Source organism: Bufo bufo, chromosome 1 (assembly GCF_905171765.1).
Source record: "Bufo bufo chromosome 1, aBufBuf1.1, whole genome shotgun sequence".
NCBI classification, from domain to species: domain Eukaryota; kingdom Metazoa; phylum Chordata; class Amphibia; order Anura; family Bufonidae; genus Bufo; species Bufo bufo.
In genome coordinates this window covers 780,962,931-781,035,019 of record NC_053389.1, presented here as the reverse complement: position 1 = coordinate 781,035,019, position 72,089 = coordinate 780,962,931, and the positions used below count along the sequence as shown (strand labels likewise).

Sequence of the window (72,089 nt, the reverse complement as noted above, 5' to 3'; positions counted from 1 at the left end):
GTTGGGTCCGTGTGTCCGTTTTTTGCTTTCCGTGTTGCATCTGCGTTTCACTGACACTGAACAGCTGAAAAATAATTTTCAAAGCATCGCTTCTTAATGATCCGTGAAATACGGATGCAACACGGATGGCATCCGTGTTGCATCCGTGTTTTTCACTGACCCATAGACTATAATGGGCGTTAGGGATCCGGGAACACGGACCAAGATAGGACATGCATCCGTGCTGAAAACACGGACCCAGGGACCGTGCTAAAACACTGATGTGTGAATACACACATTCAAATGAATGGGGACGTGTGCTGTCCGCGGAGAACACGTACAGCACACGTCCGTGAAACACTGACATGTGAATGAGGCTTAACTGGAAACCAAATTCACCTGCAAAATGAGGGAGCATTATTAGCATGTGGATCAATATTCATAAGGTTTTTATTCATTCAAAGAAAGTGATACTTACTGGTAACTTGAACGAGGTGAACAGCGTTGTTGCCATCATCTATCAATCATTGATAATTAACTCCAAAACAGGGAAACTGAACAAGTAAAGTTGAATGGTCATCCTATGAAAAGAAGAGGTACAATTAATACTGGATTATATACACTCACCCAAAGAATTATTAGGAACACCATACTAATACGGTGTTGGACCCCCTTTTGCCTTCAGAACTGCCTTAATTCTACGTGGCATTGATTCAACAAGGTGCTGATAGCATTCTTTAGAAATGTTGGCCCATATTGATAGGATAGCATCTTGCAGTTGATGGAGATTTGAGGGATGCACATCCAGGGCACGAAGCTCCCGTTCCACCACATCCCAAAGATGCTCTATTGGGTTGAGATCTGGTGACTGTGGGGCCATTTTAGTACAGTGAACTCATTGTTATGTTCAAGAAACCAATTTGAAATGATTCGAGCTTTGTGACATGGTGCATTATCCTGCTGGAAGTAGCCATCAGAGGATGGATACATCTTCTCATTCTGTTTACGCCAAATTCGGACTCTACCATTTGAATGTCTCAACAGAAATCGAGACTCATCAGACCAGGCAACATTTTTCCAGTCTTCAACAGTCCAATTTTGGTGAGCTCGTGCAAATTGTAGCCTCTTTTTCCTATTTGTAGTGGAGATGAGTGGTACCCGGTGGGGTCTTCTGCTGTTGTAGCCCATCCGTGTTGTGGCTTCACAAATGCTTTGCTGCATACCTCGGTTGTAACGAGTGGTTATTTCAGTCAACGTTGCTCTTCTATCAGCTTGAATCAGTCGGCCCATTCTCCTCTGACCTCTAGCATCCACAAGGCATTTTTGCCCACAGGACTGCCGCATACTGGATGTTTTTCCCTTTTCACACCACTCTTTGTAAACCCTAGAAATGGTTGTGCGTGAAAATCCCAGTAACTGAGCAGATTGTGAAATACTCAGACCGGCCCGTCTGGCACCAACAACCATGCCACGCTCAAAATTGCTTAAATCACCTTTCTTTCCCATTCTGACTTTCAGTTTGGAGTTCAGGAGATTGTCTTGACCAGGACCACCCCCCTAAATGCATTGAAGCAACTGCCATGTGACTGGTTGACTAGATAATTGCATTAATGAGAAATAGAACAGGTGTTCCTAATAATTCTTTAGGTGAGTGTATATATATTAGGCTACTTTCACACTTGCAGCAGAGTGATCCGGCAAGCAGTTCCGTCGCCGGATCCGGCAAAACGTATGCCAACTGATGGCATTTGTAAGACTGATGAGGATCCTGATCAGTCTTAAAAATGCCGGATCAGTCAGAAAAATGCATTGAAATGCCGGATCCGTCTTTCCGGTGTCAACTGGCAAAACGGATCCGGCATTTATTATTTTGACCTTTTTTTCGGTCTGCGCATGCGCAGACCGGAAGGTCGGATCCGGCACTCCGGTATTTTGAATGCCGGATCCGGCACTAATACATTCCTATGAAAAAAAATGCCGGATCAGGCAAGTCTTCCGTTTTTTTGGCTGTAAATAAAACCTTAGGCTACTTTCACACTGGCGTTTCTGGGTCCGCTTGTGAGATCCGTATCAGGGCTCTCACAAGCCGCCCAAAACGGATCAGTTTAGCCCCAATTCATTCTGAATGGATAAGGATCCGTTCAGAATGCATCAGTTTGCCTCCGTTCAGCCTCCATTCCACTCTGGAGGCGGACACCAAAACGCTGCTTGCAGAGCCAAACGGATCCGTCCTGACTTACAATGTAAGTCAATGGGGAAGGATCCGTTTTCACTGACACAATATGGTGCAATTGAAAACGGATCCGCCTCCCATTGACTTTTAGTGTAAGTCAAAACGGATCCGTTTGCATTACCATGAACAAAAAAAATAATGTATTTATTTATTTTTTATTTATTTATTTTTGTTCGTGGTAATGCAAACGGATCAGTTCTGAACGGATACAAGCGTTTGCATTATAGATACGGATCCGTCTGTGCAGATACCAGACGGATCCGCACCTAACGCTGGTGTGAAAGTAGCCTTAGCATGCTGCGGTTTTATCTTTTGCCTGATCAGTCAAAAAGACTGAACTGAAGACATCCTGAACGGATTAGGCCTCTTTCACACTTGCGTTGTCCGGATCCGGCGTGTACTCCACTTGCCGGAATTACACGTTGGATCCGGAAAAACGCAAGTGAACTGAAAGCATTTGAAGACGGATCCGTCTTCAAAATGCGTTCAGTGTTACTATGGCACCCAGGACGCTATTAAAGTCCTGGTTGCCATAGTAGTAGTGGGAGCGGGGGAGCAGTATACTTACCGTCCGTGCGGCTCCCGGGGCGCTCCAGAATGACGTCAGAACGCCCCATGCGCATGGATGACGTGATCCATGCGATCACGTCATCCATGCACCTGGGGCGCCCTGACGTCACTCTGAAGCGCCCCGGGAGCCGCACGGACGGTAAGTATACTGCTCCCCCTTTACCATGGCAAACAGGACTTTAGCGTCCTGGCATCTATGGTAACCATTCAGAAAAAGCTAAACGTCGGATCCGGCAATGCGCCGAAACGACGTTTAGCTTAAGGCCGGATCCGGATCAATGCCTTTCAATGGGCATTCATTCCGGATCCGGCCTTGCGGCAAGTCTTCAGGATTTTTGGCCGGAGCAAAAAGCGCAGTATGCTGCGGTATTTTCTCCGGCCAAAAAACTCTCTCCATTCAGAATGCATTAGGATAAAACTGATCAGTTCTTTTCCGGTATTGAGCCCCTAGGACTGAACTCAGCGCCGGAAAAGAAAAACGCAAGTGTGAAAGTAGCCTTAGACAATCCAAACTTTGTAAGGCTACTTTCACACTAGCGTTGTTTAAATCCGGCGTTCAATTCCGACACCGGAACTGTCCGCCGGATCCGGAAAAACGTGTGAAAACGGATTACATTTGAATCCTGATCAGGATTTTGATCACAATGAAAAAATGTATTGGAAGAAACGGATCCGCCATTTATGGACTTTAACTTTTTTTTCACATTTTTCGGGTTTAACATGCCAAAGCCGGATCCGGTTTGACTGAACACACGGCGACGGATCCGGCGTTAATGCTAGTCAATGGGAAAAAGGCCGGCGTTCAGTCAAAGTGTTCAGGATTTTTGGCCGGAGGTAAAAATACAACATGCTACGGTTTTCTGAAAAGCCTGATCAGTCAAAAAGACTGAACTGAAGACATCCTGATGCATCCTGAAGGACTGACTCTCCATTCAGAATGCATGGGGATAAAACTGATCAGTTCTTTTCCGGATTTGAGCCCCTAGGACGGAACTCAGCGCCGGAAAAGAAAAACTCAAGTGTGAAAGTAGCCTTAGGCCTCTTTCACACTTGCGTTGTCCGGATCCGGCGTGTACTCCACTTGCCGGAATTACACGCCGGATCCGGAAAAACGCAAGTGTACTGAAAGCATTTGAAGACGGAACCGTCTTCCAAATGCGTTCAGTGTTACTATGGCAGCCAGGACGCTATTAAAGTCCTGGTTGCCATAGTAGTAGCGGGGAGCGGGGGAGCGGTATACTTACAGTCCGTGCGGCTCCCGGGGCGCTCCAGAATGACGTCAGAGCGCCCCATGCGCATGGATGACGTGATCCATGCGCTTGGGGCGCCCCCTGACGTCACTCTGGAGTGCCCGGGGAGCCGCACGGACGGTAAGTACACTGCTCCCCCGCTCCCCACTACACTTTACCATGGCTGCCAGGACTTTAGCGTCCCGGCAGCCATGGTAACCACTCTGAAAAAGCTAAATGTCGGCTCCGGCAATGCGCCGAAACGACGTTTAGCTTAAGGCCGGATCCGGATCAATGCCTTTCAATGGGCATTAATTCCGGATCCGGCCTTGCGGCAAGTGTTCCGGATTTTTGGCCGGAGCAAAAAGCGCAGCATGCTGCGGTATTTTCTCCGGCCAAAAAACGTTCCGTTCCGGAACTGAAGACATCCTGATGCATCCTGAACGGATTACTCTCCATTCAGAATGCATGGGGATAATCCTGATCAGGATTCTTCCGGCATAGAGCCCCGACGACGGAACTCTATGCCGGAAGACAAGAACGCAGGTGTGAAAGAGCCCTTAGACAATCCAAACTTTGTAAGCATCTGCCATGGCTTTCATTACACACAGAACCAACCATGTATGTGTATCTATGAGAGTGTTTTATAAATGCTATATTGCTTTAAGAAATATTCTTACTGTAGTCATCTGTGTGAAATACACATCTATGTTCAGGGTTTTATCCTGTGGATTGGAGCTAAGCAGATGCTGTACAAATGTATCACTCTGAACCATGCAACAGATTAACGAACCAGAACCATGTAACCGAATGTGGAATTCAACAAGAACTGAAAACGAGCTAGTATGAACTAGGGCTGCACGATATGGGAATTTTGTGCGATTGCGATTAGGGCCCTAAAAATTGCGATAACGATATGCAATGCGATATTTTAACGGAATTGTGCTAGAGGTCTATTTGCTTGGATTTTCCCATATGACACGGCTGGGTATGACATAGTTATAGGGGATCTGTGGATGGCACTGTTATGGGGGATCTGTGGATGATGCACTGTTGTGGGGGATCTGTGGATGACGCTGTGTTGTGGGGGATCTGTGGATGACGCTGTGTTGTGGGGGATCTGTGGATGACGCTGTGTTGTGGGGGATCTGTGGATGACGCTGTGTTATGGGGGATCTGTGGATGACGCTGTGTTGTGGGGGATCTGTGGAGGACGCTGTTATGGGGTGGATCTGTGGAGGTCTGTGGAGGACACTGTTATGGGGGATCTGTGGAGGACGCTGTTATGTGGGGGATCTGTGGAGGACACTGTTATGGGGGATCTGTGGAGGACGCTGTTATAGGGGATGTGTGCTATGACACATAGGGCTATGAGGGGGGCCAGCATAAGATGCTATATGTGTGTCTTATGCTGGCCCCCCTCATGGCCCTATGTGTCCCCTCATGTGTCCTAAACTGTGCACATAACTGGCTCTGTTTGTAAAGTATTTTACTAGTGTGTGAAACAATCTCTCTCCTATTGATAACATGGCCGCCTCTGTACTCACTGTCACTATGAATGCACTGCAGCGAGCGGGAGCGAGCTGGCCGGCCGGCGCGTGACTGACATCACTTAGTAACGCTCCTCCCACTTCAGGAAGCAGGAGCGTTACTAAGTGACGTCAGTCACGTGCCGGCCGGTCCGCTCGCTCCCGCTCGTCGCTACAGTGCATTCATCGTGACAGTGAGTACAGAGGCGGCCATGTTATCAATAGGAGAGAGATTGTTTCACACACTAGTAAAATACTTTACACACAAAGCCAGTTATGTGCGCGGGGCCCCTTCATATATAATCGTGGCATTTTCGGGTCGGCCAAATCGCCATATCGCATTTGCCGATTATCGCGATTCGATTATTTTTTCGATTTATCGTGCAGCCCTAGTATGAACCATTTAACTAGTTGAAACTGAAAACTTCCAAACCAAAAGAAAACTGGTAAATCTGAACTGGGAAACTTTATACTAAAATGTTTGTCTCCGGGCTTTTGCCTCAGAAAACTTGTCAATCATGCTCTGAATATCAAGTTTCTTGGCCCTCTCATTTTCAACACTTAGTAGGGCTAGAAGACTTAGTCTCTGTTGAGACATTGTGCTCCTGAGATCATTTTTGATTAATTTCAACTTTGAAAAAGATCTCTCTGCTGAGGCTACTGTAACTGGTAGTGTAAGAAAGAGAAGAAGAGCTATGCAGACGTGCGGTAGAGTGGAAGATAATCCAGAGTTGGCAACCATCAGAAGTATGGCTAGATCTCTAACAGATGAAGATTTTTTGATATCTTCTAGAAGTGCAGACCGAAAACTTAACAGCTGGCCAGGAAAATCATTAGATAAATCATCCTGGTAGACGTCTTGCAATGTTGTTGCTTCTTTAAGGACTGCATCATCTGATTCTATTGAAAGTGTTGCAGGCTGAAGAATTTAGAATCTTTGTAGAACAGTATTCATGCCAATCAGGGGCGTAGCGTGGGGGGCCAGGGGCGCCGTTGCCCCGGGCGCCAAATTGTAGGGGGCGTCAGGCAGAAGGCAGTATAATGAGGGTGATGGATGCCTATGGCTCCCATCCCCTCCGTTCCGCCTGGCCTGAAGCTTTAAGAAGCAGTAGAGCGGCGCAAGAGTCTAGGAGATAGCAATTATATCACCGTGACCTCCTGCGCCGGGTCTCGCGAGATGACACGATGACGCGGCGCAGGAGGGCACGGTGATGTGTTCCTGACTGCCTGCGCTGGAACGCCCAAGCAAAGACTACAAGAGGTGATGAAGAGAGGTGAGTATTTTTATTTTTTTATGTAAGTACTGGGGGCACTATGGAGGTGGGCAGAAGAGATACAAAGGAGGCCAGTATATTTAGAAAGAATGGGCACCATTTTATATTATACAGAGCGAGGGGCCATGTGTCACCGCCAGTTCTGTGAGAAGGTCTGGCAGACGTTCTTCTCTACCTCTTGCATGATGTTCTTTGTTTTGGTTTCACTTTGTCAGCTCCTTTCCTTCTGCCAGGTGTCACTTATTTAGACTAATTGTCTTCCTTTATATTCCCTCCCATACTACCTCACTTTGCGGTTTACACTACTTCCTCTATGAAGTGTTCACTGCTGGAGGCTGCTGCTGCTGTTTGCTCATATAAGTCTTTTTCTTTATTGTGTTTCCTTGCTGGCTTGATTCTAGATGACCCTGACTCCGTCCGTATTTAGTGCAGGGAACCAGTGGTCGTGTCCCCTCACTATTATAGGGTTTTCAGGTGTCACACAGTCTTGGGTACGTGGGCAGGTATGTGGACATGCAATCGTCTACCATTGAGACCCTTGCATGTGCATAGCAGTCAGGGAGAGCTCTTAGGGATTTTAAAGGGCTCACCTATATGCTCCTTAGTTTGGGATCAAGCCAGTCGGTCGTTTATTTAATAGTTCCAGCTATCTGAAACTTCATCCGTGACATTATAAACCGCCTTAACCGTCTTAAGCATGGATCCGGTTTCAGCCTTGATTGACTGCATGCAAGGTCTTTCGCTGGAGGTAGCAGATCTCCGTAAAACTGTGTCTCAGTTTCAGGTGACCGGTTCTGCTGGCGTTCATGGAGTTTGTTCCGAGCCTAAGAACTCGCTTCCGGATACGTTCCCCGGGGGGTAGTGAGAATTTTGTTCGCTTTAGAGAGGCTTGCAAACTCCATTTTCGCCTACTTCCCCATTCCTCTGGTGATGAGGAGCAGAGGGTGGGGATCATCATCTCGCTGCTCAGGGATAACACTCAGTCTTGGCCCCTTTCGCTGCCGGTGGGGGCACGGCCCCTCCGTTCGGTGGATGAATTTTTTGTAGCCCTGGGGCAGATATATGATGACCCGGATGGTATTGCTCTGGCTGAATCTAAACTGCGTCTTTTATACCAGGGTAAACAGTCCGCAGAGATATATTGTTCTGAATTTCGGAGATGGGCAGCTGATACCGGTTGGAATGATGCTGCACTCCGAAGTCAATTTTGCCATGGTCTTTCGGAAACATTGAAAGATGCATTTGCTTTTCAAGAGAGACCAGCGTCGTTAGAGTCAGCCATGTCTCAAGCTGTTCGTATTGACAGGCGTCTTAGAGAGAGAGAGAGGAGACTACTCTTTCCTGTCATATTCAGCCCAAGGACAGTGGGGCTGTTTCATTCAGTGCCTAGGGGTCTCAGTCTCTCTCAATCCCCTCTGAGGAGGAGGCCATGCAGCTGGGTTTGCTTGCCTCTGATAGTAGAGGATTCAGCTCTCAGAGGAGGGTTTGTTTCTGTTGTGGGGGTATAAATCATTTGGCTAATGTTTGCCCCTCATGGAGTTTTCTGAGGGTAATAAAAAAAAAAACTCTAAAAACTTTCCATTTGCTACTATTGGCAAGGTTGATGCGGAAATTGATGGTTTGCCGTTTGCTTGTAGTTCCCGTTTTCTCCTACCTGCCAGGGTGGCGCTAGACAGCAAGAACATTGTTTGTGAGATTTTTGTAGATAGTGGAGCAGCTGTCAATCTCATTGATAATCAATTTGCAACAACGCATGGTTTCCAGGTATGCACTTTGGAAAAGGATATACCTGTTTTTGCTATCGATTCCGCTCCACTTTCTCAAAGATCGTTAAAGGGCATAGTTCACAATATCCGTTTGACTGTGGGTGATGCTCATGTTGAGGATATGTCATGTTTCGTCTTAAGCGGATTACCTACTCCTCTAGTGTTGGGGCTACCCTGGCTCACTAAACATAACCCCACCATTGATTGGCAAGCAAGGAAAATAAATGGTTGGAGTGACTTTTGCAGAGAGAATTGCCTCACGGCGTCTCTTTCAGAGGTTTCTACCAAGACTGTACCATCTTTTCTCTCTGAATTTTCGGATGTGTTTTCCGAGAGTGGTGTCCAGGAGCTGCCCCCTCACCGGGAGTACGATTGCCCTATTAATCTCATCCCAGGCGCCAAGCTGCCAAAATCACGTCTATACAATCTCTCCCAACCTGAGAGAGTCGCTATGCGTACTTATATCTCTGAGAGCCTGAGAAAGGGACACATCCGACCCTCGAAGTCACCTATTGCCGCAGTTTGTTTTTTTTTGTGAAGAAAAAAGATGGTTCTTTAAGACCATGTCTGGATTTCAGGGAGTTGAACCGTATCACGATTCGTGACCCGTATCCGCTTCCTCTGATCCCAGACCTGTTTAACCAGATTGTTGGGGCTAAGGTTTTTTCTAAGTTGGATTTAAGAGGGGCATACAACCTGGTCAGGGTCAGGGAAGGGGACGAATGGAAGACGGCCTTCAATACCCCTGAGGGTCATTTCGAGAATTTGGTTATGCCTTTTGGTTTGATGAATGCTCCGGCCGTCTTCCAACATTTTGTGAATAGCATTTTTTATCATTTAATGGGGAAATTTGTACTGGTGTATCTAGATGACATTTTTATTTTTTCTTCTGATTTCAAGACTTATCGGGACCACCTACGTCAGGTCTTGCTCATTCTGCGGGAGAATAAATTGTACGCTAAACTGGAAAAATGTGTGTTTGCGGTTCCGGAGATTCAATTTCTTGGTTTTCTTCTCTCCGCTTCTGGTTTGCGGATGGACCCTGAGAAGGTCCGCACTGTGCTTGATTGGGAGCTTCCTGAGAATCAGAAGGCGCTGATGCGGTTTTTGGGTTTTGCCAATTATTACAGAAAGTTCATATTGAATTATTCCTCTGTTGTTAAGCCACTCACTGATATGACTAAAAAGGGGGTAGATTTTTCCTCCTGGTCGGTAGATGCGCTTAAAGCCTTTTCTAGTATTAAAGAGAGTTTTGCTTCCGCTCCCATTTTGGTACAACCTGATGTCTCTCTACTTTTTATTGTTGAGGTTGATGCTTCTGAGGTGGGTGTGGGTGCGGTCTTATCTCAGGGTCCCTCTCCTGCCAAATGGCGACCGTATGCCTTATCTGTAAAAGGGGCGTGTCCACAGGTTGGGAGGGGGGGGGCGCAATACATGGCTTGCCCCGGGTGCTGGCAACCCACGATACGCCACTGATGCCAATAAACCGATTATGTAGCTGACTTATGGCAATATCCAAACACCGGTAAAAGACTGCGGTTTTGAATCTTTCCTCTGGGACTTGTAGCCTTTCATCCAAACACAGCTCATCAAAGTGTCGCTTCACTTTCCTCACGCTTTTATTTTCAAATTTTGCTTGAATGCCCCATTTGTCCGCTAGAGAAACCGCTGTCCTTTTTGCCTCTTCATAATTATTTCGGAAGCTGCTGAGAACTTGAGCAGCTTTGTGTAGCAGTTTGGTTGCATTAGAGAGATCCATGTCTTTTGACTGCAGCATTTTAGAAACTGAATTAATATTTTCAAAAATTTTAGCTTGCAGGACAATTATTAAAGGGGTTCTGCACTTTGTTTAAACTGATGATCTATCCTCTGGATAGATCATCAGCATCTAATCAGCGGGGGTCCGACACCCGGGACCCCTGCCGATCAGCTGTTTGAGAAGGCAGTGGCGCTCCAGCAGCGCCGCGGCCTTCTCACTGTTTAACGCCGGCCCAGTGACGTCACGACTAGTATCAACCATTCAAGTGAACAGAGCTTAGCCCCGCCCAGGCCAGTTGATACTAGTCGTGACGTCACTGGGCCTGCGATAAACAGTGAGAAGGCCGCGGTGCTGCTGGAGCGCTGCTGCCTTCTCAAACAGCTGATCGGCGGGGGTCCCGGGTGTCGGACCCCCGGCGATCAGATGCTGATGATCTATCCAGAGGATAGATCATCAGTTTAAACAAACTGTAGAACCTCTTTAAAATAAAATGGAAGGATTCCAGTTTTGCCTTCAATGCACTAGCCTCATCTCACTCTTTTGGCTTGGTGGAAATGATAATGATTTTGGACAAAGCCTGTAAAATATCTGAAAACCTAAACCGTAGTGCTCGCACTGAGTCATGACGAGAGGACTATCTTGTTGGGCAAAGCTGTTTTAAAGTTAGGGAGAATTCAGAGTTAAAGGATGCTAAAAATGCCCATCTCTTCATACTTTCACCAAAGTAAGTGTACAAAGACTGAACGGTGTAAAAAAAAATTAGACATTTCAGTTATATTTGAAACTGCATCCTGCAAAACTAAATTGAGGTTATGGGCAGCACAATGTATGTAAGAGCATTATTTTTCTTTCTTGAGAATGCGAGTCTGAACACCGGTGTAAATGCCACTCATGGTGGCAGCTCCATCACAGCCCTGGCCCCGGCATTTTGATAAATCCAGACCTTTCTTTTCTATGGATTCTATAATAGTTTTTTTTCAAGGCCAGCCGCTGATTGATCTTCAACACATTGGAAACCTAGAAATGCTTCCTCTATTTTAATACCAGTTGTCCTAAGGTTTTCATCTCGCTCAACAATGACATATCTAAACACTTGGCTTAATTGATCAATGTTCCCAATGTCTTGGGTTGTATCCATAATTATAGAATAAAACTGTGATTTCTGGATTTCAGAAACAATCTCCTCCTTCACTTTGTTTGCAAGAAGACTTACCGGTATCTCTTCATTCTGTATTTGTGGACTGAGATATTTAACTGTTCCTTGGGGCCTCTGCAAAAGTTCCTTTAGTACAGTATCATACTCTGCAAGTAATTCAATTATGGTGCGAAAACTGCCATTGTTTACCTCCCCTACTTTTTGAAGTCACTGAAAAACTGGTCGTGGTTTACGTTCCACTTCAACCTAATCACTGGAAAAAGGAAACGCTGTGTGAAAAAGCTAAAAAGCAATTTTTATATAATATATATATATATATATTGCTTTTTAGCTTTTTCACACAGCCTCCCCTATTTTTTCCCTGTGACCACGAAAAGCAAGGTTGGCCATAGCCATTATTAATGCAACATTAACAATTCTATGTAAAGCTTGTCTCCAAAATGTAGTTTCTCTTCTTATTTGTCTTTCATTTTTCTCATCTATGGTTTTATGACGTCTCCATTGGTCATAAAGTATACAGGCTTCTATGTGGGATTGACTAGTATTATATATCTGAATTTTCGCTGACAACCTTTGCCACTTTGGATACCTTTTGCCCATGCTGGTTCAAATCCCTGTTTCTTGCGATCTCCAAACAACCAGCAAGGCTCACAATAGGCTGCATTAGGTTTTGATGAATAACATAGCCAAGTAACAGGTATTTTAAGGCCTGTTTTAGTGACTCTCTCATAGAAACTTGCTGAGAAACACCTTTGATCTTTTTCATCTCGAGGAAATGGCCCTTTAGGTCTACATGGACCATTACTTATAATAAATCTTTTCAGATTTCCATCTTGAATGGTAATAGGGTAATGGCCTCTGTCTGTTACATGCTCCTCTGCTAGACATCGTTCTACAAGGCTGACTTTCTATCTGTTCCTCTGCTAGACATAGTTCTACAAGGCTGACTATCTATCTGTTCCTCTGCTAGACATCGTTCTACTAGGCTGACTATCTATCTGTTCCTCTGCTAGACATCGTTCTATAAGGCTGACTTTCTATCTGTTCCTCTGTTAGACATCGTTCTATAAGGCTGACTTTCTATCTGTTCCTCTGCTAGACATCGTTCTATAAGGCTGACTTTCTATCTGTTCCTCTGCTAGACATCGTTCTATAAGGCTGACTTTCTATCTGTTCCTCTGTTAGACATTGTTCTATAAGGCTGACTATCTATCTGTTCCTCTGTTAGACATCGTTCTATAAGGCTGACTATCTATCTGTTCCTCTGCTAGACATCGTTCTACAAGGCTGACTTTCTATCTGTTCCTCTGCTAGACATCGTTCTATAAGGCTGACTTTCTATCTGTTCCTCTGCTAGACATCGTTCTATAAGGCTGACTTTCTATCTGTTCCTCTGTTAGACATTGTTCTATAAGGCTGACTTTCTATCTGTTCCTCTGCTAGACATCGTTCTATAAGGCTGACTTTCTATCTGTTCCTCTGTTAGACATCGTTCTATAAGGCTGACTTTCTATCTGTTCCTCTGCTAGACATCGTTCTACAAGGCTGACTTCCTATCTGTTCCTCTGCTAGACATTGTTCTACAAGGCTGACTATCTATCTGTTCCTCTGCTAGACATCGTTCTACAAGGCTGACTTTCTATCTGTTCCTCTGCTAGACATCGTTCTACTAGGCTGACTATCTATCTGTTCCTCTGCTAGACATCGTTCTATAAGGCTGACTTTCTATCTGTTCCTCTGTTCGACATCGTTCTATAAGGCTGACTTTCTATCTGTTCCTCTGCTAGACATCGTTCTACAAGGCTGACTTCCTATCTGTTCCTCTGCTAGACATTGTTCTACAAGGCTGACTATCTATCTGTTCCTCTGCTAGACATCGTTCTACAAGGCTGACTATCTATCTGTTCCTCTGTTAGACATCGTTCTATAAGGCTGACTATATATCTGTTGCTCTGCTAGACATCGTTCTACAAGGCTGACTATCTATCTGTTCCTCTGTTAGACATCGTTCTATAAGGCTGACTTTCTATCTGTTCCTCTGCTAGACATCGTTCTACAAGGCTGACTTTCTATCTGTTCCTCTGCTAGACATCGTTCTACAAGGCTGACTATCTATCTGTTCCTCTGTTAGACATCGTTCTATAAGGCTGACTTTCTATCTGCTCCTCTGTTGCACTTCTGCTCCAGCCTTTATCTAGACTTGATACCCTCTCATGCCATGATGTCTGCACACTACTGCCAGGACTTACTTTTTGTGTTGATGAAGTTTCTTCATTCGTACTGAGAGGGGCAGAGGATGTACTTGCTTCTCCAGGTATTTTAAAGAAACTACTTATTTTAGGAAGCTTGGCAGATTTCTCCTCTTCCTCCCTTTTCTTTTTGCGTTTATGAGCACCACTCATATGGTGAGACATGATGCAGATATAGATATAATAGTTCTGTCAAAAAATCACACACCATTTTATACTATACCACATCTCTGGTACAATGATACCTATACAATCTATAATAAAGCGTCATATGTACAATTGTACTACATAAAGAGACTGATATCACATTTAAAATAACATGCCTACCCATCAATATAGACACAGGCATGGAGAGGGAGAGTCAGCTCTGCAGCCAAGGGAGGGCTATATACTATCATACCCATCAATATAGACACAGGCACAGAGCGGAAGTGTTAGCTCCGCAGCCAAGGGAGGGCTATATACTATCATACCCATCAATATAGACACAGGCATGGAGGGGGAGAGTCAGCTCTGCAGCCAAGGGAGGGCTATATACTATCATACCCATCAATATAGACACAGACACAGAGAGAGAGAGTGTTAGCTCCGTAGCCAAGGGAGGGCTATATAGTATCATACCCATCAATATAGACACAGGCATGGAGAGGGAGAGTCAGCTCTGCAGCCAAGGGAGGGCTATATACTATCATACCCATCAATATAGACACAGACACAGAGAGGGAGAGTGTTAGCTCCGTAGCCAAGGCAGGGCTATATAGTATCATACCCAATCGAGATGGTTTGGGGTGAGCTGGACCGCAGAGTGAAGGCAAAAGGGCCAACTAGTGCTAAGCATCTCTGGGAACTCCTTCAAGACTGTTGGAAGACCATTTCAGGGGACTACCTCTTGAAGCTCATCAAGAGAATGCCAAGAGTGTGCAAAGCAGTAACCAAAGCAAAAGGTGGCTACTTTGAAGAACCTAGAATATGACATATTTTCTGTTGTTTCACACTTGTTTGTTATGTATATAATTCCACATGTGTTAATTCATAGTTTTGATGCCTTCATAGTCATGAAAATAAAGAAAACTCTTTGAATGAGAAGGTTTGTCCAAACTTTTGGTCTGTACTGTATAAAGGACAGGTTATTGGGAACATTTGTTCCTATTCCTAATCTGCCTGACTACCGGGCGTTCCAGACGAGGCTTAACTTGCCAAGTCCTTGACAAATGCTTTGTAAAGATGATGTAAATTGCTTCCTGCTGTAATCTGAGCGGACCAGTCGGGTCCTGACCATACCATTTGTTTTTAGTTTGTAAACTATTCAAATGTCGATTTCCTGGCGTTCCAGGAGCAGACACAGATTGTTCCTGAATATTGTTTCCTATTTGGACACCTTCTTCATAATTAAGATTCCCATGGATTAATGAGGTTTGTGTCACGAAACAAATTCTACATTTTTGAAACCAGCCCCTGGATCTGAATACTTTTATAATTGCATGTAATTAAAAAAAATATAGCATATCCCCTGAGCTATTCAATAAAATGCATCTGTATAGCGCCACCTGCTGTTTGTTCTTTTCCTTATTTTTTGTCCATCTCACTGAGGTGGTCACACGCGCTTAGTTAAAATCTTCAACTGCCGCCAGCCATATGTTCTGTTAGAAGCTGTGGCGGTTATAGGGAAAGAGCTGCAGCAGAAAGGACACGTCCACTGAGCTTCCAGGCTGAAGATAATCTAGCAGAGCATTCGGAGCAGTGAATGTGGAGATCTCTGGATCTGTGTGAGGTGCGGGGCTGGTTCTAGCTTTGTTAGAAAGGCGTATGATGTCTGATTTTTATATTGTACATCAGTCATGGCATAGCCCCTTTAAGGGGAACCTGTCAGCACCTCATTCCTCCCTTATACAGCTTTACAGACATGCCTTCATGAATTTTTATGCAATCTACCCTTGAGTAGTCATCTTAACGGTCCCTTCGTGTGGAGGGTCACGCTCTCTTTGCTGTAATCCCACCGGTTGAATTTACTTTCCAAGGATGGTCAGATACCAGCAGAGGTGCCCCTGAGATCTCGCACACATGCGCAGCTCCACCGCTCTGTCACTCAGTAACACTTATGGCACATGTGCAGTACACCCCCATAGTAGGCGTGGTTTCAGCGAGGAGAAGACCCCTCCCAGATGAATACCCCGGGGTAATTTGCATATTGCTTATAAGTTCACAAAACGTTGTATAAAGTTGTCTCTGTAAAGATGCAAAAGGGAGGAATAACATGCGACGTGTTCTCTCCCAAAGGATTTTTGTAAATAAAAAGTAAAAGGGGTTTTTCAAGAGTTTAAAATTCTTTCCTGGTGTCCCCTGACTTGTGTGTCATGCTCCGCCTCCTCGGTCCCAGCAGTGAAGCCATTTTTCGCTCACGGTAGCGTTCATTTCTTCTGTATGAAGAAGAAACACACATGTATACGACGAGAAGAAGCGTAATACTCAACCAAAAATGGCTTTTATTAAAGCTAACATGGCGGCATTTCATATACAAGTGACAGCGCAGCTCGGGGGGGGGGGCGGCTGACTCAGGAACCACAAGCACAGCAGCCAATCAGATGGCATCTTTAATTTGCAAACGGAAAAGCTGGAATCTGATTGGATGATAGAAGTACCAATGATAATTTTTCTCTCTAATAGTTTTTACACGATCGACCTCGTCTTAAAGTGGTTTTCTACAACCTCGATATTTCTATGGGGGGGTGGAGAAGGTGTCGACATCTTGTGACCGAGGTCATACAACGGGTTACTTTACCATGACTGTGGCCCTCGTGCCTAATTCTATACGTTCCACTATTTCTCATGGGGGACGTTAAATAACACGACGATACAAGGTGATGTAACAATAAAAAAAAATGATATAGCATTGAATGACAAAATATATGTTTATATACAGTATATATCTACATTTATGTATATCATTAATCCATAAGATTGCTCCTCCTCCTGGACGCCCATCACTTTTAATACTTTAAGGATAAAACGGAAGATTCTTAAAGGGAACCTGTCACCGGGATTTTGAGTATAGAGCTGAGGACATGGGTTGCTAGATGGCCGCTAGCACGTCCGCAATACCCAGTCCCCATAGCTCTCTGTGCTTTTATTGTGTAAAAAAAACGATTTGATATATATGCAAATTAACATAAAAGAGTCATATCTTACTTGTGTGACCAGAGAAGAGTCATATTTTAAGCTCTGGCTCATTTCAGGTTAATTTGCATATGTATCAAATCGGTTTTTATACACAATAAAAGCACACAGAGCTATGGGGACTGGGTATTGCGGACGTGCTAGCGGCCATCTAGCAACCCATGTCCTCAGCTCTATACCCAAAATCCTGTTGACAGGTTGCCTTTAAAGGGCTTATCCACCATTAGCAAAAAAAAAAGAGTCTAATTTCCCACAAAAACAGCGTCACTTTTGTCTACAGGTCTTGTCTGGTATTACACCTGAAAGGAGATGAGCTGCAATATTGGACACGACCCGTAGACAAGAGTGGCGCTGTTTATGGTCGTAAAAGGAGATGTCAAGCCTTTACTATGTTGATGGGCTTGGGTCCGACACCGCTGCTATTTACTAAGCCATTACTTAGTAAAGGGTGGACAACCCCTTTAAAGTAGACTCTTTTTGTCTAATCTTGTACAACCCCTTTAACATGGATAAGCTGCTCATGCACTCAGCCACCTCAACATACATTGCGGCCCGGCCACTTTAGATCCTAACCCAAGTCCCCGGGCAACAGAACCAGCCGCGGAGCCACCATGCTGCCTTCACTATGCTGATAGTGGACTCCTGGCATGTCTATGGCCACCAATCATTGCTGACTAACATCGTAGATTTCATTGGCTACCATGGGCAGCAAGGTTGCTTTTAGTTACTTTGTACTACTATTTATACAAGGCACGGCCTCCATTATCATTATTAGTGAGTGGATGTTACTTTGACCTGAATAGATTTATACAAAAATACTAAAAATGGAGCACACATATTCAAGAGGTCATTCTAAGTATATCTAACCTACGATGCTGGGATACTACAGCCTATATTAGGAAAATGACCCTAAATTATGGTGTATATTGTTAAACATTTAAGGAGTTGTCCAGGTGCTATTTATTTATTTAAAAGGGTCAGTATGGCTTAATAAAAAGTAATATCACCTAATTAATCCCCCTCCACTCCCGTTCCGATGCTGCCAATGTTTTTCCACTGGTGTCTACTTCCTGGTCCCTCTCAACATGGAAATGTGACTGCTGAGGCAGGTCACCGCTGTGGCCAATGACTAGCTGAGGCAGGTCACCGCTGTGGCCAATGACTGGCTGAGGCAGGTCACCGCTGTGGCCAATGACTAGCTGAGGCAGGTCACCGCTGTGGCCAATGACTGGCTGAGGCAGGTCACCGCTGTGGCCAATGACTGGCTGAGGCAGGTCACCGCTGTGGCCAATGACTGGCTGAGGCAGGTCACCGCTGTGGTCAATGACTGGCTGAGGCAGGTCACCGCTGTGGCCAATGACTAGCTGAGGCAGGTCACCGCTGTGGCCAATGACTAGCTGAGGCAGGTCACCGCTGTGGCCAATGACTGCTGAGGCAGGTCACCGCTGTGGCCAATGACTGGCTGAGGCAGGTCACCGCTGTGGCCAATGACTGGCTGAGGCAGGTCACCGCTGTGGCCAATGACTGGCTGAGGCAGGTCACCGCTGTGGCCAATGACTGGCTGAGGCAGGTCACCGCTGTGGCCAATGACTGGCTGAGGCAGGTCACCGCTGTGGCCAATGACTGGCTGAGGCAGGTCACCGCTGTGGTCAATGACTGGCTGAGGCAGGTCACCGCTGTGGCCAATGACTAGCTGAGGCAGGTCACCGCTGTGGCCAATGACTAGCTGAGGCAGGTCACCGCTGTGGCCAATGACTGGCGTCACCGCTGTGGCCAATGACTGGCTGAGGCAGGTCACCGCTGTGGTCAATGACTAGCTGAGGCAGGTCACCGCTGTGGCCAATGACTGGCGTCACCGCTGTGGCCAATGACTAGCTGAGGCAGGTCACCGCTGTGGCCAATGACTAGCTGAGGCTGGTCACCGCTGTGGTCAATGACTGGCTGAGGCAGGTCACCGCTGTGGTCAATGACTGGCTGAGGCAGGTCACCGCTGTGGCCAATGACTAGCTGAGGCAGGTCACCGCTGTGGCCAATGACTAGCTGAGGCAGGTCACCGCTGTGGCCAATGACTGGCGTCACCGCTGTGGTCAATGACTGGCTGAGGCAGGTCACCGCTGTGGCCAATGACTGGCTGAGGCAGGTCACCGCTGTGGCCAATGACTGGCTGAGGCAGGTCACCGCTGTGGCCAATGACTGGCTGAGGCAGGTCACCGCTGTGGCCAATGACTGGCTGAGGCAGGTCACCGCTGTGGTCAATGACTGGCTGAGGCAGGTCACCGCTGTGGTCAATGACTGGCTGAGGCAGGTCACCGCTGTGGCCAATGACTGGCTGAGGCAGGTCACCGCTGTGGTCAATGACTGGCTGAGGCAGGTCACCGCTGTGGTCAATGACTGGCTGAGGCAGGTCACCGCTGTGGCCAGTGATTTGCAGACATTTTCTGTGTTAATAGGGTATAGGAATTAGAGACTGTTGGGAGACCTTGGAAGCATCATAATGAGAGCAACAAGGGATCAGACTGGCGAATGTTAGTTATTAGATTTTATATATATTTTTACAAGCGGACAACCCCTTTAAGAGGATTACTGTCACTGTAGAGTTGACCATTTTCCGCTTCTGTCAGGAATGTTCCACGACAGATACTACAACATCCATGGGGATTTGGTCATTTTAGCTCCAAAGCTGGAAAACTGGTTTGATGTGACCATACAAATGAGCACCAAGATAAAACGTGGATAGACCACCCAGATCAGTTCCCTTAGGGTGTGTAACCTTTATGACGAGTCTCACTACCCTGATTTCTTCAGTCAACCATCTAACTCCACAAGTGATCACCCAAATGTTGCCGTGCCCCTAATGTTTGCATCTAGGGCTCAGAGGAAGGCTCTTTATAAAGAGTCCACCTCCATGATTATTCCATCGACACAAGTGTTGGGCGATTTTGAAACACAGTCATACTCCATATCATTCATTCTTTTGAACAGTAACTTTTGGTGGTCATATTATATTCACTAGCTTCTTTTCCATCCAGTTTATGCTATCCTTCAAACATGTTCTAATGTACAGTACAGACCAAAAGTTTGGACACACCTTCTCATTCAAAGAGTTTTCTTTATTTTCTTGACTATGAAAATTGAAGATTCACACTGAAGGCATCAAAACTATGAATTAACACATGTGGAATTATATACATAACAAACAAGTGTGAAACAACTGAAAATATGTCATATTCTAGGTTCTTCAAAGTAGCCACCTTTTGCTTTGATTACTGCTTTGCACACTCTTGGCATTCTCTTGATGAGCTTCAAGAGGTAGTCCCCTGAAATGGTTTTCACTTCACAGGTGTGCCCTGTCAGGTTTAATAAGTAGGATTGCTTGCCTTATAAATGGGGTTGGGACCATCAGTTGCGTTGAGGAGAAGTCAGGTGGATACACAGCTGATAGTCCTACTGAATAGACTGTTAGAATTTGTATTATGGCAAGAAAAAAGCAGCTAAGTAAAGAAAAACGAGTGGCCATCATTACTTTAAGAAATGAAGGTCAGTCAGTCAGCCGAAAAATTGGGAAAACTTTGAAAGTAAGGGCTATTTGACCATAGGAGAGTGATGGGGTGCTGCACCAGATGACTTGGCCTCCACAGTCTCCGGACCTGAACCCAATCGAGATGGTTTGGGGTGAGCTGGACCGCAGAGTGAAAGCAAAAGGGCCAACAAGTGCTAAGCATCTCTGGGAACTCCTTCAAGACTGTTGGAAGACCATTTCAGGTGACTACCTCTTGAAGCTCATCAAGAGAATGCCAAGAGTGTGCAAAGCAGTAATCAAAGCAAAAGGTGGCTACTTTGAAGAACCTAGAATATGACATATTTTCAGTTGTTTCACACTTGTTTGTTATGTATATAATTCCACATGTGTTAATTCATAGTTTTGATGCCTTCATAGTCATGAAAATAAAGAAAACTCTTTGAATGAGAAGGTGTGTCCAAACTTTTGGTCTGTACTGTATTTCCTATGAAATAATCTTCTTTCTCCTTTTAAAACTTCCTTTAAAAAAATAAATTGTACATATGTCCTTAAAGCTATGTAGTCATCTCCATATGTTCTCCAGCTTCATACCATCCCCACCACAGAAGACAGTATAATCGCATGCATTTTGTTCCTGGCACCCTGAGCTCAGATGATGAAGGAAGACATCTTCTCCTTTGATTGTAAGCAGTAACTGGATCCATCATAAAAGAACTCATAGGAAAAGTCGAGGAGCATTGTGCTGTCCTTCCATCCAGAAAGGCAACCCTTAAGATCTACTCAGTTTAAAATCAGTTTCTACAACATGGGAAACAAGCTCACTCACACTACTATTAATGGTGCCCATGGTACCACAGTAGCAAATTTCCCATAGGATGTAGTCTTGGTGCCTAAAAGGAATAAATTCAGAGCCTGCATCGGTGGTTTATAGTGTGGAGTCCCTAACCATATGTCCATTGTCAGCCAATATTCTCCTCTCGGTATTTGTTGACTTGACAGAGGGCGAGTACTTGGACCCTCGATTGCAGCAATAGCAAAGGATCTGCTTGAAGGTGGCTCTCATCTCATTGTCTCTGTATGAGTACACAATGGGATTGATGACGGAGTTGAACTCGGCAAGGAGCAGGAAGTATTTCTCAACAGCCAGAACATTGCACTGTTTGCAATCTAAGCCATCCAGAAGGAGGACAATTTGGCCTGGAGTCCAGCAGATGACAAACGCACCTGGAAGAAATGGTAAAGACATGGGCATAAGAATTTGAGATAACACTGAAAACGGTATACACAAAATATGGACTCTTTTATCGTGCAAGTTGAAAGGTGCCTATACCCATAAGAATAAAATAGACCAAAACTGCCGACTTTGGAGGGACCAGTCAACCAGCTCATGTGCATGGGGGTGTCCCAACATCATCTGTTGGAGGAAAGAAGCATTGGACAAGTTGAATTTCAAAGGTTGATCATTTTGTTCTCATGGGAGATAGGCCACCGCTAAAGGTGTCCGGCACTGCTGCAATTCCTCATCCCCAAGGAGAATCATCGTTTCTGGGCAGCAGATACCCATTTAGACAGCACGTTCTGCTGCCCAGAAACAAGTCGACTGCACCAGTGATACTTTCATTCAATGAATAAACGTTTGCTTATATAATCAGGTGATTGGTGGCTCCTTTACACAGGGCAATTATCAGGAACGACCAATCCTAGGAACACTCCTTCCTGATAATTGTCCCAATTATTGGCCTGTGTAGTAAGCCTTTAGTCATAGCCTACGCAGGCTACAACTAAGAACAATCCTCTTTGTTTGAAATGTGTAGGTTTCTTCTTTGTATTAAGATAGTCTTTTAATAAATTTAGAATTAACTACTGAAGATCTGAACTACGTACGAATGCTGGAGTTTACCATTTTCACGATAAAACTTCTCCTACACCACCACCTTAGGACCGGTGGAAACCATGAGAGTTTGACCTTTGTCGTCTTTATGAAAAGACAAATCAGGTCTAACGTTTTTGGATCACAGAACATAGCCTGCTCCTTCCTCTCCACTGGATATAGGACACAAGAAATCCCAGTAGACAAAATTTACTTCTTGAGACGTTATTTTTATGTGGGTTCCTATTGCTTAGGTACTGGATGGATCTGAAGAGTCTACATTCATTTGTCCACGGTTGGGATGATGACATAAGTCCATGTTATAGATGCGTCCTATACCTTTCCACACGTTTCGTGAAGGACTCCAAGATACAAATTCTTCTGCAGACACATGCCCGATAAAGTAATGCAAAATCATGTATTTTTTTTTTAAGCAAGATATAGTGCACCTTTTCATGTGGGACATCCCAAACCAAGAGGAACGATAAGGAAGAACACATCTTTATTCAGCTCATGATCCGTAAGGACATACTTCTAATGACAGTGCTCCTCAAAAACCAGTATTGTATTGGAACATCACAGATCCTATCATTATTTACAGCTGTGCTCCCACGCGGGTGACGCCATGAGCCATGTTTACGACGGGCATTGTTAGGACGTGTGCCAAAGGTCTTTCTGCACCACTTAATATCATTGCATAACTCACACAGAAACTATGTACAACAATATGCCGGGCTATAGTTGTCATTTTAGTAGGAACCAAGAGGACAGACTGGGGATGAAGCGGTCACAGACTGAGCTTTTCTCCTCTCTGACCCTCACCCTTCATTTCTAAACGTTTTGGTTACACCCCAATGACTTATTCTCGGCTATCCGACAACAGCCAGCCCTGTCCTATAAAATGGGTGTGTGCCCGAGTACAGCAAACGAGGAGTTAAAAGTCATGAATCCACCCTGTATAAAGTGGAAAAACGCCTCCTCCTCGCCCAGCAGACAAGCAGTAATTACAGTGTCCTTGATCCTACGATGAGTGTCCTATAAGCTTCTCAAAACTGACCAAAGCTGGGCCTACACATGCAACAGCTGCTGGCCTAAGATCGTTTGGCTGACAGCTATCTTTCCCGATTCCCTAACAACTCCTCCATACACATGCACGTTCGGCACCTCTCGTGGTGGACTATCTCCTGGTGAAAATATTCACTTCGCCCGACCCTTCTCTCAGGAGCTCCCACCTTCGGTAGAGTATCGGCATAACCTGGCGTTCTCGCCAGGTTGGTTGACAATACATTAATGTACTCAACTAACTAAAGGAAAATTTCAAACATGGCCGACTTCTTTCCAAAAGTAGTAGTGTCACGGGCGTTGCGGGAAAAGGTGCCCAATTTTTCCGCGCGAGTGCAAAACATTGTAATGTGTTTTGCACTCGAGTGAGAAAAATCGTGCATGTTTGGTACCCAAACCTGAACTTCTTCACAGAAGTTCGGGTTTGGGATCGGTGTTCTGTAGATTGTATTATTGTCCCCAATAACATGCTTATAAGGGAAAATAATAGCATTCTGAATACAAAATGCATAGTACAATAGCGCTGGAGGGGTTAAAAATAAATAAAAAATAATTTAACTCATCTTAATCCACTTGATCGCACAGCCCGGCTTCTCTTCGATCTCCTTCCTTGCTGATTGCAGGAAAAGGACCTGTGGTGACGTCACTCCGGTCATCACATGATCCATCACCATGGTAAAAGATCATGTGACGGACCATGTGATGACCGAAGTGACGTCACCACAGGTCCTTTTCCTGCAATCAGCAAAGAAGGAGACCGAAGAGATGCCGGCTGCGCGATCAAGTGGATTAAGATGAGTTTAAGTATTTTTATTTATTTTTTAACCCCTTCAGCCCTATTGTACTATGCATTCTGTATTCAGAATGCTATTATTTTCCCTTATAACCATGTTATAAGGGAAAATAATAATGATCGGGTCCCCATCCCGATCGTCTCCTAGCAACAGTGCGTGAAAATCGCACCGCATCCGCACTTGCTTGCGATTTTCACGCAACCCCATTCATTTCTATGGGGCCTGCGTTACGTAAGAAACGCACAAAGAGGAGCATGCTGCGATTTTCACGCAACGCACAAGTGATGCGTGAAAATCACCGCTCGTGTGCACAGCCCCATAGAAATGAATGGGTCGGGATTCAGTGCGGGTGCAATGCGGTCAACTCACGCATCGCATCCGCGCGGAAATCTCGCCCGTGTGAAAGGGGCCTTACAGTTAATAAAAACGTTACCTTTATGAGCAATCCTGGACTTATAAAACCGGCAAAAAACATCTTAGTAGCATATGCAAATGAGGGCTTGCAAGTGCCCAGGGGCGGCGTTACCCTCGTAGGTGCCCAGCTAGCTCAGCCTTATCGTCGCTTCCCCCCGCCCATTCTTTCCCTCTGCCCGCCCATCCTTTCCCTCTGACCGCCCATCTACTTACTTCTTGTTTCGCCGAGATCCCGCGCCTGCGCACTCAGTCCTTCGGCCGGCGCATGTGCACTGCGATGCCCAGTCCTTGTACGGCATTACAGTAAATAATGCGCATGCGCCGGCTAACGGCGTGAAAACACCACAAAGGAGGCGGTCCATCGGCGCATGCGCATTAATTACTGTGATGCCGTACAAGGAATGGGCATCGCAGTGCACATGCGCCGACCAACAGACTGAGTGCGCAGGCGCAGGATCTCGGCGAAACAAGAAGTAAGTAGATGGGCGGTCAGAGGGAAAGGATGGGCGGGCAGAGGGAAAGAATGGGCGGGGAGAAGCGACGATAAGGCTGAGCTAGCTGGGCACCTACGAGGGTAACGCCGCCCCTGGGCACTTGTGAGCCCTCATTTGCATATGCAACTAAGATGTTTTTTGCCGGTTTTATAAGTCCAGGATTGCTCATAAAGGTAAAGTTTTTATTAACTGTAAGGCTGCTAGAAAGCTATGGGAAGGGTTAAAAAGGTGAAACTTTGATGACAGACTCCCTTTAAGAGTACAAATACTAAAATTGTGCAGTTTTCACACTGGCCACTAGGCCTAGTAATAGGACCAGACTTCCTGTTTACAGATACGCTTTACAGCAGCCACGTGGGCCACAGACACAGTAGATTGGAGGGGACTTCTGTGTGTTTTCTGGGCATGCTCTGTGACCAGTGCAGAGGTCATTGTACAGGGAGGGAGTAGATAAGCCGTTGACCATCACCCATGGAGAATGGTGGATCCTCTATGATCTATTCATAGGTGTTATCTGTCATTGTAATCCCGCCTATGATGATAACGAGATGACTGCTGAAAAGTGATCTGTACAGACCAAGAAGTTGGAAAACTGAATGAATTTTGGATTTTTCAAAAATATATATAGTGACTTACCTGATCCCTGCCGCTAGATTCTGGCTCCTTTGCTCCCCCGCTGATCTCCGATCTCCCCATGTAAACATCCGGTGATGTCACTGAGACACATCACCGCTGCGGACAGTCATTGGCTGCGGTGGTCACGTCAAACTGAATGTTGATAAGGGGAGACTGGAGATCTGCAGTGACGGAGGGGAGAGAATCAGCCGAAAACCAGCAGCGGGTATCAGGCAAGTATGATATCCTCCACAAGTCTGGCCATGCTGGGTTTGCCTAAAACAACCCCTTTAAGAACAGCCATACATTGTATTCATTACTTTGCATAGAGAATATTAGTGAAGTACAATGTATGTCTGCATCTATTCATACAAAGGACCACTTATCTGACAATACTCAGGCAACTTTATGGTTGAAGGGGTTGTCCCATGAAAAATATCCTCGAGTTTTCAAACCAGCTCCTGGTTCTCAATACTTGTGTAATTGCATGTAATTAAAAATGTAGTATAGCCACTGAGTTATTCAAAAAAATCTACTGTATAGCGCCACCTGCTGATTATTTCAAATTTGTTTGTCCTGCACTCTGAGAAGGTCGCACATGCTCAGTTTCATTCATATAGTGGTTGTGGTTGGTATTGCTGCTCAGCCCCATTCACGTCAATGTGGCTGAGCTGTTCCTAGGCCACGTGACTCATGAATGTGTCATCACCGGCCTAGGAAAAGCAGGGAGAAGGCCGTAGCACTCCCAGGAGAGCCGCTGCCTTCTCATACAGCTGATCAGCGGGGGTCCCGGGTGTCGGACCCACACCGATCAGATACTGATGACCTGTCCTGAGGAAAAAGTCCTGAGGAGTTATAATTATAAAAGTTTCATTAGGGCATTAGGGACATCATATTAAAATTACAAAGGTTTAGTTAATCTTTAAAGGGGCTGTCCTACGAAAAATATTCTACCAGCACCTGCATCTGAATACTTTTGTAACTGCATGCAATAAAAAATTTAGCATAGCCAGTAAGTTATTCAATAAAATGTATCTGTACAGCGCCACCTGCTGTTTGTTCTTTCTCCTATTTCTTTGACCTGCTCACTGAGATGGCCGCACATGCTCAGTTTCATCCTTCAACTGCCTCCTGAGCTGTGATAGAGAGAGCTGAGACACGCCCCCTGAGCTGTGATAGGGAGAGCTGAGACACGCCCCCTGAGCTGTGATAGGGAGAGCTGAGACACGCCCCCTAAGCTGTGATAGGGAGAGCTGACACACGCCCCCTAAGCTGTGATAGGGAGAGCTGACACACGCCCCCTGAGCTGTGATAGGGAGAGCTGAGACACGCCCTCCTAGCTGCAGCAGAATGGACACACCCCTTTGAGCTGTTAGCTTGATATACATCTAGCAGAGCAATGAATGTGGAGATCTCTGGATCCATGTGAGGTACAGGGCTGGTTCTAGCTTTGTTAGAAAGAGATTGTCATGTCCTGTATGATGTCTGATTCTCATTTTTTACATTGGGATAATCCCTTTAACTAGTCTGACCTCAGTCTCCTGTATCGTGTGTAGAGGTGTCATTTTCTAGTCTCTGCCGGTCAGCCCTGTGTTCCAGGGTTTGTCACCATGTGTCACTGCTTGGTGACGCTGAGTCACCCTTTATATAAGGCCGATCTCGAGGGGATCCTGTCTCCAGCTGTGCAAACATCATGGTCATTTATTCCCTGTGATGCATAACTGCTTCTAAAATCCAGATGTTTCAACTTATTCCGTCTCTGCACGCCTGGCGTCCTCTTATAGCCGGCGCCACTAAGACACCCACTGACCAGCGCAGTCCCTGTACAGAACAGGCAGTACCTCTTTATCTCATCTCATACCACAGGGCATTTTTTATTCTGTTGAATTCATAGACAAAAAATGTATAAAATATATAATTTGCCTCTATATGAATTCAAAGGCATGTGGAGGTATAGAGCGGCTGCACAGAGGTACAGAGCTCCTGCACTGTGGGTGGTAAGGGTTGTATAATATAGTCATGTATTCAGACATGGGCAGATAGCTTGGATCTACTGGAGAGGTAAGCAGTTTGGGACTTGAAGGAACCACAAAAAAAACACAAAAAAACCCCCACAAAACAATCTGTTCCGACCTTAATCTCCCCCTTCCCTTTGAACCCATCTTGCTGGTAAAACTGAGAGAAATCTAGAAAGAAATCTCTGTGTGTCCCAGGAGATCAGCTATGACCCCCCTCCTCCTCCATAGGATGTAAGACATCTGGCTGCAGCAGGAGCCGCCTCCTCCTCCATATGATGTAAGACATCTGGCTGCAGCAGGAGCCCCCTCCTCCTCCATATGATGTAAGACATCTGGCTGCAGCAGGAGCCCCCTCCTTCTCCATAGGATGCAAGACAGCTGGCTGCAGCAGGAGCCCCCTCCTCCTCCATAGGATGCAAGACAGCTGGCTGCAGCAGGAGCCCCCTCCTCCTCCATAGGATGCAAGACAGCAGGCTGCAGCAAGAGCCCCCTCCTCCTCCATAGGATGCAAGACAGCTGGCTGCAGCAGGAGCCCCCTCCTCCTCCATAGGATGCAAGACAGCTGGCTGCAGCAGGAGCCCCCTCCTCCTCCTCCATAGGATGCAAGACAGCTGGCGGCAGCAGGAGCCCCCTCCTCCTCCATAGGATGTAAGACAGCTGGCTGCAGCAGGAGCCCCCTCCTCCTCCATAGGATGCAAGACAGCTGGCTGCAGCAGGAGCCCCCTCCTCCTCCATAGGATGCAAGACAGCTGGCTGCAGCAGGAGCCCCCTCCCCCCTTCTGCAGCCAGATCATTTTCTATGGTCACTATAGACCTCTTGGGATGCCTGATGTATCAGGAGGGACCTGACTGGGGGAGGTTGGGGGGGCATGTCAGTATGCACAGAGGGAAGCCGGTGATCATTGGCAGGGAACCAGTGTGGAATCGGGAAGGTAAGTATTTTACAGTTTGCCACTTTGCAATCTTGAACCTGAATTGCTAGATTTCTTTAAATCACAAAAAATCTCTTTCTGACAAGGAATACTGGTGTCAGCTATCTTCTCCACAAACCTGCACCACTGCATTGCCCGAACATAGGGGTAGGTGGGTGGCACTTAACACCCGGGGCGACCCTCCGGTTGGGATCTGCAACTAAAAAGATGGAAAGGAGGTCGCCATAAGTGCTCTGCTCTGTTTTTAAAGTCTCATTTGCCCAGCAATGTCAGAGGAACTTTTTGTTGAACTGAGCCCAGCAGGCAACATGGGGGAGAGGGACAGATGGGAGCAGAGATGTCTGCAGGGTCAGGATGAAGACGAGCACTGGGAACGTCTGGATGAAAAGAAGTGGAAGAGGGACAGGTATGAATAGCACATGAAGGAAGACATCTGCAGAAGGAGGATCTCCACAAACACAGCTGCTGTGACTCCATCTCTCCACAATCTCCTTTGATAAGGCAAGAATGTGGTTTGAGGGAAAAGTTCAGGCTTTGTCCATTCAGCATTATAGGAGGTTCTGGCTCCAGAGGAGGACGGAAATCCCGGGGCTCCATGTACACAACTGCCTTCAGGATCCGTGTGATATGGAAATGGCTACCCACGGGGGTCAATCCCTTCTCCACGTCCACCCGCCGTGACTAAATGTTCTGGAGAGGTGGAGGGGTGGCCACCTGTACGAGCCCAGGAAACCCATGCCTGTCAGTCACTTATCTGAATGGCCCATGTGTAAGGTTACATTTCTCCTGTAGGGGGCACTACAAGAAGAATGAATGGCCAAAAAAGCCAGAGCTGCACTAGAGATGGGTTTCGGCACCTTGGGGCGTCCCCGAAGCGGAGGATGCTTTCCCATCACTTGATGGAGAGGGCCGGCCCTGCCGAATCCTGCGGTGCTGCTCTGCTTCTGCCACTGTAGCAGAGCCTCAGCGCGATGAGATGGCAGGGGAAGCACCCTCAGGTGCCGAAATCTGCTTAATGAGACAAACCGATTCGCTCATCACTAACCTGCACCAATCTGCTGATTGCTGAGTCAGCCTCTACTGTCTTTACTGGTATGCCTGTTCATAGGATCTGTCTGGTACTGAAGAGAATCGGGCTGTGCTGCAATACCACACACAACCTGTGGACTGATGGGGTGCTGTTTCCTAATCCTGGATAATCCCTTTAAAATGAAAAAAAATAATAATAATTGCGGTCCGCTCCAGTGGATACTGTATATGGGATTATATTCCCATCTACTAGCAGTGCTCAGTTTAAATTTTCTGTGGCAGTTACAGGAAAAGAGGGAGAGAGCTACAGTAGAAAGGAGACACCCCTGAGCTGTGATAGGGAGAGAGCCACAGTAGAAAGGAGACACCCCCGAGCTGTGATAGGGAGAGAGCTACAGTAGAAAGGAGACACCCCCGAGCTGTGATAGGGAGAGAGCTACAGTAGAAAGGAGACACCCCCGAGCTGTGATAGGGAGAGAGCTACAGTAGAAAGGAGACACCCCCGAGCTGTGATAGGGAGAAAGCTGCAGTAGAAAGGAGACACCCCCGAGCTGTGATAGGGAGAAAGCTGCAGTAGAAAGGAGACACCCCCGAGCTGTGATAGGGAGAAAGCTACAGTAGAAAGGAGACACCCCCGAGCTGTGATAGGGAGAAAGCTACAGTAGAAAGGAGACACCCCCGAGCTGTGATAGGGAGAGAGCTGCAGTAGAAAGGAGACACCCCCGAGCTGTGATAAGGAGAGAGCTACAGTAGAAAGGAGACACCCCCGAGCTGTAATAGGGAGAAAGCTACAGTAGAAAGGAGACACCCCCGAGCTGTGATGGGGAGAGAGCTACAGTAGAAAGGAGACAGCCCCGAGCTGTGATAGGGAGAAAGCTACAGGAGAAAGGAGACACCCCCGAGCTGTGATGGGGAGAGAGCTACAGGAGAAAGGAGACACCCCCGAGCTGTGATGGGGAGAGAGCTACAGTAGAAAGGAGACACCCCCGAGCTGTGATAGGGAGAAAGCTACAGTAGAAAGGAGACACCCCCGAGCTGTAATAGGGAGAAAGCTACAGTAGAAAGGAGACACCCCCGAGCTGTGATAGGGAGAAAGCTGCAGTAGAAAGGAGACACCCCCGAGCTGTGATAGGGAGAGAGCTGCAGTAGAAAGGAGACACCCCCGAGCTGTGATAGGGAGAAAGCTGCAGTAGCAAGGAGACACCCCCGAGCTGTGGTAGAAAGAGAGCTGCAGTAGAAAGGACATGCTCCCTGAGATGCCAGCCTGAAATATATCTAGCAGAGCATTTGGAGCAGTGAATGGTGACATCTCTGGAGCCATCTGAGGTACAGGGTGAGATCGCCATGTACTGTATGATGTCTGATTTTCATGTTTCACATTAGTCATGGGATAACCCCTTTAAAGGTTTCCACAGCGGTCAACTGAACGGCAATTACTGAATACTTCTGGATCATAGGGTTACATAACTCCTGGTGTGTCATGATGACAGCGACCGCAGCACGCTGAGACTTATCCTACCATGAAGCTAGAGGCTCACCAAGGCTGCAGGAGATGACAGAGGACGCAACAGTTTGTGAATTTGCTGGAAAAAAATAAATAAAATAAAAAATGGTTTCAAACAAAAAGGCTATTGAAACCTTACCCTCTACAGGGTTAGTAAATCTCCCCGTGTCTTCTTTCTTTTCTCAGAAAGAGCGCCACTCTTGTTCGTAGGCTGTGAGTGGTATTACAGCTCAGCCGCATTCTTTGTGAATGGTGCCTGGTGGCGGCAATACCAGACATGGCCTGTAGAAACGTGTGGCGCTGTTTACCAATACCATACAAACCCCTTTAAGGCAGGACTGTTGAGACGCCGACATCGTGTGGTCACCTACAGTCACCAGCATGACGCTCCACACATACAGATGGTACGGGCGGTCCAGAGGTCATACACATATATAGATGGAAGTCCTTACCACTGAAGATGAGGGACATACACATGCATCATATCATGGTGGGGAGGGCGGGGGGGGAGTGCAATACCTGCCAATAAATGCATTGAAAAACAATAAAGTCGCCCCCTCACCAGTCTGGGGTGGCTGATAACAGAGAACAGGAGACCACACAGCATATACAGGGGCTTACTCTCCCTACAGAAATCCATCTGCAAACGTATCTAGCGCTGCCAGGAAAGAGGGGTTGGGGTTTGGGGTTAAGATCCGGATTAGTGGGTAAGTGTAATAGTCCCGTGTTGTCACTTTCCTCTTGTTTGCTTTGTGCAACCAAAATAATAGCAGAATGCCTTCAGAGGACGGAGCTGGACAATGGATACCGCCCCGTGCCTGGCGGGGGAAGAGCGTGTCCCTCCCTAACCCCCCCCCCGGCCTGGGCGCCTCTCTATAGTCTATCAGTTCCCACATACACAGGTCACAGCTGCGGGGGGCTGGTCCCATTTCTTAAAAAATAATTGCTGTATCGGCCGCTTAAAGGCACAGTGACCTGCCGGGAGAAAAATGATGTTTTATAATATGCAAATGAGCCTCTAGGAGCAAAGGGGGCGTTACCGTTACACCTAGAGGCTCTGCTCTCTCTGTAACTGCCCAGCCCTCTGGACTTTGATGGACAGAGCCAGGTGGGATCACATTCACACTGCGTGGTCCTTTCAATCACAGTGCAGAAGGCACAGCAGTTGCAGAGAGAGCAGAGCCTCTAGGTGTAACGGCACCGCCCCCGTTGCTCCTAGAAGCTCATTTGCATATATTAATACATCATTTTTTTGCGGGCATGTGAACATGGGACCAACACAGATGTCTTCAGCTGCCAAGCGCCCATGTAACAGGTCAGCCAGCGTCATAGGTACAAAACTGCTGACAGATGCCGCTGACTCCACTCTCTCCTGTGCATCGTGGCTTCATGATGAATTATGAGTCGCTGTAAGGCCTCTTTCACACGCATAGCACCCGCACTGAATCCTGACCCATTCCTTTCAATGGGTCGTTTTTTTTCACGCATCAGTTCTGCGATGCGTGATAATCGCAGCGTGTTCTATATTCTGCGTTTTTCACGCAGCCCTTGCTCCATAGAAGTGAATGGGGTTTCAGTGAAAAACGCATTGTAATCCGGAAGCAGGCGCGGGTGCGATGCGTTTTTCACTGATGGTTGCTAAGGGATGTTGTTTGCAAACATTCCGTTTTTTATCACACGCGTGAAAAACGCATCAAAACGTATCGCACAACTGAACGCAATCGCAGACAAAACTGACTGAATTTGCTTGCAAAATGGCGCGAGTTTCACTGAACGCACCCGTCACGCTCGCGTGGAAGAGGCATAATCATTCCTGAAATCTGACACCTTAATAACATAAGCAGAGTGCGGTGCACTTCCCTCTCGGGCAGGACACGGGCGCACTGTGGGCACAATGACAAGCCCTGCCATGCAAGGGACATACTTTACTCCGCAGTTCTCGGCCTGGAATAAAAAGGAAGGAAGTTTCTGACCAGAGCTAGGTTGTCACAGTGCAGAGTATGTAGACGAGGACGCGCGGGGAATTCTTCAAACAGTTTGTCCGACCGCCCTGCAAAAACGGACTCATCTTTTGCAAGCCCCTCCGTTCCAGCAGAGTAGATAGATATCAAATGCTCAAATGTGGATCACCAATATGTAAGGGTCAGTATTAAAGGAGTGATCAATTGTAGTTATTAAAATGTAACTTTTAATCAATTAATTATCTAAGATAGATCACCCTTTGATAAACCAGGATACAAATAAACATGAGAAAAAATGATCAGTGAATAGAAACAGCTAGTGCACGGCGGCACTGATCTAAATAAACCGTGGTCCTACCACTCTGGCGACAGGTCCCTTGATATGGCAGCCCAGGTCCAATTAGAGACGGATAGCTTCTTTCATGGGCTATGATAACCATTCGTTGTCGGGGTAGTTGGACTACACCTATTCGCCCCTGTGGTGGCCCTAGCCTAATAAGTTAGAGCAGCCTCACCACAGGACACTCGTCCTTAAAAGGGCGACCCCGTCCGGAACCTGTCCCTAGCTCAAAGCCCTATATTTCCCTACTCTATTCCCGACATGCATGTTTGCATCATAATCATCAGGATCTGTAGGAAAGAACCTGAAAATGCCCTGAAGCGTGGGTGGAGGATTATCGGTCGTTCCACCTACCCTGAGGTAGGTAATTGAACATAACGTTCTACCTAGTAATCAGGTTGGTGAAGGCATCTTTCTTGGTGTTTTGTTCTTTCCTACAGATCCTGATGATTATGATGCAAACATGCATGTCTCCCCACCCAATGAGCTGACCATTGTGTGGGACCATGTTATCCATGCTTGTGCCAAACGCTTCAGACAGCCCCCTCCGCCTATAAAATCCAGAGGTCCCAATGGACCATACTGACAAAGGTCATCCTGATGGGACGACCCCATGTCATAGTATCACCGGTCACGTTACCACTGAGCTGGAACTCCACAATCTCTCGGGTGAAGAAGCCCTCAGTGGTCTCCTAATCTTTCACACTTGCGTTCTTTTCTTCCGGCATAGAGTTCCGTCGTCGGGGCTCTATGCTGGAAGAATCCTCCTGATCAGTTTTATCCTAATGCATTCTGAATGGAGAGAAATCCGTTCAGGATGCATCAGGATGTCTTCAGTTCCGGAACGGAACGTTTTTTGGCCGGAGAAAATACCGCAGCATGCTGCGCTTTTTGCTCCGGCCAAAAATCCGGAACACTTGCCGCAAGGCCGGATCCGGAATTAATGCCCATTGAAAGGCATTGATCCGGCCTTAAGCTAAACGTCGTTTCAGCGCATTGCCGGACACGACATTTAGCTTTTTCTGAATGGTTACCATGGCTGCCGGGACGCTAAAGTCCTGGCAGCCATGGTAAAGTGTAGTGGGGAGCGGGGGAGCAGTATACTTACCTTCCGTGCGGCTGCCCGGGCGCTCCAGAGTGACGTCAGGGCGCCCCAAGCGCATGGATCATGTGATCGCATGGATCACGTCATCCATGCGCATGGGGCGCTCTGACGTCATTCTGGAGCGCCCCGGGAGCCGCACGGACTGTAAGTATACTGCTCCCCCGCTCCCCGCTCCTACTATGGCAACCAGGACTTTAATAGCGTCCTGGCTGCCATAGTAACACTGAAAGCATTTGGAAGACGTCTTCAAATGCTTTCAGTTCACTTGCGTTTTTCCGGAGTGTAATTCCGGCAAGTGGAGTACACGCCGGATCCGGAGCCTTAGTGCAGAGTCTCCTTGGCTCAAAGACCTTTGGGGCTTGGTCAATGAGTCTTCTATGTATCTATGGGACTGTTATGCACTGGTTCCTTCACCCTAGAAATCAGTGGGGTTCCCAGTTCACAGATCACCCCCAGTGAGCTGTGGAAAGAGTACCTTCACTAATATGCCTTACCACTTGGAATACTTCAGTGGGACTCTCAAGCTAACAAACATTTAGACCTCTGTTATACCTGGAGGACATGGCTGACCATAGCACGTCCTTCCTCCACTATGTCAGGAGGACAAACGCTGATGCCGAATATCAAGAGGAAGGCTGCAGAGGTTCTGGCATGTGTGGAGCGATGCCTCACCATGATGTGCGGAGCATTACTGGATGATGAATGCACACACCTCAGATAACATCATCCTTGGCGTCCACCACACCCTCCATGACGTGGGCTGAGCAATTCTTGCAGCGATTACACGTGTGACAGAGCTCATCTGAATCCATAAGCTGCGGCTATCCGTCAGACTGATACCCATACCTCAACCAGGTCACTGCTTAGGAATGTAGATGCATCAGGGTCATAACAACGCTCTTTACTGTACATCCTTAGGGACAATATGGCTGCCAACGAAAGCACAGGCCACTGCGACCATTGTATGCATCTGGGTCAGCAGAGTTTGAGAAGCATCGAGGACAAATCCTGGTCAACGGGTAGATTAAATAGAGGTCATTAACCTTAAGGCTAGAACTACACAACAACATTTGTTGCGCAACATTTTGTCGCATCAATGTCGCGCAACAATAGTAGTCTATGGTGTCGCAGTCGCAAAAAACCCATTCAAGATGTCGCGTCGCAGTATGTCGCAGTGCGACACCATAGACTACCAGTATAAAAATTGTCGCGCGACATTGCAGTGTAGTTGTGCCCTATGTGTTGCGCAACTTATTGTCGAGCGACACATGTCGTCGTGTAGACCTAGACTTAAGGGGTTCTCTGCTTTGGACAATTCCTACTTTGTTGGAAGAATCCCTTGACCAGACTGATCAGAAAGTGTCCTCCTGCTGAAACCCCCGGCGATCAGCTTTAATATGTGAGGAAACATGGCAGTAAGTGTTCAATTACCCTGCAGCACCAACTACAGGACAAAAGAAGCTTTACACAATGTCCATCCGCATCGATGGGTTGTCTGTGTAATGCAGGACGGATGAGCTCCTCCAAAGTGAGAGACACTCTATGCAATAAGTTTCCACTCTCACTAAGGCCACATCCACAGCGAGAAACGGTCATGTGGCGGCCATTTTCAGAACTAATTACATGACTGTTTTTAATGGTTTTTCCATTGAAATGTATTAATGCCGGATCCGGTACCAAGTGTTACAGAAATTGCTGCATCGCCGTATCCGGTCTTCCGGTCTGCGCAGTACTTTCTAGCTTTGAAAAAATTAAATACCGGATCCGTTATTCCGGATGATACCGTTAAGACGGATCCGGTATTTCAATGAATAAGTCTAACAGATCCGGATCAAAAATATATCTGTTTATAGAGAGGGGCGAATGCCTCTGTGTGTCCAAGTGGAAGAGACACTTTTAATGGCTGGCTTTAACGGCCGTAAAAACGGATGCAAGACAACAAGAAAACAGATGCAAATTTTTGGAAAAGTCAGGTAGATCTCCCACAGAAATATATCTCATAGTACTTACTCAATATGATAAAGACGGTCTTCATCAGGTTGATCATGGTCTCCCGGTACTTGGGATGGAACGATGTGTGCCTGGACATCCTGGTCATCCTCCTCTTGACGTACACAAAGATATGCAAGTATACCACCATCATAATGAGAAATGCCACCAGGTTGGATACCGCCCAGAAGATAAGATAACTCCGGCTGTACAGCGGGGCCATTCGCGAGCAAGTCTCAATGTTACAAATACAGTGCCACCCAAAGGACGGGATGAGTCCCAGCAGCAAAGCCGTGAGCCAGATGCAGGCGATGAGGATGCAGACGCGTTGGTTGGACATCTTGCTGTGGAGCTGCATGGCAAAGACCGTCTGGTGCCGCTCTACGGCTATGGCCAACAGATTGGCCACTGAGGCGGTGAGGCTGGTATCTAGTAAACTTTGCCGGAGGAGCCAGGTTTTCAGCGTTAGGCTGGAAGTCCGTGGGCCGGTATGGAACATGAGATAAGTGTAGGCTACTCCGGCAAATAGATCTGCAGCCGCTAAGTTCCCCAAAAGATAGTAGATGGGATAGTGGAACCTCCTGTTTATTATGATGGCCGTAATGACCAGTATGTTGGTGAAAAGTACAAAGACGCACACAGTAAGTCCCAGGCCGACCACCAGGCTGTCCTTCGGCCTCCATTCTGTTGTCAAGTCTTTCCCGCTCTTGTTGTAGAAGAAGCCGATACTTTCATTAAAGTAACACTGCTTCATTTTAAGGGGGTCGTTAAATCCTGGAAAGAAAAAGGAGAATTTAAAAGTGCACAAAAACCCCCCATCAAACTAGACATGGAGACCTCCCAGAAGAAAAGTCCACAGCTGAGCACAAAAAAACCCCCATCAAACTAGACATGGAGAACTCCCAGAAGAAAAGTCCACAGCTGAGGTGGGATCAGCCGATGAGTTTTTTACTGTTTGATGATGCTATAACCCGGAGCTTGACAAGATCCAGAAGCTCCGTCACCACGGCCTAACAATCTGCTAATATTACATGTGCAGATGAAGCGTTCCGTCACCTGCTCGTCGGTGGAGGAGACCGCTGCTATTACTCGCAGCGATCTCCTCCACAGTATGGGGAGGAGAGATCGCTAATGCCATCGCTTGTCCCCATACACACTCTTTGTTTGCCGATAGCAGATCGTGATTACACGGCACAATCTGCCGCCGGCAAATGATGATATTTTAAGCCTGTATCACACTACACATTTTTCGGCAGATAATCACTAACGTTAGCAATCATCTGGCAGTGTAATACTGCCGCCGATTGCCCAATGAAGGAGAAAACACTCAATTATCAGGCAATCCAAATTTTTTGACATGCTAAAAGATTCTCGTTGAAAGGGGGCAGATTGTGGTGTCTAATCCACTATACAGCATGGGGACACAACCACTATACAGCATGGGGACACAACCACTATACAGCATGGGGACACAACCACTATACAGCATGGGGACACAACCACTATACAGCATGGGGACATAAACCACTATACAGCAGGGGGACACAACCACTATACAGCATGGGGACACAACCACTATACAGCATGGGGACACAAACCACCATACAGCATGGGGACACAAATCACCATACAGCATGGGGACACAACCACCATACAGAATGGGGACACAACCACCATACAGCATGGGGACACAAACCACCATACAGCATGGTGACACAAACCACTATACAGCATGGGGACACAAACCACCATACAGCATGGGGACACAAACCACCATACAGAATGGGGACACAACCACCATACAGCATGGGGACACAACCACCATACAGAATGGGGACACAACCACCATACAGCATGGGGACACAAACCACTATACAGCATGGGGACACAAACCACCATACAGCATGGGGACACAAACCACCATACAGCATGGGGACACAAACCACTATACAGCATGGGGACACAACCACTATACAGCATGGGGACACAACCACTATACAGCATGGGGACACAACCACTATACAGCATGGGGACACAACCACTATACAGCATGGGGACACAACCACTATACAGCATGGGGACATAAACCACTATACAGCAGGGGAACACAACCACTATACAGCATGGGGACACAACCACTATACAGCATGGGGACATAACCACTATACAGCATGGGGACACAAATCACCATACAGCATGGGGACACAACCACCATACAGAATGGGGACACAAACCACCATACAGCATGGGGACACAAACCACCATACAGCATGGGGACACAACCACTATACAGCATGGGGACACAACCACTATACAGCATGGGGACACAACCACTATACAGCATGGGGACACAACCACTATACAGCATGGGGACACAAACCACTATACAGCATGGGGACACAACCACTATACAGCATGGGGACATAAACCACTATACAGCATGGGGACACAACCACTTTACAGCATGGGGACATAAACCCCTATACAGCATGGGGACACAACCACTATACAGCATGGGGACATAAACCCCTATACAGCATGGGGACACAACCACTATACAGCATGGGGACAAGCGATGGCATAGCGTTCGCTCCTCCCCAGGCTGCGGAGGAGATCGCTGCATGTAATAGGCGCAGTCTCCTCCGCTAGCGAGCAGACGACTGCCGGGAAGGAACGCTTCCATCCCGACACTTGCTTGCTCAATGTAATGCAGGCTAATCAGAATTGCAATCGGCGGCAGTATTACACTGCCAAATGATGGCTATTGGGCTCGTGAGCGATCATCTGCTGGTCAGTGTAATACAGCCTTAAAGTGGTCACACAAAACCAAGGACAGACCGAGAACCAGGATAAAAGGAGACGTGAGATATAATCACACAGCCCCCCCCCCCCTCCGGACAATACTACAATGAGGCTGTGCACAAGGTAATTAAGCGGCAGCATAGAGATGTAAATGAGAGGGACACAAACAATAGTCAGACGGGGCTACAAATACCAAGAGGACAGAGCCGAGACGCATGGCTGATCCATCAGACTATAATCTGAGCACCACATACATTACTGGAACTGCAGGCTAAGCAATTGTCTCAGCAGACAGGCAGGAGTCAAGGCTGGGAATGCTGGTGCCCAACATCAGGCTGGTGTAAAACTACAACTTCCAGCATGCCCTGACAGGTTGGAGACCACTGAAATGCTCCATCAGCTCTGGCTGATATATGGGGCTTCCAGAAGGGCGACCCCTCGACAAGGGCTTGTGGCTGAAAGCCCCCTATCTGTATGCTCCACAAGGGCATATGAATTATATTACAGAGGGAGACCCTCCTCATGTAGTCATGTAGTACTTCACCCCCCCTGTAGTGGCCACTGCAGAGAAAACGCCCGGCTACCGATGGCAAAATCAGCCAGACCTGCGTCGATCGATGATCAACATGGAGGCTCTTTTTTTAAAAGGGGTTGTCTGCGGTGAGGCAAACTCTTTAAAAGGGTTGTCTCATCTCAGACATATCTCTAGGACATGCCACCAATGTCAGATAGGTACGGGTCTGCACTGATCAATAGAATGGGAGCCCTGAAGAGAAGGACATGTAGACATCTGCCGACCCTCCCACACACATGCACACCCGGTTGAGCTTACATCGCCGACCCTCCCACATACATACACACACAGCTGAGCTTACATCGCCGACCCTCCCACATACATACACACAGCTGAGCTTACATCGCCGACCCTCCCACATACATGCACACCCGGCTGAGCTTACATCGCCGACCCTCCCACACACATACACACCCGGCTGAGCTTACATCTGCCGACCCTCCCACATACATACACACAGCTGAGCTTACATCGCCGACCCTCCCACATACATACACACCCGGCTGAGCTTACATCGCCGACCCTCCCACATACATGCACACCCGGCTGAGCTTACATCGCCGACCCTCCCACATACATGCACACCCGGCTGAGCTTACATCGCCGACCCTCCCACACACATACACACCCGGCTGAGCTTACATCTGCCGACCCTCCCACACACATGTACACCTGGCTGAGCTTACATCTGCCGACCCTCCCACATACATGTACACCCGGCTGAGCTTACATCGCCGACCCTCCCACATACATGCACACCCGGCTGAGCTTATATCGCCGACCCTCCCACACACATACACACCCGGCTGAGCTTACATCTGCCGACCCTCCCACACACATGTACACCTGGCTGAGCTTACATCTGCCGACCCTCCCACACACATGTACACCTGGCTGAGCTTACATCTGCCGACCCTCCCACACACATGTACACCTGGCTGAGCTTACATCTGCCGACCCTCCCACATACATACACACCCGGCTGAGCTTACATCGCCGACCCTCCCACATACATGCACACCCGGCTGAGCTTACATCGCCGACCCTCCCACATACATGCACACCCGGCTGAGCTTACATCGCCGACCCTCCCACATACATGCACACCCGGCTGAGCTTACATCGCCGACCCTCCCACATACATACACACCCGGCTGAGCTTACATCGCCGACCCTCCCACATACATGCACACACAGCTGAGCTTACATCGCCGACCCTCCCACACACATACACACCCGGCTGAGCTTAAATGTGTCCTGAACGGAGGAAGAAAACAACGCAAGTGAATAAAATCCAATAGTCCAACCTTTATCTTCTCAACATCTGCCATTAGGGTTGGGAGGCCCCCATACATATTAGGTGGTCAACCAGTCCCACTAAAGTCAGCGGGTACAGCCGGCACCTAACAGCTGATCATGGGGGCACCTGCAGCATGAACCTCCCCCTTACCCATTCACAGTTCTGCACCCATCCACCACCCCTATACACTCATCTGCCACCCACGCCGTATACTTTCCTTTTAATTAGCAGGACGCTTGCTTTAAATAGACTACAAAAATATATAATCCTGAGAGGTAAGAATGAGTGTAGTGTTAATGAGAGGACATGATGGGACAGGCGGTCACCAGACACAACAGGCTAGAGATGAGACGTCTCCTCACATCTCACTTATCAGGTCATCTTCAAAGAAAACACTCAGGAAATACATTGTAGATGAACTTCAGTCCAACCTGGGGATTTTGGTGGGATGGACCAACCTTCTAATACGTTAGGACCTCTGCCCTCTCCTTTAATCACTACTAGCATCTATTCCTAGGACTCTATGATGCGCCATTCCTGAATTATTCCCGCTAGAAGTTATGAATTCATTCCTTGCACTTTGCAGTGAAGGTCCAGCTGGATGTTAACAGTTGGGGGGGGGGAAAGCTGCTAGTGTCCGACAGTGCAGGGACAAGCCCCCAACTGGTACCACCCAGCTGGACCTTTATTGCAAACTGCTAGTAATTCATTCATAACGTCTAGCAGGAAAATTAAAGGAATGGTACAACATAGAGATACAAAAATAGATGCTCCAGAATTGTTATTACGTGGGGGATGCCTGCAGATAGAGACATGTCAGGAGAGGGACGGGTCTTAAGGTGGCATGCACATCCAATAGCCCTCACTCAGACGATTCCATCTGAACCCAACCCCCACTCCCCCCCCCCGCCCCCCTGCATATATATTCATGTGTTCTCAATGGGCCATGAAAACAAATGATTGGACATTTTGAAATCCAACATGCCCAATCCTTCTTATGACATCTGCCACAGCCCCCATACACATTACATCGCCATCCTGGTGTGTTACTCTCATGTACTCTTATATGTGTGACCGTGCACTGCACAACGGGTATCTTCTGTATGTTTAAAGCCTGTGTCCTTACTGCAACATGCTGGGAGTTGTAGTCTCACAACGACTGGCTGCAGACAAGTGGTCTACACGGATCTAATGAAAGCAAACAGAGAGGACGGTAATATCAGGCGCTGCTCAGGTCCGATCTACATATAATATGTGTGTAATGTATAAGGGCCAGACATTTCTACAGAAGCCACACAAAATCCAATGCTACAGATGAGCACCCGGGGGACGCCCCCTTAAATGTCTAGTCCCCGCATGCATTGCTTACCAAGGTATATATATCATCCTGATATCAACAGGTTCAGTACCGTGTCTGATTACAGGACTCCCACCATATAATACAAACGAAGCCGCAATATTCGGACCTCCTGCGCTTCAACTGGGCCAAACGTAGCTCGTCATGGAGTCTTATGCTGCTCTACGTCCATGAACGGCTCTCTACGTCCATGACCAGCTCTCTACATCCATGACCAGCTCTCTACATCCATGAACGGCTCTCTACGTCCATGACCAGCTCTCTACATCCATGACCAGCTCTCTACATCCATGAACGGCTCTCTACGTCCATGAACAGCGCTCTACGTCCATGAACAGCCCTCTACATCCATGAACCGCTCTCTACATCCATGGACGGCTCTCTATGTCCATGAACGGCTCTCTACATCCATGGACGGCTCTCTACGTCCATGAACGGCTCTCTACATCCATGAACGGCTCTCTACATCCATGAACGGCTCTCTACGTCCATGAACGGCTCTCCACGTCCATGAACGGCTCTCTACGTCCATGAACAGCACTCTACGTCCATGACCGGCTCTCTACGTCCATGACCGGCTCTCTACGTCCATGACCGGCTCTCTACGTCCATGACCGGCTCTCTACGTCCATGAACGGCTCTCTACATCCATGAACAGCTCTCTACGTCCATGACCGGCTCTCTACATCCATGAACGGCTCTCTACGTCCATGAACGGCTCTCTACGTCCATGAACAGCACTCTACGTCCATGACCGGCTCTCTACGTCCATGACCGGCTCTCTACGTCCATGACCGGCTCTCTACGTCCATGAACAGCTCTCTACATCCATGAACAGCTCTCTACGTCCATGACCGGCTCTCTACATCCATGAACAGCTCTCTACGTCCATGAACAGCTCTCCGCCTGATTTCCCTTCTATTTACTGACCCCATATTAAAAGGAACCCTCCAGGCCTCACTGAAACACTGTTTTATACCTAGTTCAAGGCTTGAAGAGGCGGAGCATGACACAGAATCTCTGGGTCGTGCCCCGCCCCCTCCTGCCTGTACAGCAGAAAATCAGCAGCATTTACAGCACAAGCAAAGAGGACCCTGCAGCGTAACCTGACTTGCACTTCAGTTTGTTGCTCCCCAGCATGTAAAGGTTCGCCGTGGTTCAGGGAGCAATGCAGCCGTGGAAAAAAAAAAAGAAATTCAGGCGATTTTTGTGGTGACGGACTTCCGCCAGATCAGCTGCCCTGTGTGGCCATACCCTAACACAGCCCAGTGGGTTCTTTTAAAACCAGTACTTAGAAAATTGTGTTATCCGCTTGTAGAAAAGCTGGGTAACACTATGGCGGCTGCTGGGACTCCCACAGGGCTCGTCACCTAGGCGATCGGCCTAGTTTTGCAGAGGTATGGGATAAGCAGATAGATTTGACATTCCGGAGTCTAGGAAAGCTGGGTAGCAACCACAGCCTGGGCTGTAATGATGGCCAGGTTAGGTCAGCTTTCCGAACAACCGAGTAGGGTCCACACGGCCACATACATGTACAGCTACAATGACCTCAGTCCCGTGCTGTGTTTCCGCATTGACCTTACTACAGGACACCACAACCCATGTCATTGTCTCCAGAAGCCTCCAAACCCGTTCTTTCTGTGTCATTCATGCATCACGACAACCACTGTCACCCAAAGCCCTCGGAACTGACACTCTAGGTAGGCTTCTCCTTCACCTCTTGTCTCGGTGCCCCTCCCAATCTACTCCTGTGTCATGGACTACATGATATAACTAACCCCCCCTCCCCCTCCCCAGCCGCTGTCCTCCTTCTCTCTCTACACCATGGTTTTCCATGAGCTTCCAGCTCTACTCTTACCACTGTTGGTGGCTTGCGTAGTCATCCTGTGGTTGCCCTCAGCTCCTTCAGTCCTTCCATTAGGTCCCAGCGAGCTGCTTCTCCTCCCCTTATGAGGCGCACAGTGTAACTGCTGACATACAAGCCGCTGCCGGTACAGACCTGACTATTTCCAAATACCAGCCACCAATAAGGTGTGACAGGGGGGAGGACCTCACCTTTCCTGAGGAGCACACCTCTTGGGTCTGTGCTCAGGTTACAGTTAACACCCTCCTGCCAAGAGAAGACAAACCTGTAGAGAACTGTGTACTCATGGAGGAGATTGTCCTCCTACTTCCTACCCAGATGGTCATTGTCGTGTAGAGGCAGCATGCCTACCCTCTACAAATGGTAATGTCGGCCATAGACCTCATCCTAATAACCATTTACACAACAGTGAGGCCACAAATGTAGAATAAACAACACTCTGGACAACCCAGCAGGGGTTTCGGTTGCCCCTTATGAGTCGATCACAGGGGGATGAGTAATTTTAATGCATTTCAGTGGACAAGGAGACTGCACCATGTATGGTCACTCAGACCAGAGCATGGCAAGTGCCACCATGTAAAATAGCAGTGGGCTATGAGTCTGCACTAGGAATGGTCCTTCAGGAACCTTCATGGCAAAAACCACCACGTGAAACAGTGGGCTATGATACTGCACATGGTTCCTTAGTCCACTGCGCAGCAAAATCCATCAAGTAGTATAGCAGCAGCAATGGCAAAGTGTATGGCACAAGCCACCATATAGGAGTGAGCTACAAAACCCCACCATGGTCCACCAGCCCATTGTATGGTAAAAGCCACCATATAGGAATGGGCTATCAGACTGCACCATGGTCCTCCAGTACATTGTATGGAAAAAGTCACCATATAGGAGGAGTAGGCTATGAGACTGCACCATGGTCCTCCAGTACATTGTATAATAAAAGTCACCTTATAAGTGTGGGCTATGAGACGTTACCAACCATGGTTCTCTAGCCCACCATATAGGAATGGGCTATAAGACTGCTCCATGGTTCTCCAGCCCACCATATAGGAGTGGGCTATGAGACCTCACCAAGCATGGTCCTCCAGCCCACCATATAGGAGTGGGTTATGAGACTACACCATGGTCCTCCAGTCCACCATATAGGAGTGGGCTATGAGACTGCACCATGGTCCTCCAGCCCACCATATAGGAGTGGGCTATGAGACTGCACCATGGTCCTCCAGTCCACCATATAGGTGTGGGATATCAGACTGCACCATGGTCCTCCAGCCCACCATATAGGAGTGGGTTATGAGACTACACCATGGTCCTCCAGTCCACCATATAGGAGTGGGCTATGAGACTGCACCATGGTCCTCCAGTCCACCATATAGGAGTGGGCTATGAGACTGCACCATGGTCCTCCAGTCCACCATATAGGAGTGGGCTATGAGACTGCACAATGGTCCTCCAGCCCGCCATATAGGAGTGGGATATCAGACTGCACCATGGTCCTCCAGCCCACCATATAGATGTGGGATATCAGACTGCACCATGGTCCTCCAGCCCACCATATAGGAGTGGGCTATGAGACGGCACCATGGTCCTCCAGCCCACCATATAGATGTGGAATATCAGACTGCACTATGGTCCTCCAGCCCACCATATAGATGTGGAATATCAGACTGCACTATGGTCCTCCAGCCCACCATATACATGTGGAATATCAGATGGCACCATGGTCCTCCAGCCCACCATATAGATGTGGGATATCAGACTGCACTATGGTCCTCCAGCCCACCATATAGATGTGGAATATCAGACTGCACCATGGTCCTCCAGCCCACCATATAGATGTGGAATATCAGACTGCACTATGGTCCTCCAGCCCACCATATAGATGTGGGATATCAGACTGCACCATGGTCCTCCAGCCCACCATATAGATGTGGGCTATGAGACTGCACCATGGTCCTCCAGTCCACCATATAGATGTGGGATATCAGACTGCACCATGGTCCTCCAGCCCACCATATAGATGTGGGCTATGAGACTGCACCATGGTCCTCCAGTCCACCATATAGGAGTGAGCTATGAGACTGCACCATGGTCCTCCAGCCCGCCATATAGGAGTGGGCTACGAGACGTTACTAACCATGGTCCTCCAGTCCACCATATAGGAGTGGTCCTCCAGCCCATTGCATGGTAAAAACCACCATGTACCGTAGTAGAACAGTAGGCTACAGGACATGAACAGGCATGGTCTCTCAGCCCACAGCATAGCAATGAAAAATCACAGCTATATCCAGATAAAGAGACGTAAGTGACACCTCAGTTTCTATGAAAGCCATAAACCCCAGACACCTCAGATTCCAGGCTCTTTGAATCCTTAGATTTCCATGATGTGGGCTGAAGCGGCGATCTGTGGCACGGGCTTGGCACCCGCAGTGGTTGGCAGCATGCAGAAACTGAGGTTCAGAACGTGCCATTTTCAGTCTCAATCACTCACATGCACAGTAATGTGGTGAGGACGTCGTTTCCGTTACTTCCCTGTGACCGCTCAGTCTCAGTGACACGCTCTCTCCACACCATGACGCACGGTACATGAGGCCTGCACTTCCTTCTATAGGCGGCACCGAAATATTCAGTCACATAGAATTTGAAGTCAGTGTCAGGGGGGAGTCCGACTGTCGGGAACACTAGACTGCTGGAAAGACGTCCCAGCATACAGCCTGTGTTCAGAGAAGTGGTGAGAAGCTTAAAGGGGTTCTCCGGGAATTATTTAAAATGGTCCCTAGCAACCTGTCCTAGAATGTGAACAGGACTGGTTGTCACCACTTGCAGGGCTGCCTAGGGGGTACACTACACACTGCACTGCTCTACAATAGATGTAATGATGTGATCCTGCCTATGATATGCCATCATGGCTGAGCAGCCTGACAGGAGCACTCACCAATATGTAGTATATGTAAGAGGCCGAGTGTAGTGTGTGGTGAGGCCCTGCTACCCTCACGCCCTATATGTCCTATAATACAGGATATATAACTCAGGATCAGTACAGGATAAGTAATGTAATGTATGTACACAGTGATTCCACCAGCAGAATAGTGAGTGCAGCTCTGGAGTATAATACAGGATATATAACTCAGGACAAGTATAAAATGGTGCTTGACTATCTCTTTCCTTTAAAGGATTTTCCTCTGGATAAGTCATCAGTATCTGATCGGTGGGGGTCCGACACCTGGAAACTCCCACCGACCAGCTGTTTGAGAAGCCACTGGTGTTTGCAGCAGCGGCGCGGCCTTCTTGCAGCTTAGCTTAGGCCAGTAACGTCACACTCATCTGTCACGTGGTCTAGGAGCAGCTCAGCCGCATAGAAATGAATGGGGCTGAGCTGTGATACTAAGCACCACCACTATACAATGTACGGCGCTGTGCTTGGCACAGCTGATCGCGGGGGGGTCCCGGACTCCCACCGATCAGAGGATAGGTCATACGTTATAAAATCCTAAAAAACATCTTTAACGTTCTCTCTTTTTCTCATACTATCATGTACGTGAGAAGAACACTTCGGCCACTTTCACATATCCGTTATTGTATGGGCCGGAGCGCCGCCAGACCCCACTGACCATAATGGGACCCGGCGCGGATTGTGCTGGCTTACGGCATGATTGTTGGGATTCAGCCGGACAAAAACCAGTGCTTGCATTATAGTCAGTGGCTCCAGAGGTGAACGACGCCAGACGCGGTGGGCTCCAGCGGGCTGCTCCTGTAGCCGTCTGCTGGACTGGGACGGGCGACAATCTCCCCCATTGTCATCGAACACACCGGGCTAGTTTATCACTTTGTCCTTGACACGCTTGTGATGTATAATTGTGCATCTTAAATGGCAGTCGTGTTGACCCAACTGTATGTTAAAAATGTGAAGGTGGACGACATCCCCTTTAAGATCCGCCTCAGGGTGCCCACTTGTGAGACTTCGTGGCCCCCGTGGCTTACGTGTTCCTTTTTCAATCTGGCTGTAGATGCTAAAACAAACGTTGGAAGTCCGAGTCCTTTAAGGCTCCTCGGATAAACTTGAGGACTTTGCACAATTCTCAGTAAAAACAAGGATCGGATTACTGTAACCGCCCTGGAGCTGGACAACCCTCTGCTGTTTATCCAAGTGACCACCGCTGATCTCCAGGCCTGGGAGATAACAGTCTTATCTGATGCTCCTAACACTCATAAAGCCCTTCTCCAAACAGCCCTGACAAAAGGCCGCAGATAACCGAGGGGGGGGGGGGGGGGAGGTTGTCAGGCCAAATCCTTTGAATATAAAGCGGTGGGGGTCAGGGACTGTTGTAAATCTCATCAGAAGACTGAGGAAGGGGGGGCTGAGACAATCTCATGTTGTGTACTGCTGGTCCAGAGAGGTGAGGACTAGCACTAATTTTTTTTTTTTTTTTATAAATATTTTATTGTTATAATACAAAAATTTAAATCCATATTACATACTTGATATTATAAATTCCATAGATCCGCCAATTCTGATCTATAAACATAGTTGACAATAATTTCATGCAGATATCCATAATAATGTCAGTATTTGAAAATCAAAGGGAGGTCTCCTACTGGGGAGGGTGACAGGGCTCACCCGACATCCTAGGCTTGATAATGCAAATGGAAAAAGCAACTCACTTAGCCCAGGTTCTCCATTCGCTACAGGGATAGGGGCCCGAAATCCAGACAGCCGCCCGGCAGCGAGCGCCGCTCGCGCACGCCCTCCCCCAGACACGGGCAAGTACGAGCGGAAGGACTGGCACTCATGTGGCCGATCGCTTTATGCTCACATGCTGCCTAAAGGCGAGCTTGCAGGGATCTTTAATCGCAGGCATTTGATAAAGCAAAAACCAGAGAGGGGGGTCCAGCAGTCTTTTGCCACAGTGGTAGAAACCCACTCATATATTTTACTGCCTCATCCCCATATGATTAAGTCAGCTATCAGTTGCATGGTTCACCATACTTTGCGTTTATTCGCATTGATATTTCATGCGGCAGAGAACTCGATCCGAGTGTCACTCAGCAATTAAAAAGGATATAAGCAAAAAGCAGAGCCAGATACCTGCTCTGTCTCTTTAAATGAGCACATAATAGCGCGCCCACCGCGTGAGTCACCTCCCTGCCCGCAATCGAGCCCCATGTCTGACGGGAAGAGCCGTATCCCGAGCTGCGCCCGATACCCGGGTACCTCCAGACCTCGAGCCACGGTCCCCTACCCATGTACCGCTCGATATTATACCTGGATAAAAAATTTCCACCATTATTTAATACCGGGAAGTCCCCCCTCCTTCAGTCCTGGAGACCCTCCCATGCTTCCAATATACCTCCACATTCTTAATCAATATAATACATACAGAAAGGCCGGACAGCTAGAATTTTCCCCAGCTAGGACTAGCACTAATAAACGGGACCATACTCACAGTCCCAAATATCCCGTCCCCCATTATTCTCCTCTTGTGCAACTGTAAAATATATGGAAATCTTCTGTAAGTGTCCTGTACGCCCCAGTCCTGGCTGCAGCAGGAGCCTCCCCCCTCTAGGGTAGTGCCAGCTATTACTAGTCCTCAGACCAGGCCATCACTAGCCGATCGGCAGCCGTCCGATACCTGGCACCCCCAACTGTCAGCTGTTTTGGCGTAGCTCCGGCACTGAAGGAAAGCTCTCGAGGCTCATAGCTGCGCCTCCTGCGCAGTGGCGGTAGCTCGTGATGACGACGGGCCCCATCCCATTGAGGGCCGCAGAGCTGTCCACGGACACGGCTATGTACTTCCAAGGCCGACGAACAGCTGGCGGTCGGCGGTGCCGGGTATCTGACCCCTGCCGGCCTATTCTGAGCGTAGTCCATCACTTAGTAAAAGCAGGACAACCCTTTTCAAGAGGATGAGGAAAATATGGCTGATTTCTTCCAAAAACAGTGCCCATCACCTATCGTCATCTCTGACCGAGTATAAAAGTTACGACAGGGGATAACTAATAGACTGGTAGGGGTCCCAGAGGTCGGACAGGGGGGGTGACCTTTATACTTGCCACCACCCCTTTAAGCCCTGCCTCCTCCGTCCTTCATGCTGAAGCCTTGGCCAGCCGCCGCGCAGGTACACTGACGCTGCGCCCTACTGGTGGGGCCCTCTAACACAGGGCCACACAGAGCACCCTACGGCAGTACATGGAGTGCCTATGGCTCCATATTCACGGGTATCTCCCGGGATGTCTGTTCAGTAGAACCCCTGGTTTTTGGGTACAGTGTGATCTGAAACCGGCCTTGCTTCTTCTTATGTAGATGTGAAGTCCTCTCTGATCACAATGGCCCGGCAGGAGGGGGGCCACAAGGCTTTGATCTGCAGAGCCCACCACAGGCATCATGGGAAGTGATTAACTAGTAAGGGGCCCCCAGGCGCCGGCCTGCGGTGGGGATGGAGATGCGTGCCTGGTCTGATGTACACTGATCCCGAGCAGATGTTCCCCCGACGCACAATAATCCGCTCGCGTGATGGTGTCACCCACATACAACGCCTTCTCAAACAACAGCTGTTCCCAGACTACAAATCCCAGCAAGACTACACGCTGGGAGTTGTAGGTTCGTAACAGCTGGAGAGCGGCAGGATGAAGACCACTGCTGTCAGGCTTAAAGGGGTTGTCCTATCGCACACACCGGTGGGATATCGCTAGGATACGCCACCAATGTCAGAGAGGTGCGGCTCACACCTCTGGGACCAGCACCTATCTCCAGAAGGGGGCCCCCGAAAGAGAAGGAGAGCGGACCGCGCATACGGGTGAGATCTCCATTCATTTCTACCGGTGGTTCTGGAAATAGCTGAGCCAGCTAGCTTGGCTATTTTCGAAAGTCCCATAGAAATGAATGGAGGGCGACTGCGCATGCGCGGCTGCTCTCTGCTTACTTCGGAGGTCCCGTTCTGGGGAGAGGAGTGGGTCCCAGAGGTGGGACTGCACCTATCTGACTGCCACCCATGTCTCAGACGAGCTCTCTATAGACATTAGGGGCGGGGAGCATTAACCAACTCCTATAGGGCAGTAGACTGGCATCAGGACGTGGCAGAGTTTGGCGCACACCCCTCTTATACTGAAGTGTGCATCTTCTGGAGGGTTATAAGCCCCGGGGAGTGGGTGGTGCCAGGTATATGCCAGGTGCATGGCGGAGATTGTACCTGAGAACTATGCCAGCTTCCTTCCCGCTGCAGATTACAGATCAGGGGCGGCACCTCTGGCTATATACAGGTTTACTGCATCTGAAGGGAGAGTGTTCTCATTCACTGACAGCAAACAGATATCCTGCACAGCGGGTAGAATATTGTGCTATCAGTGATCACTTTAGTGAGTGCAGTAATGTCAGCCGCTGTGTGAGGACGTGGGGATGTCACCGGCCCCTGCAAGCAGTCCGGGACCGTGGGCACGTGGCCTGGGCGCTCCCCGGCTGATGTCACCCCGGTGGAGGCATGGTGAGACAGCAGGAGACAGCAAGAGACAGCAGGAGACAGCAAGAGACAGCAGGAGACAGCAAGAGACAGCAGGAGACAGCAGGAGACAGCAAGAGACAGCAGGAGACAGCAAGAGACAGCAGGAGACAGCAAGAGACAGCAGGAGACAGCAAGAGACAGCAGGAGACAGCAGGAGATGGCGGGAAACAGCAGGAGACAGCAAGAGACAGCAGGAGACAGCAAGAGACAGCAGGAGACAGCAAGAGACAGCAGGAGACAGCAGGAGACAGCAAGAGACAGCAGGAGACAGCAAGAGACAGCAGGAGACAGCAAGAGACAGCAGGAGACAGCAAGAGACAGCAGGAGACAGCAGGAGATGGCGGGAAACAGCAGGAGACAGCAGGAGACAGCAAGAGACAGCAGGAGACAGCAAGAGATGGCGGGAAACAGCAGGAGACAGCAAGAGACAGCAGGAGACAGCAAGAGACAGCAGGAGACAGCAAGAGACAGCAGGAGACAGCAAGAGACAGCAGGAGACAGCAGGAGATGGCGGGAAACAGCAGGAGACAGCAAGAGACAGCAGGAGATGGCGGGGAACAGCAAGAGACAGCAGGAGACAGCAAGAGACAGCAGGAGACAGCAGGAGACAGCAGGAGACAGCAAGAAACAGCAAGAAACAGCAGGAGACAGCAAGAAACACCAGGAGACAGCAGAAGACAGAAAGAGACAACAGGAGAGAGCAGGAGACAGCAAGAGACAACAGGAGAGAGCAGGAGACAGCAAGAGACAACAGGAGACAGCAGGAGACAGCAAGAGAAAACAGGAGACAGCAAGAGACAGCAGAAGACAGCAAGAGACAGTAGGAGACAGCGGGAAACAGCAAGAAACACCAGGAGACAGCAGAAGACAGCAAGAGACAACAGAAGACAGCAAGAGACAACAGGAGAGAGCAAGAGACAACAGGAGACAGCAGAAGACAGAAAGAGACAGCAGGAGACAACAGTAGACAGCAGGAGAAAAGAGACAGCAAGAGACAGCAGAAGACAGCAGGAGACAAGAGACAGCAGAAGACAGCAGGAGGCATAAAGAGACAGCAGGAGACAGAAAGAGACAGCATAAGACAGCAAGAGACAGCAGATGGAAAGAGACAAAAGGAGACAGCAGGAGACAGAAAGAGACAGCAGGAGACAGAAAGAGACAGCAGGAGACAACAGAAGATAGAAAGAGACAGCAGAAGACAGCAGGAGATGAAAAGAGACAGCAGGAGACAGTACGTTCTCTGGTTATAGGCAGCCATCAGCCAGGATCTACAAGACAGCGCTCAGATAATGGAGCACAACCCCGGCCAAGGGCGACTGCATCTCCAAACATGTCACCCTTCACAGCCGGGACAGTCTGGTAGATAGATAGATAATGGATAGATAACAGCTCGCTGCTGTCAGCCACGTGTCAGGCCTCATGCACACGACCGTTTTATTCCGTGTCCGTTGTTCCCTCTTTTGTGATTTTCTGCAGACCTATTGACTTTCAATGGGTCCGTTGAAAACTCGGCTAATGCAACGTTTGTCATCCGCGTCCGTGATCCGTGGTTCCAGTCCGTCAAAAAAATATAACCTGTCCTATTACTTTCACGGAAAACGGTTCGCGGACCCATTCAAGTCAATGGGACCGTGAAAAAACACAGAGGCACACAAGATTGTCATCTGCGTCCGCGCGTCCGCATCCGTTTTTTTCCTATCATTTGCATGGCAAACTTGACTTAGACTTTTTTTTACTTTCCTTCATGTCTGGAATCCTCCAAAAATAAAGGAAGACACACAGTGCACCACTGGTCTGTGAGGAGGACAGAACAAGCCCATTGAAGTCTGTGGGGCCGTGAAAACCACTGATGACGTCCATGTTCTGTCGGTCACTGGCTGGATATGGTCAGGAAATGAATTTGCAGCTCAACATGGAACACGGGTGACACATGGAGGGCAAAAAACAGATACACGGACCCTTCACTGATGAAACACGGACGGAGTTCCAAGGATGTGAAAGGGAGGCAGAGATGTGGAGGAGCCTCACTTGCCCTGACCCCCATGTGCCCGGGAGGACAGGGGGGGGGGGGTCCATGAAGAAAAATCATTTGGGGCCAAAGACCACAACGTTCTCTTCCAAGATGAAGGAGGAAAAGAAGAATTCCAGAGCACAGCACAAATCTTAGTAACACCGCCGGCCATCAGTGAACGAAAACACACGATGTTGTTCTTGGATATTGTTAAGAGATGCAGGAAACATATCTGCAGTGAGCGGGAGGTCACCGGAGGACCTCACCCCGACCCCACACAGGGAGCAAGGGGTTAAAATCTCACTGCGACTACCAAGTACAACAATCATCCCTGATCAGATACATATGGAAGAGACAGATGGAAAAAACAAAAAGCAGCAGTTGTGAAAAATGTCAGCTATCCCTCATGTACTGTAACCGAGTCCATAATAATCTCCAAAAGGGAAATAATGAGGCAGCGCTGCAACCTGTAGCAAAGGGTTAATAAACGGGTCTTACACCAGGATGGAGTGTGCAGTATTATTTGCCTTTTAGATAGATAATAGATAATAGATAGATAATAGATAGATAGATAATAGATAGATAGATAATAGATAGATAGATAGATAGATAGATAGATAGATAGATAGATAGATAATAGATAGATAGATAATAGATAGATAATAGATAGATAGATAATAGATAGATAGATAATAGATATAGATAATAGATAGATAGATAGATAGATAGATAGATAGATAATAGATAGATAGATAATAGATAGATAGATAATAGATAGATAATAGATAGATAGATAGATAATAGATAGATAATAGATATAGATAATAGATAGATAATAGATAGATAATAGATAGATAGATAGATAATAGATAGATAGATAGATAGATAATAGATAGATAATAGATAATATATAGATAATAAATAGATAATAGATAGATATTAGATAGATAGATAGATAGATAGATAATAGATAGATAATAGATAGATAGATAATAGATAATAGATAGATAATAGATAATATATAGATAATAAATAGATAATAGATAGATATTAGATAGATAGATAGATAGATAGATAATAGATAGATAATAGATAGATAGATAATAGATAGATATTTCCCACATGCTTTGGTAATACTAATGTAGAATTTTAGACCTGCCAATAAAGATTGATTTGATTTGATAGACAGGTACTTACCGAACATTGTGAGCTCCACTGTGTATAGTCCTAGGTTCGGTGCTCTGCTCCCCGGTACCGTAGGTGTGCTCGGCTGTAGTACTCTGCTCCTTAGTACTCTGCTCCCCGGTACTCTGCTCCCCAGTACTCTGCTCCCCGGTACTCTGCTCCCCGGTACCGTCGGTGTGCTCTGCTCCCCGGTGCTCTGCTCCCCGGTGCTCTGCTCCCCGGTACCGTCGGTGTGCTCTGCTCCCCGGTACCGTCGCTGTGCTGTGCTCCTCGGCGCTGTGCGGTCCCGGGCTCAGCACTAGTCCACACGTACAGTACAGCGGAGCACACTGCCTGTTGCACATAGAGTGGAGGGGGGGGGGGGGGGGGCGCTCTTACAATGAGGGCTGCGGGGGGGGCAGGCAGTGTAAATGCTATTATCGCCGCCGCCCTCCCCCAGGATGTGCCAGCTCCGGCTGCGGCCATTACCACAGGGGACCGCATTCCTGCTCCGCGAACCTCTCTGACCCCCGGATCACTCACAGCCTTGTTGCCCGTGGCAACCAATCAGAAGACGGCTCTTATCCTCTAAACTGCGCTGTAAAAATGGAAGCTGCATTCTGATTGGTTGCTACGGGCAATCAGGTTGCTTCTCACTGAAATGAGGCTCCACATTGTGTTGTCTGCTTCTGGGAAAGCTGGGTGACAGGATGGCTGACGCTTAATTGCAGCTTTCCTGCCTAGTTAGTGAAAACGATCATCTGTCAGCGCATAACAGGGGGGTGTACTGACAACCCATTGTGGACCAACCTTCCTACCCATGACTAGCGTTGAGCGACTTGAACTCCACGAAGTGGAATTCAATCCGAATTTCAGGGAAAATTCGATTTGCCACGAAGCCGAATTTCCTCGTGCTTTGTGGTAGCGAATCGAATTTCCCTGAATGGTGGTAAAAAAAATAAAAGAAATCCTACTTCCCTCATCTGTTTGAGCGAGAAGAGCCGGCTGCCGCCATCTTGATTGACGACATCACAGAAATCCCGTGAGCAGTGATGTATGACGTCATCATGGGCCGCACAAGATTTCGCGCTAGATGATTTTATACATTTTTTTTAAGGTTACACTATAATATCAACGTCAGATGCCGCTATGAACGCAGCATCTGAGGGGTACAATGACGGGGGGGGGGGGGGGGGGGCACAATCGCCGCTCCTTGTCATTGCACCCACTACTTACAAAAATGCGCTTCATCACAAAGCAAATGTTTTGTACTCACGCATGCCAACGATGACGAGCACCGATTGACGCGCTGTCTCAGAGGCGATCATCTGCAACGTCTGGGTTATTTCTTAGAGGGTCTGTGGACCTGTATTTGTTAGGGGGGGGGGGGGGGGTCTTCCCAGGGTGTGTATTTATTTAGGGGGTCTGTATTTGTTTAGGCCCCATCCTATGATGTATTTTTGGTCCACATCCGATCCACATTTTTTGCGGATTGGATGCGGACCCATTCATTTCAATGGAGCCGCAAAAAATGCAGACAGCACACCATGTGCCGTCCGCATCCGTATGTCCATTCCGTGGCCCCGCAAAAAAAGATAGAACATGTCCTCTAGGGCTCATGCACATGGCCGTAGCCGTTTATGCGGTATGCAAATTTCAGATCCGCAAAATGCGGAACCGAACGTCCTATCCTTTTCTGTAATACGGACAAGAATAGGACATGTATTTTTTTGCGGTGCCGCGCAACAGGTATTTTGCGGCCACATTGAAGTGAATGGGTCCTCATCCGACCCGCAAAAAATGCTGACAAAAATAACGGCCATGTGCTTGAGCCCATACGTGTCCGCTCTGCAGACAAGAATAGGCATGGTTACAACGGGTCCGCAAAAACAAAAAACGATGCAACCCGGACATCAGCTGTATTTTTTTACTCACCCACGTTTTGCAGACCGCAAAATATATACAGTCATGTGAATACATTAGGGGTTCTGTAGTTTAGGGGGTCTTACCCAGTGTGTATTTGTTCAGGGGGTCTGAGTTTGGATTTATTTGGGGGGTTCTGTATTTAGGGGGTCTGGGATCTGTAGTTTAGGGGTCTTGCCCGTTGTGTATTTATTTTGGGCGTCTGGGTCTGTATTTGTTTGGGGGGTCTTGTATTTAGGGGGTTTGGTCGGGGATCTGTAGTCGTTTAGGGGTCTTGCCTGGTCTGTATTTATTTAGGGGGTCTGGGTTTGTTTGGGGGTCCTATATTTAGGGGGTCTGGGATCTGTAGTCGTTTAGGGGTCTTGCCCAGTCTGTATTTATTTAGGCGGTCTGAGTCTGGGTTTGTTTGGGGTTCCTGTATTTAGGGGGTCTTGGATCTGTAGTCGTTTAGGGGTCTTGCCCAGTCTGTATTTATTTAGGCGGTCTGAGTCTGGGTTTGTTTGGGGTTCCTGTATTTAGGGGGTCTTGGATCTGTAGTCGTTTAGGGGTCTTGCCCAGTCTGTATTTATTTAGGCGGTCTGAGTCTGGGTTTGTTTGGGGTTCCTGTATTTAGGGGGTCTTGGATCTGTAGTCGTTTAGGAGTCTTGCCCGGTCTGTATTTATTTAGGGGGTCTGAATCTGGGTTTGTTTAGGGGGTTTGGGCGGGGATCTGTATTTCGTAGGTCTGGACTCTCTGATGTCATTTATAAACAGGCCAGGTTCACATCTGCCTTGTGATCTGATCCGAGCACTCTGATCCGGTCACTGTATCCGCCATATATGCCGACTTTCGGCCAGAGCAATTTTTTAACACAGCATATTTTGTCCATCTGAAAGCCGCCATATATGCCGCAAAGCGTCCAGATCCCATTACAGTGAATGGGGATCCGGCAGTGCACGGTGGGACCTGGGTATGCGCATATGTGAACGCGGCCAAAGCCAGTACAGTGTAAAATATCTTACTAGCTTTTTAACAATTTTAATGGCGCACCTGTTTGGAGATCCGCTTTTTGTGATGCCACATATTAATAATACAAGCTTTCACAGGTGCTGTGTATAAATGCTCCATTCATGGCGGTTATATGATACCATCTCCTGACAGCGTGCCTCATGTCCTCACACAGCTCCCGGACATGTATCATGTGGCCACATGGCTGCAATGGATGACTTTGGACCTACGATGATTTAGGGGCCGATAGAGCAGGCAACCATCGGGAACCAATGTTCATATGGTCATCCATCCCCGATCATTGGTGTCATGATCGGCCCATGTTATAAGAGCTTCGACTAGGAAACTCGGCCTTGAGTTGTGTCAGAGATAGGAAGGAAACTGAGCACCACCGGGGATGTGAATAGTGACAGTCTCCGTACAGCGCTACGGCATATGCTGACACTATATAACTATAGTAAATAGTAATTAGTATGGCGGCAACAGATCTCACATTACTGATCATGTATGGAAACATTAGTGGAGTAGTCTACTTTCACACTCGCGTTTTGGCTTTCCGTTTGTAAGATCCGTTCAGGGCTCTCCCAAGCGGTCCAAAACGGATCAGTATGCATTCTGAATGGAAAAGGATCCGCTCAGAATCCATCAGTTTGCATCAGTTCAGTCTCCATTCCGCTCTGGAGGCGGACACCAAAACGCTGCTTGGTGTCCGTCTGAAGAAACTGAGCCAAACGGATCCGTCCTGACACACAATGTAAGTCAATGGGGACGGATCCGTTTTCACTGACACAATCTGGCACAATAGAAAACGGATCCGTTCAAGACGGATTTGTCTTAGCTATGTTACAGATAATACAAACGGATCAGTTCTGAACAGATGCAGATGGTTGTATTATCTGAACGGATCCGTCTATGACGTATCCGCACAAAATGCGAGTGTAAAATTAGCCTTATCGTCATAATTCACATAGCGCGGGTAACATTCCTCCTGCTGAATGTGAACCAGTGCGTGTGTCACTGGAGGCATGAAGTATGAGCGCTCAAATCAGGAAAAACCGGTCATTACAAAGCACTTAGAGAAAGAATTGTTATCATATAGATAGATAGATAGATAGATAGATAGATAGATAGATAGATAGATAGATAGATAGATATGAGATAGATAATAGATAGATAGATAATAGATAGATAGATAATAGATAGATAGATATGAGATAGATAATAGATAGATAGATAATAGATAGATAGATAATAGATAGATAATAGATAGATAATAGATAGATAGATAATAGATAGATAATAGATAGATAATAGATAGATAGATAATAGATAGATAATAGATAGATATAATAGATAGATAGATAGATAGATATGAGATAGATAATAGATAGATAGATAATAGATAGATAATAGATAGATAGATAATAGATAGATAATAGATAGATAATAGATAGATAGATAATAGATAGATAGATAATAGATAGATAATAGATAGATAATAGATAGATAGATAATAGATAGATAGATAGATAGATAGATAATAGATAGATAATAGATAGATAGATAGATAATAGATAGATAATAGATAGATATGAGATAGAAGATAGATAGATAATAGATAGATAGACTCCAGAAGAAAAATAGCAGGCTGGTTTGAGAGCTGCATTTATACAAGCAGGCAAATAACGCGTGTTTGAGTTCAAGTGTGTGTTTGTATTAAGTTTGTGACTTGAGATTCAGGGACTTTAGGAGGGGACTACAGTTAGTTAGAATCTTATCACTGCACTATATTGTATTTTTCACTTTCGTTGTGTAATCCCCATTTACTATGTGTTCCATTATTGACAGCGCAGTCCAGTGCACATCTTGTCTGATGTATGCAGTCCTGGAACAGCCGTTTTGAGGGTGCATATCCTTGCAGTGGCGTCTCTAGCTTTCAAATTTTGGGGGGGCACACTGGGGGCCAGGACAAAAGTAGGGGGGGCAGCTATAACAACGATAGATTTACACAAGTACGCTTAGAAATGCTGCGATACTTTACCCAATACCTAAAACCGCAACAGGGAAGAAAAGTCCAGCTGTCTGTGGATGACACTTTTATAGAGAGGGGGATCTGTGGATGACACTGCTATGGGGGGGATCTGTGGATGCCACATACCGTATATAGCATCTTATGCTATGTGTCATCCACAGATCCACCCCATGACAGTGTCATCCCCATTTCTCCCTCCCTATAACAGTGTCATCCACAGATCTCCCTCCCCGCCTCTCACAGGAGTGTACATATATAAAATAAACATATTTCACATGAACACTTACAGTTACTTGACTTGGCCCTTGGGGATCTCGGACACCACTTCCACACTTTGGTCGGGGGCTCGGCGGAGCTGATGTTGTGTTTTATCCTAATGAGAAAGATTTCATAATAAGGATTTGGAGAAGGGGCAGAGGGATAGCAGAGCAGGGAGAGGCTGGTGCTGCTACTAGGGGGTCATACCATGGGGGAGTAATAACACCCACCATAATGCCCCCCAGTAGAAATAATTCTCCTTATAATGTGCAAAACATACCCCCTTATGCCCCCAGTTGAGCTAATGTCCCCCATAATGTGCCAGTATAAAATACTCCTATATAGTGCACCAGTAAATGCCTCCATAGTGCTCCTCTCCCCCCTTCCTGCTAGTGCCCCCCATAATGTACCAGTATAAAATGCCCCATATATCGTGCCCCAGTAGATGCCCTCAGTGTCCCCCATAATTTGCAAGTATAAAATACCCCTTCTTAGTGCCCCCCATAGATGACTCCATAGTACTCCTCTCTCCCCTTCTCCATAGTACCCACCATAATGTGTCCCAGTATAAAATGCTACTGTACAGAGCCCCCCATATAAAACACCCCTTCTTTGTGGCCTCAGTAGATGCCCCTATAGTGCCCACCAATAATATGCCAGTAATAAGTGCCCTCAATAACGTGCCAGTAACAAGAGCCCCCCAATGTGCCAGTAATAAGCCCCCATCACGTGCCAGTAACAAGAGCCCCCATCACGTGCCAGTAATAAGCCCCCCATCACGTGCCAGTAATAAGCTCCCCATGTTCCAGTATTAAGTCCCCCCATCATCATGTGCCAGTATTAAGTCCCCCCATCATCACGTGCCAGTAATAAGCCCCCCATCACGTGCCAGTAATAAGCCCCCATCACGTGCCAGTATTAAGCCCCCCCATGTTCCAGTATTAAGTCCCCCCATCATCATGTGCCAGTATTAAGTCCCCCCCATCATCATGTGCCAGTATTAAGTCCCCCCATCATCATGTGCCAGTATTAAGTCCCCCCCATCATCATGTGCCAGTATTAAGTCCCCCCATCATGTGCCAGTATTAAGTCCCCCCCATCATGTGCCAGTATTAAGTCCCCCCATCATCATGTGCCAGTATTAAGTCCCCCCCATCATCATGTGCCAGTATTAAGTCCCCCCATCATGTGCCAGTATTAAGTCCCCCCCATCATGTGCCAGTATTAAGTCCCCCCATCATCATGTGCCAGTATAAAGTCCCCCCATCATCATGTGCCAGTATTGTAATAAGCCCCCCCAAAGTGCCAGTAACACTATTGTAAAAAAAACAAAAAAAAAAACACTTATACTTACCTCAGTCTCAGCGATGCAGCCTCTTCCTGTGTCCCACGCTGTAATGTAAGGCTCAGGCGGCACGATGACGTCATTGCGCCGGCCTCTGATAGGCTGCCGGCCTAGTGCCTGCAGCCAGGGGCGTACATAAAAATCACTGGGCCCCATAGCAGGAATCTAAATTGGGCCCCCATTCCCCTTTTATAGCCCCTCCCTTTGTTCCATGAACTATTCTAGCTGCTGCGTTTTATAATTTATGCCATCAGGGCCGGAATGGGATTACAAAACAGCCCTGGCACACAAAAGAGGTATAATAGATGCAGATGTATATTATATACAGCAGTGTACAGTTATGTGAGGTACGCGGTATAATATATGCAGTGTGTACAGATATATAGTATATTCCCTAGTGTTCTGATATGTGAGGTACAGGGTATAATAGATGCAGTGTGTACAGGTATATAGTATATACAGCAGTGTACTGATATGTGAGGTACGGGGTATAATATATGCAGTGTATACAGGTATACAATATGTACAGTAGTGTAATATGTGAGGTACGGGGTATAATATATGCAGTGTATACAGGTATACAATATGTACAGTAGTGTAATATGTGAGGTACGGGGTATAATATATGCAGTGTATACAGGTATACAATATGTACAGTAGTGTAATATGTGAGGTACGAGGTATAATAGATGCAGTGTGTACAGGTATATAGTAAATACAGCAGTGTATTGACACCTCGTACCTCAGATATCAGTACACCGCTGTATATACTATATATCTGTACACACTGCATCTATTATACCTCGTACCTCACATATACAGGGAGTGCAGAATTATTAGGCAAGTTGTATTTTTGAGGATTAATTTTATTATTGAACAACAACCATGTTCTCAATGAACCCAAAAAACTCATTAATATCAAAGCTGAATATTTTTGGAAGTAGTTTTTAGTTTGTTTTTAGTTTTAGCTATTTTAGGGGGATATCTGTGTGTGCAGGTGACTATTACTGTGCATAATTATTAGGCAACTTAACAAAAAACAAATATATACCCATTTCAATTATTTATTTTTACCAGTGAAACCAATATAACATCTCAACATTCACAAATATACATTTCTGACATTCAAAAACAAAACAAAAACAAATCAGTGACCAATATAGCCACCTTTCTTTGCAAGGACACTCAAAAGCCTGCCATCCATGGATTCTGTCAGTGTTTTGATCTGTTCACCATCAACATTGCGTGCAGCAGCAACCACAGCCTCCCAGACACTGTTCAGAGAGATGTACTGTTTTCCCTCCTTGTAAATCTCACATTTGATGATGGACCACAGGTTCTCAATGGGGTTCAGATCAGATGAACAAGGAGGCCATGTCATTAGATTTTCTTCTTTTATACCCTTTCTTGCCAGCCACGCTGTGGAGTACTTGGACGCGTGTGATGGAGCATTGTCCTGCATGAAAATCATGTTTTTCTTGAAGGATGCAGACTTCTTCCTGTACCACTGCTTGAAGAAGGTGTCTTCCAGAAACTGGCAGTAGGACTGGGAGTTGAGCTTGACTCCATCCTCAACCCGAAAAGGCCCCACAAGCTCATCTTTGATGATACCAGCCCAAACCAGTACTCCACCTCCACCTTGCTGGCGTCTGAGTCGGACTGGAGCTCTCTGCCCTTTACCAATCCAGCCACGGGCCCATCCATCTGGCCCATCAAGACTCACTCTCATTTCATCAGTCCATAAAACCTTAGAAAAAAGTCTTGAGATATTTCTTGGCCCAGTCTTGACGTTTCAGCTTGTGTGTCTTGTTCAGTGGTGGTCGTCTTTCAGCCTTTCTTACCTTGGCCATGTCTCTGAGTATTGCACACCTTGTGCTTTTGCGCACTCCAGTGATGTTGCAGCTCTGAAATATGGCCAAACTGGTGGCAAGTGGCATCTTGGCAGCTGCACGCTTGACTTTTCTCAGTTCATGGGCAGTTATTTTGCGCCTTGGTTTTTCCACACACTTCTTGCGACCCTGTTGACTATTTTGAATGAAACGCTTGATTGTTCGATGATCACGCTTCAGAAGCTTTGCAATTTTAAGAGTGCTGCATCCCTCTGCAAGATATCTCACTATTTTTGACTTTTCTGAGCCTGTCAAGTCCTTCTTTTGACCCATTTTGCCAAAGGAAAGGAAGTTGCCTAATAATTATGCACACCTAATATAGGGTGTTGATGTCATTAGACCACACCCCTTCTCATTACAGAGATGCACATCACCTAATATGCTTAATTGGTAGTAGGCTTTCGAGCCTATACAGCTTGGAGTAAGACAACATGCATAAAGAGGATGATGTGGTCAAAATACTCATTTGCCTAATAATTCTGCACGCAGTGTATAGTATATACAGAAGTGTACTGATATCTGTACACACTGCATCTATTACACCTCATACCTCTCATATCAGTGCACTGCGGTATATACTATATATCTGTACACACTGCATCTATTACACCTCATACCTCTCATATCAGTGCACTGCGGTATATACTATATATCTGTACACACTGCATCTATTATACCTCATACCTCACATATATAGTATATACAGAAGTGTACTGATATCTGTACACACAGCATCTATTATACCTTGTACCTCACATATCAGTGCACTGCGGTATATACTATATATCTGTACACACTGCATCTATTATACCTCGTACCTCACATATATAGTATATACAGAAGTGTACTGATATCTGTACACACAGCATCTATTATACCTTGTACCTCACATATCAGTGCACTGCGGTATATACTATATATCTGTACATATTTCATGTATAATACTGTGTAATATATGCAGTGTGTGTGTGCATGTATGTGTGTGTATCTATATATATATATATTACACACAGAGCAGTGTATTGATGTGACACATAGAAGGTATAATACTGTAGATGCAGTGTTTATAGAAATATGTGGTCAGTTATACATTATGGTCACTGTGTGTGTGAGGTACATGAGGTAGTGGTCCCTGTAACTGTCTGAAGTAGTATACATGAGTGAGCAATGAGTAAAAACAGGGCATGGAGGGGGGGTAAATGATGAGAAGTGGAGGACCTCCTCTTACCTCTCCATTCCCGTCTGTATGGATCAATGCAGAGCTGCTTGCGAACTTCTAATACTTGCTATTAGGGGTTGAAGGACCTGTGATGATGTCATCACAGGTCCTGGCAGATATACCTTTGAAACCTAGGAACTACACCATTTTTGGTGCAGTTCCTTTGCTAGATTCTGCAGGACCTGTGATGTTGAAGATGATGTCATCACAGGTCCTGGCAGATGCACTGTTCTAACCTGGGAACTACACTTTACACTGTGCAGTTCCCTTACAGGACCTGTGATGACATCATCAAAGGTCCTTTAGCTTTAGAAAGATAAACAGGAGCAATTAGGGGGCGGGGCCTCTCCTCCACTTCGGGGCCTGCCTGCAGCCTATCAGAGGAAGGGGAAGGGACACGCCTCTCCCTCCCCTGCACCTCCGCACCTCCGCTGGCACAGGCAGTTTACAATGGAGATGAGCGCAATGGAAGCGCTCATCTCCCTGTGCCCGGCGGCGGCTCACTAGGTGGGGGGCATTTTAGTTGGGGGGGCACATGGGGGGGCACAGCATGATGTAGGGGGGCCGTGGCCCCCTCTGGCGACGCCACTGTATCCTTGTTCAAAATGTAAACAAATTGCCCTTTTGGAATCGCACATCGAGTATCTAAACGGGCGAGTTTCAACACTGAGGAAAGAGTGCCAGGGAGGCTAGCCCTGATCTGACACACCCCAACAAGTTTGCACGGTTGGCAGATAAGGGGATGTCAGTTCAGGGAGAGCACTGCTGCAGCAGGACCCTTCCTCTGCCACTCAGGGGTACGGATAGGACGATCTATCACAAAGCCCGGGATCCTCAAACAGTGTGTTGTCTTCCTGGCGCTCGAGTTTGACACATCGCGGATTGGGTTGACAGATTACTGGAAGGGGCTGGAGAAGATCCAGCGGTCATGGTCCATATCGGAACCAATGACAAAGTTAGAGGTAGGTGGAGCGTCCTTAAAAATGATTTTAGGGATTTAGGTCAAAAGCTTAGGGCAAGGACCTCGAAGGTAGTATTTTCTGAAATACTACCGGTACCACGAGCCACACTCGCGTTTTGGCTTTCCGGGAGCATTAGGGCGGGAGATTAGGGCGGGTAACAAGTGGCTCAAGAACTGGTGTAGGAAGGAGGGGTTTGGGTTCCTGGAGAACTGGGCCGACTTCCCTATCGGCTACAGGCTCTATCGTAGGGACGGGCTGCGCCTCAATGGGGAAGGGGCAGCTGTTTTGGGGGAGAAGATGGCTAGAAGGTTGGAGGAGTGTTTAAACTAGGGACTGGGGGGAAGGGTAACTACGTTATAGGATGGGATGGTAGTGCAGATAGAGACCGGGGGCAAGGTAGTGGGACTGGGGGAGGAATGGAAGGAGGGACTAGAACAGTTCAGAAGGAAAAGTGTAAGGTAAAAAATATACATAAATGTAAATGTATGTATACTAATGCCAGAAGCCTGACTAATAAAACTGGGGAGGTGGAATTAGTGATGTGTGAGGAGGACTATGACAGTGGGAATAACTGAGACATGGCTGGATGATAGCTATGACTGGGTGGTTAATGTACAAGGTTACAGTCTGTTTAGAAAGGATCGCCAAAACCGGAGAGGGGGAGGGGTCTGCCTTTATGTAAAGTCCTGTCTAAAGCCCACAGTCCGAGAAGATATAAGTGAGGGACATGAACATGTGGAGTCACTGTGGGTAGAGATACATGGAGGAAAAACAATAATAAATTACTAATAGGAGTTTATTATAAACCACCTAATATACCAGAGTCCACAGAAAATATACTACTAAACGAGATAGAGAAGGCGGCAGATCATAATGAGGTGGTTATTATGGGGGACTTCAACTACCCAGATATAGACTGGGAAACTGAGACTTGTATATCTCATAAAGTAAACAGATTCTTGGCAATAACCAAAGGCAATTACCTCTCCCAACTGGTTCAGGACCCGACTAGAGGGATGGCCATACTGGACTTAGTATTAACCAATAGGCCTGACAGAACAACAGACGTGCAGGTTGGGGGACACCTGGGAAATAGTGACCATAAAGTAATGACCTTCCAATTATCATTCAAAAGAACGTTTCTACAGGGAGGAACAAAAATACCAAACTTCAAAAAAGCTAAATTTAGCCAACTAAGAGAGGCCATAGGCCTAACTAACTGGGACAAAGTCCTCAAAAATAAAAATACAGGGATATTTTTAAAAGCATCCTAAAATCTAATTGTGAGAGGTACATACCTTATAGGAATAAAAGGTTAAGGAACAAATGGATAAATAGAACTGTAAAGAAAGCAATAAATGACAAAAAGAAGGCATTTAAATCACTAAAACAGAAGGGTAGCGAGGAAGCACTGAAAAACTATAAGGATAAAAATAGAATATGTAAAAAAAACAATAAAAGCAGCCAAACTAGAGACCAAGAGATTAATTGCCAAAGAGAGCAAAACTAACCCTAAAATGTTTTTCAATTATATAAATGGTAAAAAGTATAAATCTGAAGGTGTCGGCCCTTTACAGAGTAATGAGAGGGGGGGGGGGTAGCAGAGAGCGATGAGGAGAAAGCAAAGCTATTAAATATTTTTTTCACCACTGTATTCACTGAGGAAAATAAACTTAAAACTCTTTTGATGTGGCAATAAATACACAAGAATTGCATTCTATCTGCGAGTGCCGGTCCTCCTCTTTCTATATATGAAGAAAATAAACTGTCAGATAAAATGCAGAATGTAAAAGTTAATTCCCCATTAAAAGTGCCCTGTCTGACCCAGGAAGAAGTACAGCAGTGTCTTAAAAAGATTAAAATAGACAAATCACCAGGACCAGATGGCATACACCCCTGTATCCTAAGAGAATTAAGTAATGTCATAGCCAGACCCTTATTTCTGATATTTAAGGACTCTATACGGACAGGGAGTGTTCCACAGGATTGGCGCATAGCAAATGTGGTGCCAATATTCAAAAAGGGTCCAAAAACAGACCCCGGAAATTATAGGCCAGTAAGTTATAGGCCAGTAAGTATCTGTCATGGGTAAACTGTTTAAAGGTTTTCTAAGAGATGTGATCTTGGAGTACTTCAAGGAAAATAAGCAAATAACGCCATATCAGCATGGCTTCATGAGGGATCGGTCATGTCAAAATAATTTAATCAGTTTCTATGAGGTGGTAAGTTCTAGACTTGACAGCGGCGAATCAATGGATGTCGTATTTCTGGACTTCTCCAAAGCATTTGACACTGTACTACATGAAAGGTTAGTATATAAAATGAGAATGCTCGGACTGCGAGAAAACGTCTGTATGTGGGTAAGTAACTGGCTCAGTGATAGAAAACAGAGGGTGGTTATTAACCCCTTATGGACTCGGCCCTATTTCACCTTCTGGACGTGGCCATTTTTTGCTAATCTGACCAGTGTCACTTTAAGTGCTGATAACTTTAAAACGCTTTGACTCATCCAGGCCATTTTGAGATTGTTTTTTCATCACATATTGTACTTCATGACACTGGTAAAATGAAGTAAAAAAAAATTCTTTTTTATTTATAAACAAAATACAAAATTTACCAAAAATGAAGTAAAAAATTGCAAATTTCCAAGTTTCAATTTCTCTACTTCTATAATACATAGTAATACCTCCAAAAATAGTTATTATTTTACATTCCCCATATGTCTACTTCATATTTTGGATCATTTTGGGAATGACATTTTATTTTTTGGGGATGTTACAAGGCTTAGAAGTTTAGAAGCAAATCTTGAAATTTTTCTGAAATTTTCAAAAACCCAATTTTTAAGGACCAGTTCAGGTCTGAAGTCATTTTGCGAGGCTTACATAATAGAAACCACCCAAAAATTACCCCATTCTATAAACTACACCCCTCAAGGTATTTAAAACAGATTTTTACAAACTTTGTTAACCCTTTAGGTGTACCACAAGAATTAATGGAAAATAGAGATACAATTTCAAAATTTCCCTTTTTTGGCAGATTTTCCATTTTAATCCATTTTTCCCAGTAACAAAGCAAGGGTTAACAGCCAAACAAAACTTAATATTTATGGCCCTGATTCTGTAGTTTACAGAAACACCCCATATGTGGTCGTAAACAGCTGTACGGGCACACGGCGGGGCGCAGAAGGAAAGGAATGCCATACGGTTTTTGGAAGGCAGATTTTGCTGGACTGTTTTTTTTTACACCATGTCCCATTTGAAGCCCCCCTGATGCATCCCTAGAGTAGAAACTCCATATAAGTGACCCCATCTAAGAAACGACACCCCTCAATGTATTCAAAACTGATTTTACAAACGTCGTTAACCCTTTAGGTGTTCCACAAGAATTAATGGAAAATAGAGATGAAATTTCAGAATTTAAATTTTTTGGCAAATTTTCCATTTTAATCCATTTTTCCCAGTAACAAAGCAAGGGTTAACAGCCAAACAAAACTTAATATTTATGGCCCTGATTCTGTAGTTTACAGAAACACCCCATATGTGGTCGTAAACTGCTGTACGGGCACACGGTAGGGCGCAGAAGGAAAGGAATGCCATACGGTTTTTGGAAGGCAGATTTTGCTGGACTGTTTTTTTTGACACCATGTCCCATTTGAAACCCCCCTGATGCACCCCTAGAGTAGAAACTCCAAAAAAGTGGCCACATTTTAGAAACTATGGGATAGGGTGGCAGTATTGTTGGTACTAGTTTAGGGTACATATGATTTTTGGTTGCTCTATATTACACTTTTTGTGAGGCAAGATAACACGAAATAGCTGTTTTGGCACCGTTTTTATTTTTTGTTATTTACAACATTCATCTGACAGGTTAGATCATGTGATATTTTTATAGACCAGGTTGTCACGGATGCGGCAATACCTAATATGTATACTTTTTTTTATTTGTGTAAGTTTTACACAATGATTTCTTTTTTGAAGCAAAAAAAATCATGTTTTAGTGTTTCCATAGTCTGAGAGCCATAATGTTTTCAGTTTTTGGGCGATTACCTTGGGTAGGATATGATTTTTGCGGGATGAGATGACGGTTTTATTGGCACTATTTTGGGGTGCGTGTGACTTTTTGATCGCTTGCTATTACACTTTTTGTGATGTAAGGTGACAAAAAAAGGTTTATTTAGCACAGTTTTTATTTTACATTTTTTACGGCGTTCATCTGAGGGGTTAGGTCATGTGATATTTTTATAGATCCGGTCGATACGGACGCGGCGATACCTAATATGTATACTTTTTTTTTATTTATGTAAGTTTTACACAATAATATCATTTTTGAAACAAAAAAAAAACATGTTTTAGTGTCTCCATATTCTGAGAGCCATAGTTTTTTCAGTTTTTGGTCGATTATCTTAGATAGGGTCTTTTTCCGAGATGAGATTACGGTTTGATTGGCACTATTTTGGGGTGCATATGACTTTTTGATCGCTTGCTATTACACTTTTTGTGATGTAAGGTGACAAAAAATGGTTTATTTAGCACAGTTTTTTTACGGTGTTCATCTGAGGGGTTAGGTCATGTGATATTTGTTAGGTCATGTGATATTTTTATAGACCCGGTCGATACGAACGCGGCGATACCAAATATGTATACTTTTTTTTTATTTATGTAAGTTTTACACAATAACAGCTTTTTTAAAAGTAGGGGCTCATTTTTTGCGGGATGATGTGACGGTTAGATTGGCACTATTTTGGTGGGCAAACGCCTTTTTGATCGCTTGCTGTTGTACTTTTTGTGATGTAAGGTGACAAAAAAATGGTTTATTTAGCACAGTTTTTGTTTTTTATTTTTTACGGTGTTCATCTGAGGGGTTAGGTCACGTGATAGGTTTATAGAGGCGGTCGATACGGGGTGCCTGCTCAATGATTTGAGCAGGCACCTTGTTCCGATCACCGCCCGCCGGGCGGCGGTGATCGGAACAACACATGACGTACCGATATGTCATGGGTCCTTAAGGGGTTAATGGTACACACTCAGATTGGGTCACTATCACTAGTGGAGTACCTCAGGGGTCAGCATTGGGCCCTATTCTCTTCAATATATTTATTAATGATCTTGTAGAAGGCTTGCATAGTAAAATATCGATTTTCGCAGATGACACTAAACTGTGTAAGGTAATTAACACTGAAGAGGACAGAATACTACTACAGAGGGATCTGGATAGATTGGAGGCTTGGGCAGATAAGTGGCAGATGAGGTTTAACACTGACAAATGTAAAGTTATGCACATGGGAAGGAATAATGCAAGTCACCCGTACATACTAAATGGTAAAACACTCGGTAACACTGACATGGAAAAGGATCTAGGAATTTTAGTGAACAGCAAACTAAGCAGTAAAAACCAGTGTCAGGCAGCTGCTGCCAAGGCCAATAAGATAATGGGTTTAATCAAAAGGGGCATAGATGCCCGTGATGAGAACATAGTCCTGCCACTTTACAAATCCCTAGTCAGACCACACATGGAGTACTGTGTACAGTTCTGGGCTCCTGTGAACAAGGCAGACATAGCAGAGCTGGAGAGGGTTCAGAGGAGGGCAACTAAAGTAATAACTGGAATGGGGCAACTACAGTACCCTTAAAGATTATCAACATTTGGGTTATTCACTTTAGAAAAAAGACGACTGAGGGGAGATCTAATTACTATGTATAAATATATCAGGGGTCATTACATCTCTCCCATCATCTTTTTATCCCCAGGACTGTGACTGTGACGAGGGGACATCCTCTGCGTCTGGAGGAAAGAAGGTTTGTACACAAACATAGAAGAGGATTCTTTACGGTAAGAGCAGTGAGACTATGGAACTCTCTACCTGAGGAGGTGGTGATGGTGAGTACAATAAAGGAATTCAAGAGGGGCCTGGATGTGTTTCTAGAGCGTAATAATATTACAGGCTATAGCTACTAGAGAGGGGTCGTTGATCCAGGGAGTTATTCTGATTGCCTGATTGGAGTCGGGAAGGAATTTTTTTCCCCTTAAGTGGGAAAATTGGCTTCTACCTCACAGGTTTTTTTTTTGCCTTCCTCTGGATCAACTTGCAGGATGACAGGCCGAACTGGATGGACAAATGTCTTTTTTCGGCCTTATATACTATGTTACTATGATAAATAGGATATAGATAGATACATATGAGATAGATAGTAAATAGATAGATAATAGATAGATAGATAGATAGATAATAGATAGATAGATAATAGATAGATAGATAATAGATAGATAGATAATAGATAGATAGATAATAGATAATAGATAGATAATAGATAGATAGATAGATAGATATGAGAGAGATAGA

General features: G+C 46.6%; 1 protein-coding gene across 2 annotated transcripts; it reads right to left on the bottom strand.

Annotated features, from left to right (window-relative positions):
- Nucleotides 1-20,914: 20,914 nt before the first annotated feature.
- On the bottom strand, nt 20,915-55,575 carry LPAR2 (lysophosphatidic acid receptor 2). 2 transcript variants are annotated; one of them, XM_040414877.1, is made up of 3 exons: nt 44,457-44,601; nt 36,587-37,339; nt 20,915-21,662 (listed from the first exon to the last, which is right to left on the bottom strand). In XM_040414877.1, exons 1-3 carry the CDS (start codon nt 44,479-44,481, stop codon nt 21,364-21,366), a joined length of 1,077 nt encoding a protein of 358 aa, XP_040270811.1. In that variant the 5' UTR covers nt 44,482-44,601; the 3' UTR covers nt 20,915-21,363. The 2 variants fall into 2 exon arrangements, with proteins under 2 accessions (XP_040270811.1, XP_040270812.1); XM_040414878.1 differs by lacking the exon at nt 44,457-44,601 and adding an exon at nt 55,167-55,575 and having other exon boundaries at nt 21,364-21,662.
- Nucleotides 55,576-72,089: the final 16,514 nt, after the last annotated feature.

Excerpts from the sequence above, each read along its gene's own strand:
- LPAR2 (XM_040414877.1), bottom strand. The coding sequence starts at position 44,481 with ATGACTACGCAAGCCACCAACAGTG. Across the intron at positions 37,340-44,456 it reads TACGCAAGCCACCAACAGTG|GATTTAACGACCCCCTTAAA; the intron begins GTAAGAGTAGAG and ends TTTTCTTTCCAG. Across the intron at positions 21,663-36,586 it reads GACCGTCTTTATCATATTGA|GTGCGTTTGTCATCTGCTGG; the intron begins GTAAGTACTATG and ends CATTTCTTCCAG.